At 39.1% G+C, this 72,089-nt stretch overlaps 5 protein-coding genes across 5 annotated transcripts; 2 read left to right on the plus strand and 3 right to left on the minus strand.

The window, feature by feature from the left end:
- Window positions 1-7,578: 7,578 nt before the first annotated feature.
- On the plus strand, window positions 7,579-11,863 carry LOC130737743 (delta(7)-sterol-C5(6)-desaturase-like). Its single transcript, XM_057589590.1, has 3 exons — window positions 7,579-7,912; window positions 9,212-9,517; window positions 11,265-11,863. Exons 1-3 carry the CDS (start codon window positions 7,684-7,686, stop codon window positions 11,555-11,557), a joined length of 828 nt encoding a protein of 275 aa, XP_057445573.1. The 5' UTR covers window positions 7,579-7,683; the 3' UTR covers window positions 11,558-11,863.
- A 1,256-nt stretch (window positions 11,864-13,119) lies between these two features.
- Window positions 13,120-14,271, minus strand: LOC130736190 (UV-B-induced protein At3g17800, chloroplastic-like). The gene is made up of 2 exons (XM_057588034.1): window positions 13,955-14,271; window positions 13,120-13,420 (listed from the first exon to the last, which is right to left on the minus strand). Exons 1-2 carry the CDS (start codon window positions 14,269-14,271, stop codon window positions 13,120-13,122), a joined length of 618 nt encoding a protein of 205 aa, XP_057444017.1.
- Window positions 14,272-14,627: 356 nt separating this feature from the next.
- Window positions 14,628-16,322, minus strand: LOC130737744 (uncharacterized). Its single transcript, XM_057589591.1, has one exon. The coding sequence runs from the start codon at window positions 16,102-16,104 to the stop codon at window positions 15,031-15,033; it is 1,074 nt and encodes a 357-aa protein (XP_057445574.1). The 5' UTR covers window positions 16,105-16,322; the 3' UTR covers window positions 14,628-15,030.
- Window positions 16,323-20,087: 3,765 nt separating this feature from the next.
- Window positions 20,088-25,538, plus strand: LOC130736191 (uncharacterized). The gene is made up of 2 exons (XM_057588035.1): window positions 20,088-22,441; window positions 25,412-25,538. The coding sequence occupies exons 1-2, from the start codon at window positions 20,088-20,090 to the stop codon at window positions 25,536-25,538; spliced, it is 2,481 nt and encodes an 826-aa protein (XP_057444018.1).
- An 11,268-nt stretch (window positions 25,539-36,806) lies between these two features.
- Window positions 36,807-51,191, minus strand: LOC130737745 (uncharacterized). The gene is made up of 5 exons (XM_057589592.1): window positions 50,571-51,191; window positions 47,891-47,927; window positions 46,558-46,794; window positions 46,427-46,474; window positions 36,807-37,622 (listed from the first exon to the last, which is right to left on the minus strand). The coding sequence occupies exons 1-5, from the start codon at window positions 50,903-50,905 to the stop codon at window positions 37,209-37,211; spliced, it is 1,071 nt and encodes a 356-aa protein (XP_057445575.1). The 5' UTR covers window positions 50,906-51,191; the 3' UTR covers window positions 36,807-37,208.
- Window positions 51,192-72,089: the final 20,898 nt, after the last annotated feature.

Raw genomic sequence — 72,089 nt, forward strand, 5'->3', positions numbered from 1 at the left:
CATGTCCATTGAAAAGGGTAGTTTTGAGCCATATAAGCTCGCACTTAGTCATAAACGATTAACTTTTGCAACAATTGTTCAGGTCTATTTGGAGGCATCGATTTTGGCAAGATCATCGATTCTTGAAGCCATCAGAAGAAAGGTTAATTTCAAATATATAAAGTGATGGAAAATGGTTGGAATGATGGAGAAGAAATGTAACATAAGGGGGTATTTATAGTTGGAATTAGGGTTAAGGATGTCTAAAGTTGTCAAGAATATTCCATCCCCAAGAATGGAATATGTAAATTATATATATTTATTTTGACTTTTTCGAAATCATATAATCAGCTTAATTAGACCGTATACAATTCCACAAATAGTGATAAATATATAAGGAAATTTTGGAAAGATTTCAATATATAAAATTATGAAATCATGCACGGCCCATTAATTGATTATATTTTTATTTGATCCATATTAAGGCCATCAATTCTTTCTATAAAACGTTGATTATAAATAAAAAAGTCAAATATAGTAAAGATATACAGTAGGCTAAAAAAGTGGAACCAATTGGAAAATTAATCGCCTAGCAAAATTAATCGCCGTGCACTATGGAAAATCACATAGTGCACTTATTGTATATCAACATGATATTGATTCTATTTGGTATAAAATATTGATTATAAATAAAAAAAAGTCAAACATAGTAAAGATATACATGATGTTTATGATTAACGTAAATTAATCCGTTATTTTCTCCACGAAATTATCACGCCTGGAATTATTGACTTCTTTTGTAAGCAAAATGAATACCATTTAAATGCTTGCAATAACACCATTCCAATTTAATTAACAATAAATACAAAATCACCATTCAAATGGTTTGAATGATGGGCCTCATAAAAAATCTGAAATCAAAATGGGCTTCCACTATTTTAGTCCAAAACAATAAGAAGAGGACACTTGTCATGCAAAGAGGGATTGAGGGAAAGTCATTATTGGATTGCCACATCATCTAAGTGGGTCTCATAGCCTTGCTCTTTTCTAAATATTATAGATAGGCAAAGAACATGAGATGTACCCATCTTGGTCAAGTTCAATAGTTATCCTTTTCTGTTTAGTACCATCTTTCTTGAACTCTTGTTCTCCTCTTGCTCCAGTGAGAATTCCAATTACATCTGGTGAAAAAAAAAAAAAAATGTTATGAAGATTAATAAATATTTTTAAAAAACTCGAAAGGCTAAAGAAGGATTAATACCTATAAGGAATGATGTATCAAGGTCCTTATACACTATGTCACCAAGTGGAACGAAAGAGTACGGGGTTAAGTTGATAGCCTTGTTAGGAAGCAATCGCGCAGAAGTCTGAATATCAAAGTTGATCTTGAACGGATGATTTGTTGGGCGAAAATCACGACCACTTTCACCAACACCAAAGAATGAAATCTTGTATACGCGTCCTTCAGTTAGCAAAGACTGAAATCGATAAATCAAAGTCTTCCTAACTGTAGACTGAATCTTACAGCCCTGAAATTTAAATAGAAAATAAACTTAGCGATTTATGAATGCATTCCAAAAATTACATGGAAACCGAGTGATTGAAAAAATAAAGTGTCATACCTTGTCATCCATAAGAATCATGTCCATTGAAAAGGGTAGTTTTGAGCCATATAAGCTCGCACTTAGTCATAAACGATTAACTTTTGCAACAATTGTTCAGGTCTATTTGGAGGCATCGATTTTGGCAAGATCATCGATTCTTGAAGCCATCAGAAGAAAGGTTAATTTCAAATATATAAAGTGCTGGAAAATGGTTGGAATGATGGAGAAGAAATGTAACATAAGGGGGTATTTATAGTTGGAATTAGGGTTAAGGATGTCTAAAGTTGTCAAGAATATTCCATCCCCAAGAATGGAATATGTAAATTATATATATTTATTTTGACTTTTTCGAAATCATATAATCAGCTTAATTAGACCGTATACAATTCCACAAATAGTGATAAATATATAAGGAAATTTTGGAAAGATTTCAATATATAAAATTATGAAATCATGCACGGCCCATTAATTGATTATATTTTTATTTGATCCATATTAAGGCCATCAATTCTTTCTATAAAACGTTGATTATAAATAAAAAAGTCAAATATAGTAAAGATATACAGTAGGCTAAAAAAGTGGAACCAATTGGAAAATTAATCGCCTAGCAAAATTAATCGCCGTGCACTGTGGAAAATCACATAGTGCACTTATTGTATATCAACATGATATTGATTCTATTTGGTATAAAATATTGATTATAAATAAAAAAAAGTCAAACATAGTAAAGATATACATGATGTTTATGATTAACGTAAATTAATCCGTTATTTTCTCCACGAAATTATCACGCCTGGAATTATTGACTTCTTTTGTAAGCAAAATGAATACCATTTAAATGCTTGCAATAACACCATTCCAATTTAATTAACAATAAATACAAAATCACCATTCAAATGGTTTGAATGATGGGCCTCATAAAAAATCTGAAATCAAAATGGGCTTCCACTATTTTAGTCCAAAACAATAAGAAGAGGACACTTGTCATGCAAAGAGGGATTGAGGGAAAGTCATTATTGGATTGCCACATCATCTAAGTGGGTCTCATAGCCTTGCTCTTTTCTAAATATTATAGATAGGCAAAGAACATGAGATGTACCCATCTTGGTCAAGTTCAATAGTTATCCTTTTCTGTTTAGTACCATCTTTCTTGAACTCTTGTTCTCCTCTTGCTCCAGTGAGAATTCCAATTACATCTGGTGAAAAAAAATAAAAAAAAAATGTTATGAAGATTAATAAATATTTTTAAAAAACTCGAAAGGCTAAAGAAGGATTAATACCTATAAGGAATGATGTATCAAGGTCCTTATACACTATGTCACCAAGTGGAACGAAAGAGTACGGGGTTAAGTTGATAGCCTTGTTAGGAAGCAATCGCGCAGAAGTCTGAATATCAAAGTTGATCTTGAACGGATGATTTGTTGGGCGAAAATCACGACCACTTTCACCAACACCAAAGAATGAAATCTTGTATACGCGTCCTTCAGTTAGCAAAGACTGAAATCGATAAATCAAAGTCTTCCTAACTGTAGACTGAATCTTACAGCCCTGAAATTTAAATAGAAAATAAACTTAGCGATTTATGAATGCATTCCAAAAATTACATGGAAACCGAGTGATTGAAAAAATAAAGTGTCATACCTTGTCATCCATAAGAATCATGTCCATTGAAAAGGGTAGTTTTGAGCCATATAAGCTCGCACTTAGTCATAAACGATTAACTTTTGCAACAATTGTTCAGGTCTATTTGGAGGCATCGATTTTGGCAAGATCATCGATTCTTGAAGCCATCAGAAGAAAGGTTAATTTCAAATATATAAAGTGCTGGAAAATGGTTGGAATGATGGAGAAGAAATGTAACATAAGGGGGTATTTATAGTTGGAATTAGGGTTAAGGATGTCTAAAGTTGTCAAGAATATTCCATCCCCAAGAATGGAATATGTAAATTATATATATTTATTTTGACTTTTTCGAAATCATATAATCAGCTTAATTAGACCGTATACAATTCCACAAATAGTGATAAATATATAAGGAAATTTTGGAAAGATTTCAATATATAAAATTATGAAATCATGCACGGCCCATTAATTGATTATATTTTTATTTGATCCATATTAAGGCCATCAATTCTTTCTATAAAACGTTGATTATAAATAAAAAAGTCAAATATAGTAAAGATATACAGTAGGCTAAAAAAGTGGAACCAATTGGAAAATTAATCGCCTAGCAAAATTAATCGCCGTGCACTGTGGAAAATCACATAGTGCACTTATTGTATATCAACATGATATTGATTCTATTTGGTATAAAATATTGATTATAAATAAAAAAAGTCAAACATAGTAAAGATATACATGATGTTTATGATTAACGTAAATTAATCCGTTATTTTCTCCACGAAATTATCACGCCTGGAATTATTGACTTCTTTTGTAAGCAAAATGAATACCATTTAAATGCTTGCAATAACACCATTCCAATTTAATTAACAATAAATACAAAATCACCATTCAAATGGTTTGAATGATGGGCCTCATAAAAAATCTGAAATCAAAATGGGCTTCCACTATTTTAGTCCAAAACAATAAGAAGAGGACACTTGTCATGCAAAGAGGGATTGAGGGAAAGTCATTATTGGATTGCCACATCATCTAAGTGGGTCTCATAGCCTTGCTCTTTTCTAAATATTATAGATAGGCAAAGAACATGAGATGTACCCATCTTGGTCAAGTTCAATAGTTATCCTTTTCTGTTTAGTACCATCTTTCTTGAACTCTTGTTCTCCTCTTGCTCCAGTGAGAATTCCAATTACATCTGGTGAAAAAAAATAAAAAAAAAATGTTATGAAGATTAATAAATATTTTTAAAAAACTCGAAAGGCTAAAGAAGGATTAATACCTATAAGGAATGATGTATCAAGGTCCTTATACACTATGTCACCAAGTGGAACGAAAGAGTACGGGGTTAAGTTGTTAGCCTTGTTAGGAAGCAATCGCGCAGAAGTCTGAATATCAAAGTTGATCTTGAACGGATGATTTGTTGGGCGAAAATCACGACCACTTTCACCAACACCAAAGAATGAAATCTTGTATACGCGTCCTTCAGTTAGCAAAGACTGAAATCGATAAATCAAAGTCTTCCTAACTGTAGACTGAATCTTACAGCCCTGAAATTTAAATAGAAAATAAACTTAGCGATTTATGAATGCATTCCAAAAATTACATGGAAACCGAGTGATTGAAAAAATAAAGTGTCATACCTTGTCATCCATAAGAATCATGTCCATTGAAAAGGGTAGTTTTGAGCCATATAAGCTCGCACTTAGTCATAAACGATTAACTTTTGCAACAATTGTTCAGGTCTATTTGGAGGCATCGATTTTGGCAAGATCATCGATTCTTGAAGCCATCAGAAGAAAGGTTAATTTCAAATATATAAAGTGCTGGAAAATGGTTGGAATGATGGAGAAGAAATGTAACATAAGGGGGTATTTATAGTTGGAATTAGGGTTAAGGATGTCTAAAGTTGTCAAGAATATTCCATCCCCAAGAATGGAATATGTAAATTATATATATTTATTTTGACTTTTTCGAAATCATATAATCAGCTTAATTAGACCGTATACAATTCCACAAATAGTGATAAATATATAAGGAAATTTTGGAAAGATTTCAATATATAAAATTATGAAATCATGCACGGCCCATTAATTGATTATATTTTTATTTGATCCATATTAAGGCCATCAATTCTTTCTATAAAACGTTGATTATAAATAAAAAAGTCAAATATAGTAAAGATATACAGTAGGCTAAAAAAGTGGAACCAATTGGAAAATTAATCGCCTAGCAAAATTAATCGCCGTGCACTGTGGAAAATCACATAGTGCACTTATTGTATATCAACATGATATTGATTCTATTTGGTATAAAATATTGATTATAAATAAAAAAAGTCAAACATAGTAAAGATATACATGATGTTTATGATTAACGTAAATTAATCCGTTATTTTCTCCACGAAATTATCACGCCTGGAATTATTGACTTCTTTTGTAAGCAAAATGAATACCATTTAAATGCTTGCAATAACACCATTCCAATTTAATTAACAATAAATACAAAATCACCATTCAAATGGTTTGAATGATGGGCCTCATAAAAAATCTGAAATCAAAATGGGCTTCCACTATTTTAATCCAAAACAATAAGAAGAGGACACTTGTCATGCAAAGAGGGATTGAGGGAAAGTCATTATTGGATTGCCACATCATCTAAGTGGGTCTCATAGCCTTGCTCTTTTCTAAATATTATAGATAGATTGGATGAAAAGATGATATGGAGACAAATTTGTTTGATTGAAAGTTAAGAGGATTAAATTAAGAAAAGGTTAAAAAGCATTTTTGGCCCCTGATGTTTCAAGTTTGTGCAAATTCTGCCCCTATCTATTTTTGTCGATGTTTCTACCCCTCATGTTTTCAAACAGTGCACCGTCTACCCCTGACGGAGGGGTAGACGGTGCACTGTTTGAAAACATGAGGGGTAGACGATACACTGTTTGAAAACATGAGGGGTAGAAACATCGACAAAAATATAATAGGGGCAGAATTTGCACAAACTTGAAACATCAGGGGCCAAAAGTGCTTTTTAGCCTTAAGAAAACAACTAAGGGACTGAAATCAACCCCACACATTTATTTATAAAATGTTTTAAATAGATTACAAGAGCATCCCACGGGTCACTATGCTAACTCACTCTCTTTCTCCCTAAAATAATAAGTGAATTAGAAGTTAAAATCTCTTGAATATGCAAAAATTATCAAATCAATGTGAGATGGCACTTTCTGTGTCTCAGCCCACAGAAACATCACGAGTTCACAGCCTGGTTGGTCTCTCGATTAGCTGTTTTTTTATTCCCTTTCTCCATAACAAGTATCTTCCCCATGATCTTACTTCAGTCAGCAACATTCATCACATAGCTGTTCAATTATAGTTTTTTCAAACATAAGATTCAAGTCAAAACCTTAGGAAAATTTAACTACATTACCCCTTGAACTAATTACTCGTCGGTGATGAACACCGGTAGACAAACTAAACCCTATAAAGAAAGATGAAAAAAATGAACCACATTATATAAAATCATATGTTAGTAGGAAGTAGGAACTCTTACATTCTCTCGAACGGTCAAAGTAACTTCTAATGGACCATGTACCCTGCTCCAACTGTTGGAGAATCTTTGTACCCTTTATCAGTTTATAGCCCGTGAGATAGCATTGTGGATCTCTATCATCTTAAACCTTGTTTTGAAACAAAAAGAAATGTCACTACTCACTACCTATACAAAGACAACACCTAATGAATTTGTTCCCTTTTAACGTGAAAAATTCGGTAAGTTGTGATTGAATGATGGTGTAAAACTTTTTACACCGTCGGTGCATAGAAATTAATCTCTTTAACTAAAGCATTTTTACTATGTCCGATCATGACTTAAATGAAACGATGTGCTGATTTTATATCAAGTTTAATAATAATTATCTAACTTTTTTTTTTATATTAACAAGGTATAACATAACTGGTAGATAGTTGAAGTCTGAAAATGATCTAGTTCAGAGTTTGATGTCTGTGCGGTATGTATGAAGAAAGATTTGTTGGGAAAGGTCTACCTACTCAATGTGATCTCCAAGTCTCAAGAAGATTAATCTCATGACTTTCAACTGTGGAGCTACATTGCGATTTGCGAAAACATAAAAACTTAAAAAAAATTAGATGGGCTTGATCTATAAATTGTTAGGTTTTCTATTTAACTAATTATTATAGTATTCTTCCATTATCTATAGAGATTAATTTCTATGCACTGACAGTGTAAAAAGTTTTACACCGTCATTCAATAACACCCTTCCATTTCTTATTTTAAATATTATTAAATTCAAAATTAATTATGAGCTAACCCTACTGTGTTTGTGTATGTGATACTAATTAATCACATTTATCTCAAAAGAAAAATACCAAAATTCTTCTCTCAATTGAATGTATCGACTCTACTCTCTCAATCTCTCTCTTTCGTGCTTATAACAATTCTCCTCTCAGTCACTGCTTCAATGGAGGACCCAACAAGCGACTATGGCAGGCTCTTCATGGACGACGCCGACCTCTACAACCGCATTGTTCTCGGCTCCCTCTTGCCGCACACCTTCTGGGTCTCACTCCCTCGCTTCCTCCAAACATGGCTCCGCAACTACATTGGTGGCGTCCTTCTCTACTTCATCTCCGGCTTCCTCTGGTGCTTCTACATTTACTTTTGGAAGCGCAACGTCTATCTCCCCAAAGGTGCTGATCATCTTTTTTCTGCTTTTATATCAAATGGGTTTTGCTCTGTTTGTTAATCTCATTCATTCTTGTTCACAAAATCGAATTTTGCTATTGTTCTTGCTTTACTGGGTTGATTAACTTTCTGGGTTCTTCTTGTTTTTGGGTTTTGGTCTTTCTGGAGTGACAGATTGAAGTTTGATTAGATTTCAGTCTTTTTAAAGTGTGATTTTCAGTGGTTGACTTTGTTTTTTAAGTGTTACTGGCTATGAAGATATTTATTTACCTTAGTGCATGATTGAATACGCGGTGAAAGCCAATATCAAAGTGGACAGAAGAAGCAATTTCTTTTAGCTTTTGGCGAATGGTTACTGCTGCACTTTCATTTTCACTTTCTGGTTTTGGATCTTTGTTCTGAGGTTTCTTTTGCTTTTATTTATTTATATGCTGTTTGGTAAATTGAGCTACTGCCTCTCATGTTAATGTAATGTGGCTTTAAAGAATTGCTTGGAGTTTTGATTTTTCTCCTTTTAAGATGAGTTAATTTAACTAGATTTTTCTCTTGTCAAAATAGTTTGCTGGGGAAAAAGATGTTTAGAACTTTTTGAACTTTCACTGAGCATAAGCAACTATTATTCACTTCCTTTTCTTGTTCAGCAAAAAATCACTGAACCAAACCTGATGCATGTTCTTGCAAATAAGATGTATGATACTGCTGACATTCTGTTTAGTAAAATTACTGTGTCAACTCTATTACGGTGGTAGAGATTTTAGAAAGTTTGGTATTATTTTTCATTTCAAATGACTACTTGTCTTTATGCATTATTGGGGTGCTTTCATGACACTTGGCAAGATCTCACATTTGAAGAATCATAACTGTGTTCCTTTTTTGCTGCTTACTTGGGCTACTTTCATCGTTACAGTTAAGGTCTCGCACATTGACTAGAGATATGACTAATGAAGTGGATAGGGCAATCCTCACCCCTATGTTAGATTTTGGGGTAGAGTTAAGCCTAATCTGAATTATAATCGGGTATCAGAGTCAGTCCTAGATTCATTATAACCCTATCAAAATATGACCCGACCTGTAGATATCCCATGATGGGGATAAGGACATTCCGATTAATATGAAGTGCAATTGTAAATTTTACAAGAGGGATCCTACTGCTAGTGCATTTTTAATAGTTTAATAAATCCCAAACTAATGACTTTTTTCTAGTATCATTGAGTGTGGTTTTTGAGTTTAGCTGTCTTTGTAGTTCTTCACATAGGACCTTTAGTTACATTGTTTTCTTGATATATTGAAATCTACTGTTGCAGATTCCATTCCGTCACGTAGAGCCATGCTCTTGCAAATATCTGTTGCTATGAAAGCGATGCCTTGGTACAGTTTGCTTCCAACTATTTCTGAGTACCTGACAGAAACTGGCTGGACTAAGTCCTTTCCCAGAATATATAATGTTGGTTGGGTTTCCTACATTGTGTGTTTAGCAATTTATATGACTATTGTAGAGTTTGGTATTTATTGGATGCACAGAGAACTGCATGACATAAAACCACTCTACAAATATCTTCATGCTACCCATCACATCTACAATAAACAGAACACTCTCTCCCCATTTGCTGGTGAGTACATTAAATATTCAACACTGCAATCATAGTTATGCCAATCTGAACTCTATTCGTATATTCAGATATTTCTTCATCTTTAACTATCCTTGCTATTTTCATGAGAAATGTTTTTGTCTATTGTTGGGTTATTCAATAATTTATGCATATGATGTGGTAGATGATACTTGTTAGATGATACCTGCTTATATGATAGAGCTTTTAGTCAAACTGGCTCAATATCTGATTTTGAGGCAGTGTTTTGCTAGTGAACCTTCAAGTTAATCACTCATACTATCACTCTATCATTAAGAGGTGTTGGAGTGTCGGATATTTTTCCAACACTGGTACCTGTGACACTGCTTATTAGTTGTCAAGTTAGAAAATGATTTTTAATCAGCTATGACATTTAGCTGACATGCCTTGGACACTTAGCCAACACTGGAATAAGGCTTGACATGAAGGACATTACTCTCGTAGAAAACTCTAATTTTGTTATTTAAAAATAAAAGGTAAAGCCTGAAAATTGTGAAGAAAGGTCTCAACACACTCAATTGAAATGCTACTCTTCCTCTATTCGTCCTCCCTGCACTTTTTAGGATAATATTCTTTTCAATTACATCAAAGTTCAGGGATTTGGACAGGCAATGATCTTAATTGAGAAATTTTGGGGGAAGGTTTTGGAAGCCCTTCCAAAATTGTCCTAGTTTTTATCTTTTGTTTTGCCTAATGACCTACTTAGCCAGAATATGCAGCAGTGAACTAATGACAAGGCACATCTGGAAATGGAATTGAAAATCTTCCACTTATATTTTTCTGATTTTTTTTTAATAGAGTATCTTCTCCCCTGTCTTTCACAAAGAAGCTAGACAATTTTTTTCCTTTTTTGGTTTATTATGCCAAATAGTTAGAAAAAAGGTGGTATGTCAGACCAGACCACTACACCACCCAAAACAGTTGTAAGATCCATTAATGCAAAGATACAAATGGAGCAATTAAAATCACAGATACTTATTATGGTGAATAGTTGTAGGTGAGTACTATATCTTATGTGAAAATACATGGCATGTACAAATCACCAATTTGGAATCTCTTGTGCATGTCATCCGTCGCGATGATGCTATTTTACTTTCATTTTAGTGGCTGATAAGTAGCTGTGTTCATAAACCATAAAGTACTAATACTAAAACACTTGGTACAATATACAAACAAAACCTTTGTTAAGTAAAATTTATGTGAGTTTATTTTTTTCCATAGAAATGAATGCCTCTCATTTTGCTTGCTTGAAGAAACCTTTCTCTATTTTGGTGACAGGAGATTGTTCTTTTAATATATGTTAATATGTTTCATTTGTATGTTATGTCATATGCACTTAGGTTTTGAGAGCTACAATAAATTTGATTTACTCTTCCATGGTTTCCTTATTAATATCACTTTGATATTAGATGTCACTTGTTTTGTCCTGTTATGAACCTTCACATAGGAATAGGATCTAGTCATAGGTCTGGACACAGGAATTCTTCTTGCAACCTATATTACGAAAGAAGCATACCGTCTTTGATCGAGCCCCTTCTAATTGTATGGTAATTTAGAGAATATTTGATTGTTCTGTCAAGTTCAAGTCTGCTTCTCTTGTTCAATATAGGTCACAAGAAGAATTTATATGTACAGATGCGTGACTAGATCCTACGTCAAGGTTCTTAACAGGTCCAGAGTGCCATTCCCATCAGATGAAGGGTATACTAACTTTTCCAACGAATCTCAGGTTTGGCGTTTCACCCTCTTGATGGGATCCTTCAGGCACTACCGCATAGCCTTGCTCTGTTTGTTGTCCCAATCCATTTTACTGCACATTTAGCCCTCATATTCATTGAGGGTATTTGGACTGCAAACATTCATGATTGCATTCATGGAAAAGTGTGGCCTGTTATGGGTGCTGGTTACCACACCATTCATCATACCACTTATCGGCATAACTATGGCCATTACACCATATGGATGGATTGGATGTTTGGGACACTTCGCGACCCCGAGGAGGATGAAGACAAGGCGATGTGATGTGTTAAATTGCAGACTTGCATTGACATTGATGCTCTTCATTGGTTATCTTGTCAAAATGTGGTTCTTGGCCATGTAAAGCATAAAGGTTGTGTTCACTGTATTTTTTTCTTGTGCCCATCACAAGGTGATGTTAGAAATTAGAGAGACAGGGTTAAAGGGGGGAGGGGGTTCCCTGTATCTGATTCAATGTTTACTGTGTATACCACAGCTTGTGTGGTTGAGATTAATTTCTTTCTCAAATTGTGTGGTAGAGTTTGAGATGATAATGCAGTTTTCTCCATGATGCCAGGTTTCAAGGTCTCATACTAGTTCTGTCAGTTTTACCTTGTTTGTTATGTCAATCCTTAATCTCATATCAAACAGGATTTAGCTCCTTAAAGTGAGAAACTCATTTTAGAAGGTGAAGTAATCTTAATAACACTTGATTGAGAAATCAATTATTGAGATTTCAGGAACACTAATGTGCTATGAGCAATGCTATTTTGCACGATAACTTTCAACACTACACACCGCACCACCCCTTCAATAGCCAATAAAAAATGTGATCTAGAATATAAGATAATAATTTGTGAAATAAAAGGTAATTTAGAAGAATAAACAACACTAGTAGTGCATTTCGTGGGCTATTGGGTCGTGCAATCAAGCTTTACTGATGTGCTATACATGTTTCAGTATGTGAAAATGAGACGTAAGATAAATTGTAAAAATGAGATGTAAGTAATAGTCACTAGCGTGGACAGCTATGAACTTCGGTGGCTAGTCATGTTTAGTATGGTGACAAGTGACAACTGGACCAGGGGTTTCTGAATCCCAAATATGAATTTGGTTTCATGACTTTCATCGTTGGATTAGAATCAAGTTTTGGTAAGGTGGGTGGGTCTCTGAAAAAGGATAATCCAAGACTTCAATCATAACCAAGCTGGAACACAGTCACATGCATGTGTGGCATAAGCATCAAAGTTCTACCCCGGAAAGGAAAATAGCACCACTTTCCAGCTCCTTTGTTGGAACTTTGTCATTTACCTTTCTTGTCCTTGTTGAGAATATTCTGAGGGATTTTGGAAAACCTAACTTTTAAGAGACTACGGTGAAAAGGTTTGGAATAATTTGCAAAACCATATAATCATTAAAATAAAATAACAAAAGTGGTCCAAATTTTCTTTAGGGCTACTAGGATACTAACCGGACAAGTACTGTACAACAGTACAAGTGCACAGGAACAAGAAGAAGGAATGGGTGAATAGTCACTTTGGTCCCTAAAGTTACACCAGTCGGGTAAATTCGTCCCTATTCTTCCAAAATGGCTCCCGTCGTCCCTGAAGTTTGAAAACGTCGGTCACGTTGGTCCCTACCTCAGCTACCGTTAATAAACGTTAACAGAGATGATGAGTTGGCACGTTAAGTGCTCTGATGGCCAAGTCAGTCCTCAATGTTTCTTACAACAGGCAATTCAGTCCATCAAATCTAAACAATGAATTGCATTATCAAATACCATTATACAACTAAATAAAACTAAACAATGCAAACAATGCAAACAATTGCACTTAATTGATTCAAGATTAAGATTGTTTGTGTATGTTGCAAATGGTGACATTGTAATCGCTGATGAGGGTTTCTATTTTTGTGACACTGTCATTGATTGAACCTCTTTGTTTGTGTTGCATCTCATATGCTTCGTATGAGTGAAGCTGCTTAAGCTTCTCATCATCATTTGGCCATGAATCAACTCTACCGGTTGGGTCTGGGGTTATGGAGGGTATGAGGGAAATGTTAGCAGCCATGAACTTTTGCACCACCAGTGCATACAAAATCTCTTCCAGTGCTTTCCTCCTTTCATTAGCCTTCACCTCAGCAATCCTCCTAAAAAAGTTTGCAATCCAGCACAATGGTCAACAACTGACTTGCTTGACAATAAAACTATCAGATTTAGAAAAAAGCAGAAAGAGAAAGAAGATTAAGAAGTCAGCGTTACAAACCATCTCCCTAGCACATTAAGCTATTCATGCATACTGAGTTTGTATTTTAAGCAGGATTGAAATTGAGCACAGTCAAATCCACATCATGAAATGGCACACAGCTAATATCCTTGAAGCAAACAGATTTGATTGCTGAGAATTGAAGTCATATTCATTGATTTAATCAGTTTTTCACATGAGAAGAGACAGCAATCAGCAATGGCATATCACCTCGGGTTAAACCATAAAAAGTGAAATTCTCATATACCGTGAAAGCACTACACTAGACATATCCAGTTCAAACATAAAAAATACTTGACATGAATCAAACAAATTCTATTATACTTGATAATAAAATCAAAATTGCATTTGCAGGGCAGGGCAGGGCGCATAAGATTTAGAAATTAGAGAGAAATGAGAAAAGATGCAACAAACCTACCTGTACAAAACTAAATCAGTGGAGGAAGAAGAAGGATCTTGATTTTGTTTATTGGGATCAGATTCAGAATCACGGTCAGTTTGGAGCTGTTGAAGCTGTTGGTCAACCGCAGCAGGCACGAGATGCGGGTGATTGATCAAAATTTGAGAAAGGAACTGTCCAATCGGGGACTCGAGCTGAAGAGGAGCAATCTTGTTAGCGGATTCATCCGAGTCCGACGCTGCTGCTCTAACAACTAAGGACTTGGGAGACCACAATGAGCATAACTGGACTTTCATATCAGACATGCAGAAGGTAATGTGTTTACTTGTTTGCATTGTTTAGTTTTATTTAGTTGTGTAATGGTATTTGATAATGCAATTCATTGTTTAGATTTGATGGACTGAATTGCCTGTTGTAAGAAACATTGAGGACTGACTTGGCCATCAGAGCACTTAACGTGCCAACTCATCATCTCTGTTAACGTTCATTAACGGTAGCTGAGGTAGGGACCAACGTGACCGACGTTTTCAAACTTCAGGGACGATGTGAGCCATTTTGGAAGAATAGGGACGAATTTGCCCGACTGGTGTAACTTTAGGGACCAAAGTGACTATTCACCCAAGAAGGAATCCTCAAAAGCTTGGTTGTGTCATTTGGGATACTACCCTCCAATTAGACTGTTGATACAGCGGAAGTCGTACTAGGATTGCAAGCGCAAATCCTAAGGAAAAGGTTTCTGGAATCCACCAGAAAGGAAATTAGCAAGCGCTAAAACCCTAGAAAATACACTGGAATCCACCAGAGAAGAAGAGAAAACTCTTAAATTTTATTATCAATCAAAACTGAAATAGGCTATGTCTTACAAGTGCTTAAATAAGAAAAGAAAATATCCTAATAGTAAAATAAATAATATCCTAAAAGATCCTAATTGAAAATAAAAGATCCTAATTGAAAATAAATAAGTTCCTAACAAAAAAATAATTAAGATCCTAAAAGATCTTAATTACAAATAAGTAAAATTACTAAAATACTAAAATTATCTTAAAAAGCTCCTACATCAGTCTCCTCTTCTTGTAAAGAACTCGACCTCGAGTTCACATCACGATAAAGGACTTCAGTTGCCTCAAAATACCAGGATCAAAAGGCTTCCAAATTAAACCAAGGAGAGTGAGTGTTGAATATCTAATAAAAGCACATGGAAAAGAGTGTGGAGACTCCTGTTTTGAAACACTAGCATCCATCTTGTTGATGCCAGGATCAAATTGTTTTCGCCAAACACCATGAAATTGATGGAGTGTGATTTCTGGATGAACTAGCCGTGATTGAAACAACTTCCAGTGGCATGGAATAAATTGTCTGAATTGCGAGTTAGACAAGTTGGATTGCAGTTCCTTTTTCTCAGGCATATTACCAAACAAATGGGGTGCAAACTTGGGAACAAGGACATATCGAACCTGAGGCACAACCATAAGTGTTAGATTGTAAGGTGTGAACACTGCTTCGATGCCCAAATTGACAGAGGTGTCTGGCTCAGATATAACATGGGGTACAACCTCTAAGATGTCATCAGATCTAGATAAAAGAGAACAGTGTGTTGGTGTTGGTGCGCTCTCGCTGCACAAATCATCCATCAACGTTTTTGCCTCATCTTCCAGGCCAACAACAGAGGATGGCGCAAATGAAATTTGAGAATCAGATTCCGAAGAAGTTGCGTACATAGGTCTTGTAGAGGGACATGAATTTGAAGTAGGTTTTGGTAGGGGTTGTGGTAAGGAAATTGGATCTGCAGTCGGTGATATGTTGGGGTAAGGATTGATAAGGTTTGGAGTAGCAGGTTGGGGGTGTGGAGTTTCGGTGGTTTTAGAGGTTGAGTACTGAACTTCGTAATAAGGATGAGATACGGATGGTGAATGCAAAGATTGGGAAGGTAAAGATATAGCGGAACGATTGTTGTTGTTGTCGCGCGGAAACCTATGTGGTTTCCCTCTCCTGTCTCGTCCCCGGTTACCGTTGTTGGTATTGTTGATCTGCGCCGTTAAAGCCGCCGTGAACGTCGCCATATGTTGTATCATCTGTTGTGTCATATGTTGCGTAATAGCAGTTAGGGCCGCGGTAAGAGCCACGGTAACATCCTTCAGGTCTGCTTTGGTCATTGGTTGATCTTCCATGGTTGATCAAGCAAAGAAAAGAGACAGGAGAAAGCCTGCTCTGATGCCACTTGATACAGCGGAAGTCGTACTAGGATTGCAAGCGCAAATCCTAAGGAAAAGGTTTCTGGAATCCACCAGAAAGGAAATTAGCAAGCGCTAAAACCCTAGAAAATACACTGGAATCCACCAGAGAAGAAGAGAAAACTCTTAAATTTTATTATCAATCAAAACTGAAATAGGCTATTTCTTACAAGTGCTTAAATAAGAAAAGAAAATATCCTAATAGTAAAATAAATAATATCCTAAAAGATCCTAATTGAAAATAAATAAGTTCCTAACAAAAAAATAATTAAGATCCTAAAAGATCTTAATTACAAATAAGTAAAATTACTAAAATACTAAAATTATCTTAAAAAGCTCCTACATCAACTGTTGACGGTTAATCAATAGGAAGTGGGAGGGAGCCAGGCCATGTTAGGAAAATAAAGGGTCAATTTCCTCTTGGCCCAAACGGGCATAGTGTCCAATAATATTTTAGTGGGCTCAATCATCTTGCAATCAATCAAACACCATAAAGACATATGTGATGACTCAGATAAAGAACATCTCGTCTCAACTTAGGTCAAACGGTAAGACTCTTACTTATTTACTAACATCTATGTATGACTATCCAGGATTAGCTAAGATCTTAGAAGACCTTCTAAAGGGCCTCATAAGATTTCGAGAGACAAACGTGATGGACGCCAAGTCTATAAATGTAGATGCACTTGTTCATTTATGTACCGCTACTCATTATGCAAACTTAATGCTCTTTTTAGTCTATGAGTTCTCTCTTTGCTCTCTCACTGACTTAAACGTTGAAGTGTCTTCTGCACGTACAACTTCCCGTCATGTCAATGCAGCTTTGCAGTGCCATAAGAGCCATTCTAGGTCGTGCACCCCCAACCGAGGCTTCCTTCTGCTTGAGCCACCAATATTGAGGTAAAAGGTAAGGGGGCCAGTGATAGCTCATACGCTTTGGTAAGGCTCTTCACGGTCTGTGATAGGAACTGAGGACCACCCAACTGCTTGACAAGCTCCATACAGATCGCACCTACATAAAAATAATATGATCATATGGATAATAATCTATGAATTCTTGTTCCTTTAACCCTCTCCTCCAGGTTCCTCTTCTTCTCCTCATTTCCTCTTTTTTCCCATTTTTTCAATAGTGTCATTGGTTTGAATTTTTTAGGTAGCCAGCCAAATGGGTTAATCATATTTTTTGTTTCTCTAACATTATTGTTTGCATTGATATGTGAAGATGAAGGGGAGCAGATTGTGGATAATATCTTTGGTGCACCTAAAATGAAAATGTTGAAGAGAAAAAGGATCTTACAGGCATCAAATTGGACAATACTTGTTTGCATCCGCTCTGTCATAACCAGCATTGTCCAAAGGTTTCATTTTTTTCTCTTCCTTTCTGAAACTGTATTCCAATTTCTGCACCAATGTATTTGGCTTTCAAGTGGGATTCTCAATGTTGTTCGTTTTATACTTCCTAGTGCAAAGGTGGGCGTTCAAAGGAGAGAAGTTTGTCTTTTCACATTATCTCTGATGGGTAAGATTCTTCTATTTGGTTTTAGGGTGTTGGGGAAATATGACAAATAATATAAACCGACAACAATTAGCGGAAGCAACTGGATCGACTTTTCCCCTGCGTGCAATTAAAATAGGCTACAGACAAACAACTCAGGCAACAATTAGTAAACACAGAACATAACAGATAAAATGCAAGAGACACCAGAATTATTTTAACGTGGGGAAAACCCTTAAAGAGGTAGAAACCCCACGGGACCAAGCCAGTAAAATTCTCCACTAATAAATTAATGGGATACACCACAAGTCTTCCTGGAGCCACCAGGGATCAACAGAACAATTACAATCTTCACCAATAAGGTGGATAACAACAGAGTAAATCTTACCTCAAGGGCACACTGAAACAGTACAAAGAGAAGGCAAAACACCAGAAGAAAAATACTAATATTACTAGCACATTGACAGGATTCACACACTTTAATTTCACTCTAATCAAAGCACCTTTGATCACTCTTCTGCCAATGAACCAGTCTTCTTCTCTTCTCCTCTCTGTCACTCACTGTTTCGTTCCTTTTTTTCTTTTCCTGCGAGGCTTCTTTTTCTCTCTCGCTTACTGTGTCTCTATCTCTTATGTATGATGTGCTTCACCAATTCTCTATTTATAGAGAATTCTAGTCTTCTCCAACGGTACCATTCTAACTAGGGGTGGCAAAATGGGCTTGGCCCGCTGGGCCAGCCCGTTTGGCCCACCTTTTTTGACGGGTTGGGATTTTGAACCAAAATTTAAAAGTGGGTCAACCCAACCCAACCCGTATTTTGGCGGGTTAATGACGGGTTGGGTTGGGTTAACCCGCCAACCCATTTTTCACTTTTTTTTTGAATTTTTTTAAAATTTCTTTCTATTTTTATTCTTTCAGTAGATTATTTTAAGGTGCACATATAATACGACATACCTAAACTAAAAAAAAAATTATTTTGAAAACTCCCTTCAATGGATTCACCTATATAAGTTGCTGCTCTTATTCGTAGGTTATGTTTTGTCTAAAACTTTCATGACTACTCGATATTATATTTTATAATTGTTGATTGACTTTCATCTTTTCTTCAAGCCTAAGGACAAAGGTAAGAGCTGGTCCTAGGAGGGGTAGATTATAGGGATCCTTGCCATGCTTTACCATGAATCATATTGAGTTATAGATGTTTTTCTTATGAGGTTTGGGTGATGTGCTTGCTGGAAATTTATCATGATGCTATGTATGGCTATGTTGTAAAGTGGTTCGGCCGAACCCTATTTCAAGGGGTTCGGAGTGTTTCTTTCTTTGATTCCATGCTCAAGTCGTTGAGTCTTGCTTGAATAATTTGGCATGAGTTATGTGTATGAGAAGCATGAGAATATGATTATGAATACCTATGCTATATGAATATTGCCTGACTGAGGAACCATGGGTCGCTCACCTAGCTGTAATTCCCATTGGTGTTGTGGATATCTTTTGTCGTCATGTTTAATATTGTTATTAAAGTTGGGAAGACTCTAGGACTGACTTTAGAGCCCTAAATACAAAGTGAATGTGATTATAACTCGTTTGCAAGCGAATTAATTAGCGGACATAGGTCAGGTAGACTATGGTCCATGAGAACGATGGGCTTGCACGCGAGGGAGTTATTTGGGTTGACTGCGGTCTCCCGTGAACCTTGTGGGCCGGTGTGGCTTCACGTGATTTGGTTGACTGCGGTCACCGTGAACTTTTGTGGATCATTGCAGCTCCACGTGATTTGGTTGACTGCGGTCACCGTGATAACCGTGCCTCTGCGAAAGCACGAAGATGGCCATGGAAGATTTGGTGGGTTGTGTGAAGTGAGGAACCGATAGATGACTAACTAACATCTTAAGCCCTAATGTAAAAGAGATAGTTACTTTTTTTAAAATTGTGGAAGTTGTCTCATTATATCTATTGTATTACGTGTTTTCTTTTAGACCTGACCCTTTCTTGTTTGCTATGTGTTTATTTGGGGGGGGGGGGGGTAGATGGCGTCGACGACAACGACGTTCGTGCCTCGCTGGAGGCTGAGACTTGATGGGGAGCTAGACGATCGGGCCTGGAGAGCCGACTCCTCCGGGATCCGAAGAGTTTATGTCGGGGCGTTACATTGTGGTATCAGAGCTCCGGTTGGGAAACCAGAGCACTAAGGGTTTTGGGATTACGAGTTTCCGAACTCGTTGATGTTTTTGTTTTGATAAAGATGCTTTCAAAGTTCCGCGGTGAGGTTGGGTAGACTTGTGTGCTAAGATGGTTGTTTGATTGAGATTGTCTGAAGTTAGTACCATTGCCGTGGTACTTGGGGTAAGGTAGCTTAATTTTACTGTTGAAAGTTAATTGATATTGTGGGCACTGACGTTAGCTTGTGGTTCTATTTCAAGCAGGATGCCTCCAAGACAGGACCCCACTAACGCTCAGTTGGCCCAGGCTATGGCCCAGCTGGCGCAGGTCGTCGCCCAGCAAGTCGCCGTTACTACTGCCCAGACTGCAGCCCAGGCTCAGCGAGAGGCAGAAGAGAATAATAGGAGAGCAGAGGAGGAAGCTCGAAGAGCTCAGCGAGCCGAGAGGGAATTGGCTCAAGATCAGATTCGCATGAGAACAGACTTCAACCGGCACGCACCGCCCAAGTTCCAAGGAGAAGCTGAACCCGAAAAGGCTGATCTATGGGTTCAGGAGATGGAGAAGATCTTTGAGGCACTCCATACCCCGGATGCCGAGAAGGTCAACTTGGCCACTTTTATGCTGAAGGGTGATGCTGAGTATTGGTGGCGTAGTGCCAGACAGCTGATGATGGCCAACCATGAGGTCATCACTTGGGAGTCTTTCAGAAAGGCGTTCATGGATAAGTACTTCCCGGAAACAGCAAGGGAAGAAATGGAGAACAGGTTCCTCAGCTTGAGGCAAGGACCTACCTCTGTGGGAGAGTATGCTGCACGTTTGGAAGCCCTATCCAAACACTTTCGATTCTTCCAGAACCAGGTGGATGAGGCTTACCTATGCAACAGGTTCATGCGAGGGTTGAGGAATGAGATTGAGAAGACTGTGAGGCCTTTGGGAATCAGGGTCTACCAACAGCTAGTGGAGAAGGCCCGTGAAGTCGAGGCTATGGAAAACAGGCAGAGGGGCCGCCCAGAGAACGGAGGGTCAGTACGCCCGGGACAGAATCAACCGGGAAGATTCAATGGACAGAGACCAGTGGGGAAGTTCGATAAGGGCAAGGCGCCAATGAGAAAGCCTTACCAGCGCCCAGCTGCCCAAGTGCCAAATGCTGTGAGGGGAGCAGCCCCTGTTTCAAAGGAAGATGTGACCTGCTACAAGTGCAATGAGAAAGGACACTATGCTAATGAATGTGGCAAGGAGATTGTATGCTGGAGATGCCGAAAACCAGGACATGTGGAGAGAAATTGCCCGAGTGCTGCTAAAGCTGAGCCAGTGCTGAATACCGCCAGAGGGAGACGACCATCTGCTCCAGGTCGTGTCTTTGCTATTTCTGGCGAACAGGCCGCTGTTACTGATGACCTTATCCAGGGTACGTGTCTTATTGCTGGGACATCACTAATGGTTTTATTTGATTCGGGTGCCACGCACTCATTCATTGCTGAGGACTGTGTGGAGAGGTTAGGGTTACTGACTGCTGACCTACCCTTCGATCTGGTGGTGACAACCCCTGCCGCTGATCGACTAGTTACACGCACGGCATGCTTGCAATGTCCGTTGGTTTACGAGGATCGGAAGTTCTTTGCGAACCTCGTCTGTTTAGGACTCAAAGAACTGGATGTGATCTTGGGAATGGATTGGTTAGCGCAATATCACGTGCTCTTAGATTGTGCTAACAAGGCGGTAGTATTCCCAGATCCCGGTGTTACGGATTACTTAAACTCGTACAACTTGGGGAAGGGTTCACCGGCGTATGTGAACTCTATCGTTGCCGAAGCGAAACATGATGGTGATGTGCGCAATATCTTGGTGGTACAGGAGTATGTCGACGTGTTTCCCGAAGATGTACCCGGTTTGCCACCAGTCAGAGAGACGGAGTTCTCTATTGACATTGTGCCCGGTACTGGACCAATATCGATGGCACCTTATCGTATGGCCCCAGCGGAGTTGGTAGAGTTGGCAAAGCAGTTGGATGATCTCTCCTCAAAGGGATTCATTCGACCTAGCGTATCGCCATGGGGTGCACCTGTGCTATTGGTAAAGAAGAAGGATGGGAAGTCCAGATTGTGTGTGGATTACCGGCAGCTGAATAAGGTGACAGTGAAGAACCGTTATCCGATGCCTCGGATAGACGACTTGATGGATCAACTTAGAGGAGCGGTGATCTTCTCGAAGGTAGACCTTAAGTTAGGATACCATCAGATCCGAGTCAAGGAATCGGACATCCAGAAGACCGCATTCAGGACCCGATACGGGCATTATGAATATCTTGTGATGCCGTTTGGGGTTACTAATGCACCCGCAGTGTTTATGGACTACATGAACAGAGTGTTCAGGCCATTCCTGGACAAGTTCGTGGTCGTGTTCATTGATGATATTTTGATTTACTCGAAGAGTAAGGAAGAACACGAAGAGCATTTGCGTCAAGTGCTAGGAGTATTGCGGGAGAAGGAGCTATATGCTAACGGCTCGAAGTGTGAATTCTGGATGGAAGAGGTGAAGTTCCTAGGTCATGTCATATCAAGTCAGGGTGTGGCTGTTGACCCTAGCAAGATCGAGACGATTCTGTCATGGGAGCAACCAAAGACAGCAAGCGACATCAGAAGCTTTGTTGGGCTTGCTGGCTACTATAGGCGATTCGTCAAAGATTACGCAAAGTTGACTTTGCCGTTGACCCAGTTGACAAAGAAGAATCAACCGTTTGCGTGGACGGAGAAGTGTGAGGCTAGTTTCCAGGAGTTGAAGAAACGGCTGACCACCGCACCCATACTAGCTTTACCTAAGGAAGGAGAACCTTATGACGTGTACTGTGATGCGTCACACAATGGGTTGGGTTGTGTAATGATGCAAGATAAGAAAGCAATTGCCTATGCTTCAAGGCAGTTGAAGACTCATGAGAAGAACTACCCCACACATGACTTGGAGTTGGCTGCCATAGTTTATGCTCTCAAGATTTGGAGACACTATCTCTATGGCAGTACGTTCACGATCTATAGCGATCATAAGAGTTTAAAGTACTTATTTGATCAGAAGGATCTAAACATGAGGCAGCGGAGGTGGATGGAATTCCTTCAGGACTATGAGTTCACTCTACAGTACCATCCGGGGAAAAGCAATGTCGTAGCCGACGCTCTCAGCCGGAAGGCTATACATGTGTCCTCAATGATGGTCAAGGAGTTAGAACTGTTGGAGGCTTTCCGAGATCTGAGCTTGGACATTAAGCTCGCACCAGGAAGACTGAGTTTCGGAATGGTGACGGTGTCAAGTGGACTTTTGGAAGAGATCAAGTCTAGACAAGAGACTGATGAAGGGATAGCTGAGTGGCGAGACCGTGTGACTCAGGGAAAGGTACCAGAGTTCTCTATTGGGAATGACAATATTCTGCGATGCAAGGGACGAATATGTGTGCCTAACGATGCAGAGGTGAGAAGATTGATCCTGGATGAAGGACACAAGAGTAGACTGAGTATCCATCCCGGAATGAACAAGATGTATCAGGACTTGAAACTTCACTTCTGGTGGCTTGGGATGAAGAAGCAGGTTGCTGAGTATGTTTCTACTTGCCTGACATGTCAGAAGGCGAAGGTAGAGCATCAGAAGCCCGCAGGGAAGCTGCAACCACTAGATGTCCCAGAGTGGAAGTGGGACAGTATTTCTATGGACTTCGTGACGACTTTACCTTTAACTCGGAGGAAGTTCGATGCAATTTGGGTTGTTGTTGATCGTTTGACAAAGACCGCTCATTTTATCCCGATCAACCTGAAGTACAAGGTGGAGAAATTGGCGGAGATTTATGTGGCTAAGGTTGTGCGTCTACATGGTGTACCGACCAGCATCGTGTCAGACAGAGATCCGAGGTTTACCTCTCACTTTTGGGGAGCCTTGCAGCAGGCCCTCGGAACTAAGTTGAGGTTGAGCTCTGCCTATCATCCCCAAACCGATGGGCAGACAGAGAGGACAATCCAGTCGCTGGAAGATTTGCTACGGGCCTGTGTGTTGGGTCACAAGGGCAGTTGGGATGAGATGCTGCCATTGATCGAATTCACTTACAACAATAGTTTCCATGCGAGCATCGGCATGGCACCTTACGAAGCTTTGTACGGTCGGAGGTGTCGTACGCCCTTATGCTGGCATCAAGATGGAGAAAATTTGGTGATTGGCCCGGATTTGGTGCAACAGACCACCGAGGAAGTCAGGAGAATTCAGGAAAAGATGAGAACCGCGCAGAGTCGCCAAAAGAGTTACGCCGACAACCGACGAAAGGAGTTGGAATTTCAGGCCGGAGACCATGTCTTCTTGCGGGTTACCCCGATGACAGGTGTCGGAAGGGCAATCAAGTCCAAGAAGCTTACTCCGAAGTTTATTGGGCCGTACCAGATCACGGAGCGAGTTGGACCGGTGGCGTACAGGATCGCCCTACCACCGTTTCTATCCAACATCCATGACGTTCTTCATGTGTCGCAGTTGCGAAAGTACATGGCAGATGATTCGCATGTGATTACGCCAGACGACATACAGCTGAGAGATGATCTGACAATGGAGGTGCCGCCCATCAAGATCGTCGACCGAAGTGTAAGGCGCTTAAGAAACAAGGAGGTGCCTTTAGTGAAGGTCGTGTGGAACCAAGAGACTGGTGACGCGACCTGGGAGTTAGAGGATAAGATGCGGGAATCACACACCGATTTATTTGTAAACCCTTAAGTTTCGAGGGCGAAACTATTTTAAGGGGGGTGGTATTGTAAGGCCCTAAGTTCAATTTGGAACAATTTTATGGAAGTTCGAATAAAATTGAAGTTTTAGTTAATGTTTGATAGCTGGCAGATTAGAACTGTCAACTTGGGTGAATTTTTAGAGGGTCTTAACGACTTCATTTGGGAAAACTTCCTTCATTAGAGTTGTAGCCCTTTAAGTTTAGAAAATTCTCGAAGTGGAATCGGGTCATTCCGACCTCTGTAGCTCGAGATATCATCGGTTTAGTGACGATGGTCCTGGCTGTACAGTACCAGCGAATTTAATTGATTTGTTTCCTTTCAATTCCGAGTGTGATCGTGATATTACTAAAAAGGGCTGAGGTTTTTGATTAGTTTCAGGCCTGAGTAAGTACTTAAGTGATGGGGTCAAGGGTTTTGACTTGGGTTGGGCTTGAAAGAAAACAAACCCTAGCCCAAGAGAGGGAGAGAGGGGACGCGGGCTATGTAGGGTCTTGGGAGGGAAAGGGTTTCTTTTCACACTATTCTGAAGAAAGAAACCTTGAGCACTTCTGAAACACGTAAAACAGAGGAGAAAGAGTGAGAGAAACTTTCCCCTTGCACCCTAGCCGTCACCGTCCCAAGCCCCACCACCGTCGACGTGTTCGCGCAAGAGAGAGAAGGAGTTTGCGAGCGAGAGGGAGAGAGGAAGGTCACGTGTGGGAGAAGAGGAGAGAAACCAGAACCTTGTTCTTCACTTTCATCTTTTCTTCAAGCCTAAGGACAAAGGTAAGGGCTGGTCCTAGGAGGGGTAGATTATAGGGATCCTTGCCATGCTTTACCATGAATCATATTGAGTTATAGATGTTTTTCTTATGAGGTTTGGGTGATGTGCTTGCTGGAAATTTATCATGATGCTATGTATGGCTATGCTGTAAAGTGGGTTCGGCCGAACCCTATTTCAAGGGGTTCGGAGTGTTTCTTTCTTTGATTCCATGCTCAAGTCGTTGAGTCTTGCTTGAATAATTTGGCATGAGTTATGTGTATGAGAAGCATGAGAATATGATTATGAATACCTATGCTATATGAATATTGCCTGACTGAGGAACCATGGGTCGCTCACCTAGCTGTAATTCCCATTGGTGTTGTGGATATCTTTTGTCGTCATGTTTAATATTGTTATTAAAGTTGGGAAGACTCTAGGACTGACTTTAGAGCCCTAAATACAAAGTGAATGTGATTATAACTCGTTTGCAAGCGAATTAATTAGCGGACATAGGTCAGGTAGACTATGGTCCATGAGAACGATGGGCTTGCACGCGAGGGAGTTATTTGGGTTGACTGCGGTCTCCCGTGAACCTTGTGGGCCGGTGTGGCTTCACGTGATTTGGTTGACTGCGGTCACCGTGAACTTTTGTGGATCATTGCGGCTCCACGTGATTTGGTTGACTGCGGTCACCGTGATAACCGTGCCTCTGCGGAAGCACGAAGATGGCCATGGAAGATTTGGTGGGTTGTGTGAAGTGAGGAACCGATAGATGACTAACTAACATCTTAAGCCCTAATGTAAAAGAGATAGTTACTTTTTTTAAAATTGTGGAAGTTGTCTCATTATATCTATTGTATTACGTGTTTTCTTTTAGACCTGACCCTTTCTTGTTTGCTATGTGTTTATTTGGGGGGGGTAGATGGCGTCGACGACAACGACGTTCGTGCCTCGCTGGAGGCTGAGACTTGATGGGGAGCTAGACGATCGGGCCTGGAGAGCCGACTCCTCCGGGATCCGAAGAGTTTATGTCGGGGCGTTACATCACCCCAGAAGGATTTAGACAACTTTGCATGAGAGAGCATGCACCTGATTCTGTCATTGATAGTGCGATTCATTCTCTCTGCAACTCCATTATGCTGTGGAGTCTTCGGAACTGTCTTCTCAAGCTTGATTCCATGTTCCCTGCAATAATTCTCAAATGGCCCCCTGTACTCACCACCATTATCTGCTCTGACACATTTCAACAATTTACCTGTTTCTCTTTCCACACTTGCATGGAAGTGTTTGAACACATCAAGTACATGGTCTTTTGATTTCAAAACAAAAGCCCACACTTTTCTAGAGTGATCATCAATAAATGTAACTGTTGAATATTATTATTAAGATTTAGTTTAAAAATAGAGATATGGTTCAGATATAGGTTTCTATTATAGATTAGTATCTTAGGTTTCTATTATAGATTAGTATCTTCAAGATTTAGGAAGATATAGTATAGATATCTCTTTTACATCTATATATATTGTACAAGTTCATCAATATATGATATATCAGAAATTATCCTATTCAAGTTGGTATCCAGAGCTAGGTTTTTAGGTTTCTTTCTCTCTTTACTGGTTTGTTGTTCCAGCAGCCACTGTGCTGCTGCCGCTCGTTTTTCCGGTGGTTAAGTGACTTCACGACCACCGCCATCAGAACCAGAGGCCGCCGATCTGCTCTCCGACGAAATTTCAACTTCGTCCGACCACCCACGCGCCACCACGCGCCGCCACAGCACCACAGCTTCGCAGGCGCGTGAGTTCCACGCGCCGCCTTCCAGGCCGCCACGCGCCGTTTTTCCGCCACCAGAGTGATCGCCCGGCCTTCCTTTTTCCCTTTTGGCCACGTTTAGTTTGTGGGTCTTCTGTTTTGACCCTGTTTCGTGCCACCTCTCATTGTTGGCAAAGTTTGGTTTGGTTTGGTTTGTTTTTAGGTGCTGTTTTGCATCAGTTTGGACGTCCTCCTTGACGGCTCCCATCGTTTGCCCAATTTTGTTTAGTTGTGCTTTGTCTCTTTGGTATTTTTCCTCTTTTCTTCATGGCTGAAGAGAAGAAGAGTTTGGTGTCTTATGCTTTTTCCGGATCTCCTAAAATTACCTCAGAAAAGCTTAATGGAAAGAACTATTTGAGTTGGCGTGATGCTGTTGACATTTGGTTTGTTGGTCAGGGATTATCTGACCATCTTTCTTTCAAGGTTTCTGACATTGATGCCTCTAAAAAAGACGATTGGAAGAAAGTTGATGCTCAGCTTGTATCCTTGTTATGGCAGTCGATTGAACCGAGTTTGATGCTTCACTTTCGCACTTACAAAACTTGTTATGATATTTGGAAGACAGCTGAAACCTTTTATGCGAATGATGTTCAAAGGCTCTATGAGACAGCTCGAGGTATATCGTCTCTTCATATGACAGATTCTGACCTGCCCTCCTATCTGAAGAAGGCTCAGTCTCTTTGTGATGAAGTCAAACTGATGTTGGAAAATGATGATGTAAAGGAGATGAAAAAGAAGATTGATAATATGCTCATGGTACTTGTTCTCCATGGCCTCCATAAAGACTATGAATCTATTCGAAATCAAACTCTGACAAATTCTGCTATCCCTACAGTTGCAGAGCTTATTGGTCGTTTAATCAGGGTTCCGCCACCAGAGATGGATTCTCACACCGCTTCCGAGTCATCTGTTTTGGCCTCTAACTCCTCTGGTCGAGGTCGAGGTCGAGGTCGTGGAGGTAGATATGGAGGTAGAGATGGAGGTCGTGGTAGAGGAAGAAGCACTCTTCATTGTTCCTATTGCGATATGGACGGCCACACTCAGGATCGTTGCTACCACTTAGTTGGGTTTCCTAGCAAAATTGCCACTGTTGCTCAATCTCCGGTACATGCTACTGAACAAAAGCTCGAATCTGAGGAACATCGTCTTTCTGCTAAAGAATATAGAGATTTCTTCAACCGGCAAACCTTACCTAATTTAGGTAAGGTTTGCCGGTTGAAGAAATCTCTATATTGGTTTAAAGCAGTCACCTCGAGCTTGGTTTGGGAAGTTTAGCAAAGTCATTCAAGAGTTTGGCATGATTCGTTGTGAAGCCGATCATTCTGTGTTTCTTAAACGCTCATCATCCAGTCAATCCATTTATCTTGTCGTGTATGTGGATGATATTGTCATTACAGGTGATGATCAAAAGGGTATTGAGGAGTTGAAACAACACTTGTTCAAGAACTTTCAAACTAAAGATCTTGGTCAGTTACGATTCATTCTTGGCATCTCATGGCATCATTCATCAATCCAGTTACCCTCATACACCACAACAAAATGGTGTGGCTGAACGTAAGCATCGTCATTTGGTAGACACAACCCGAACTTTATTAATCACTGCTAACGCACCATTGAAGTTTTGGAGTGTTGCCATTCTTACTGCATGTTATTTAATCAATCGCATGCCATCTGCTGTTCTTGGTAATAAGGTTCCTCACAGTATTTTGCACCCTCAAGACACTCTTTATGTTGTTCCTCTCCGGGTGTTTGGCTCTACCTGCTTTGTTCATCATCTTTCCCCTGGATGTGACAAGTTGGCTGCACGAGCTATTAAATGTATATTTCTTGGATACTCTCGCTGTCAGAAGGGATACCGGTGTTACTCACCAACTACACAACGGTTTTATGTGAGTGCGATGTTACTTTCTTTGAGGATAAACCATTCTTTGACTCAGCATCCGACGTGGCTTCGCAAGATTTTATTGACCCTGGTATTACATCTCCAGTATTACCTGTGCCACTCGTTGACTCTCGTCGATTTGGTATTACTTATGAGCGACGACGATCAGACATATCAGGACCTTCTCCTACAGTTGAGACTCGTGATTCAGATCCAGCTCCAACATCTCCTCCTGCTGCGGTCCTCCCTGATCCTCTTGATGACCAGCCTATTGCTCTTCGTAAAGGTAATCGTTCCACAGTTAATTCTCATCCCATTTATAACTTCCTAAGTTATCATCGCATATCACCTTCCTATTGTTCCTTTGTGTCTACCTTGTCTTCTGTTACTATTCCTAAAACAGTTCAAGAAGCACTTTCACATCCTGGATGGAGACAAGCTATGATTGACGAGATGACTGCCTTGGAAGCCAATCATACGTGGACACTTCTTCCACTTCCTCATGGTAAATCTACAGTTGGATGTCGATGGGTCTTTACCATTAAGGTTGGCCCTGATGGACAGGTGGATCGCTTAAAGGCCCGACTTGTTGCCAAAGGGTACACTCAGATATATGGTTTGGATTATGGTGATACTTTCTCTCCCGTTGCTAAGATGGCATCTGTTCGTTTGTTTTTAGCTATTGCTGCCATTCGCCATTGGCCGTTGTATCAACTTGATATTAAGAACGCTTTCTTACATGGTGATTTAGAGGAGGAGATTTATATGGAGCAACCACCTGGGTTTGTTGCTCAGGGGGAGTTAGGTAAGGTTTGCCGGTTGAAGAAATCTCTATATGGTTTAAAGCAGTCACCTCGAGCTTGGTTTGGGAAGTTTAGCAAAGTCATTCAAGAGTTTGGCATGATTCGTTGTGAAGCCGATCATTCTGTGTTTCTTAAACGCTCATCATCCAGTCAATCCATTTATCTTGTCGTGTATGTGGATGATATTGTCATTACAGGTGATGATCAAAAGGGTATTGAGGAGTTGAAACAACACTTGTTCAAGAACTTTCAAACTAAAGATCTTGGTCAGTTACGATACTTTCTTGGGATTGAGGTGGCACAATCAAAGGCAGGTATTGCTATTTCTCAAAGGAAATATGTTCTTGATATTCTAGAGGAAACTGGAATGCTTGATTGTAAACCTGTTGACACACCTATGGACCCCAATGTGAAGCTTCTTCCTAATCAGGGGGAGCCATATCCTGATCCAGGGAGATATAGAAGATTAGTTGGGAAATTGAATTATCTTACAATGACTAGACCTGACATTGCCTTCTCAGTTAGCGTTGTGAGTCAGTTTCTTAATTCACCATGTGACTGTCATTGGAATGCAGTCATCCAGATCCTAAAATACATTAAAGGATCACCTGGAAAGGGGCTTGTCTATACAGACAAGGGTCATACTGATGTCATTGCATATGCTGATGCAGACTGGGCAGGTGATGTTAGTGATAGAAGATCCACTACAGGTTATTGTGTTCTTATTGGAGGAAATCTAATTTCCTAGAAAAGTAAGAAACAAACTGTTGTTGCAAGGTCTAGTACAGAAGCAGAGTATCGTGCTATGGCAAATACTACGTGCGAATTGCTCTGGTTAAAGCACTTGCTTCAGGAGTTGAAGTTTTGTGAGTTAGGACCTATGGAGCTTGCTTGTGATAACCAATCAGCTTTGTATCTTTCCTCAAATCCAATTTTTCATGAGAGGACCAAACATATAGAGGTCGACTGTCATTTTATCAGAGAGAAGATACTCTCAGGCGTAATCAAGACTTCCTATGTTCAATCTAGGGATCAACTTGCAGATATGTTAACCAAGTCTTTACGAGGGCCTAGGATACAATATATATGTAACAAGCTGGATGCATTAGATATATATGCTCCAGCTTGAGGGGGAGTGTTGAATATTATTATTAAGATTTAGTTTAAAAATAGAGATATGGTTCAGATATAGGTTTCTATTATAGATTAGTATCTTAGGTTTCTATTATAGATTAGTATCTTCAAGATTTAGGAAGATATAGTTTAGATATCTCTTTTACATCTATATATATTGTACAAGTTCATCAATATATGATATATCAGAAATTATCATATTCAAGTGTAACATAATATGAATAACCACTAAGGGATTCAACACCCATAGAGCAAACATCAGTGTGAACTAAATCCAAGATATGTGACCTCCTATGAGGAGGGTGAGTGTGGAAAGAAACTCTATGTTGTTTACCAACAATACAATCAGAGCAAGTTTTAAGAGATGTACCTTTCACTGGAAGCAGATTTTTCCTTGCAAGAGTAGCAAGTCCCTTCTCACTCAAGTGACCGAGCCGCTTATGCCATAGCTTTGTAGAGCAATCCTCAATTGCATTCACCTGAGGAGTTGTCATCTTTGTGGAAGTCCAATAAAGAGTATTTCTCTTCACTCCTTTTGCTACCACCAAAACCCCCTTGGTGCACTTCCATTTTCCATCACCAAAGAAATTATGGTAACCTTCTTCATCAAGTACCTGTACAGAAATCAAACTGAGGCGCATGTCAGGAATATGCCTGACATTCTTCAAGTGCAGCTTGCATCCAATATTAGTTTCTACCCATATATCTCCAATGCCAGCAATCTTGCTTACCCCCTGATTACCCATCTTCACCTGCCCAAAGTCTCCAGCAGTGTAGGATGTAAAATACTCACGATGAGGAGTAACATGAAATGAGGCAGCAGAATCAACAACCCATTCATTATCTTGGCATGTGAGATTAACATAATCATCTTGAAAAACAGCAACAACTTCACCATCAGATACAACTGCAGCAGTCTCTTTATCTTCTTTCTTATCATCGCCTCTTTCCCATGATTTACCTCTTTTCTGAAATCTGCATTCTCTTTGCATGTGTCCCATTCTGTTACAATTGAAGCACTTGATATCTTTTCTTGTCCTTGAACTTCCTCTTGACTTGCTCCGGTCATATGATTTATGAAAATTTCTATGTTGGCTTCTCCCCCGTGACTCAACAACTAAAGCTTCTGTATGAGCCGATGAACTAGACATCTCATGTCCCTTTCTCCTGATTTCTTCATTCAGAAGAGCTTCTTTAACAGTGCTAAGACTCATCTTCCCATTATTGGAGTTACTCAGAGATACCACCAATGTCTCCCAACTGTCTGGCAACGAACTAAGCAACAACAGTGCAAGTAGCTCATCAGATAAGTCAATCTCTATAGTAGTCAACTGATTCACAATATTCTGGAAACTGCTCATATGCTCAGCAACTGAAGAACCATCCTTGTACTTCAGATTAACCAGTCTCCGAAATAAAAATACCTTGTTCTGTGCATTTTTGGACTCAAACATGTCCTTCAATTTCTTCCATAAACTGTGAGCATTAGTCTCACTAGCCACATGATGATAGATACTCTGATCTATCCACTGCCTGATCATACCAATAGTTTTCCTGTTTGTCTTTGTCCATTCGGCATCAGATTTATCTGCTGGTTTAGTACCATCTCCGTCAGTGGGAGCATACAAGTCTTTACAGAACAACAAGTCTTCCATTCGGGATTTCCAGATAGAATAATTGGAAGAATCCAATTTCAGCATAGTACCAGCAACATCACCTTCACCCATTTTAAAAGCACCAAACAGAGCTCCGATCTCCAATCGGAGCTCTGATACCAGTTGTTGGGGAAATATGACAAATAATATAAACTGACAACAATTAGCGGAAGCAACTGGATCGACTTTTCCCCTGCGTGCAATTAAAATAGGCTACAGACAAACAACTCAAGCAACAATTAGTAAACACATAACAGAACATATAAAATGCAAGAGACACCAGAAATTTTAACGTGGGGAAAACCCTCAAAGAGGTAAAAACCCCACGGGACCAAGCCAGTAAAATTCTCCACTAATAAATTAATGGGATACATCACAAGTCTTCCTGGAGCCACCAGGGATCAACAGAACAATTACAATCTTCACCAATAAGGTGGATAACAACAGAGTAAATCTTACCTCAAGGACACACTGAAACAGTACAAAGAGAAGGCAAAACACCAGAAGAAAAATACTAATATTACCAGCACACATTGACAGGATTCACACACTTTAATTTCACTCTAATCAAAGCACCTTTGTTGTATCACTCTTCTGCCAATGAACCAGTCTTCTTCTCTTCTCCTCTCTGTCACTCACTGTTTCGTTCCTTTTTTTTCTTTTCCTGCGAGGCTTCTTTTTATCTCTCGCTTACTGTGTCTCTATCTCTTATGTATGATGTGCTTCACCAATTCTCTATTTATAGAGAATTCTAGTCTTCTCTAACGGTACCATTCTAACGGTACATTCAGAGGTTAATCAATTCCTTGCTTTTCCGAGGATTCTTTTCTTCCCACATGAACGTTACGTTACACCTTGGTGGCAGTTCAATTCTCAATACAGAGAATTCTGATTTCTCTTCTAATTCACCACGTGAATGTAGCAGCCAAGGAAATAAGGGTAAATCCTTTTTAGTACATGACATGGGCCACCGCCCACACAATCTTCCATACCTTTTTTTTTCCTTTTAATAATAAGTTGTAGTGGGCTCACTTGTTTGGTGACCCATACAACATAGGGTGTGGTGATAATTGTATGCAACTGGATTGGAGTTATGTGTTATGGTAAATTATTTTTGTAGTGAGAAGAGGTACCTGGAGGGTAAGCTTAAAGGAAAAAGAATTTCATCATGAAAGAGAAAGAATATGCAAGTGGAAGAGGAAGAAGATGGTGGGGGAAGAAAATGGACTGAAATCTAATTTTAATATTTTTTTAAGGATTAAAAATGATGTGCAAAAGTTCACCTAGCCATCCTCAGCTGACAAGGCTTGCCACTAGACCGTTGACTGCTCAAAATTGAGTCAAATGACTTAATTTGACTAAAAAATATATTTCAGGAATTACATTTCAAAGAAAATTCCATATATATATGGTTCAATTATCTTCTACATCACAACTTCGAGAGAGGATGTTTGGCCAAGAATCATATACATCAAGCACAAAGGAAGCCTAAGCAAGCTACAAAATAGGAAAAGATAAATCAATAAATAGAAAAGAGTGAAGGGGAGTAACTTGTTTGGTGGGGGGTGGGAGGTTGATAGATGGGCTCCAACTCATAGGGAGGTTGAGAAGGAGATTAATCTTGATAGGTTGATAGACATCATCAACTCATATTCTCTCTTTATCTTCCCAACAAAACAAAGTGCAAAGGCTCGTATTATCTCTTTTTTCCATCTTTTATTCCTTTTCCACTTTTGACCTTCTTATTACGCATTTGGCTTAAAACATGTCAGTTATGTAAAGACAATGCAATATTTAAGCATAAAACAATGTGAAAATGTCATGTATATAAAACATACACGAGTGCGGTACACCCCAAACACCTTCTTTTGCAAGTGTACAATCAAAATTTTCTTGAGGATTTCCCTACAAAAGATATTTGCGGGTTTGTTCGCAGGAGAATTGGCAAGATCGTTTAGAAAATCATTTTCTCACAGGAAAGCATTGAAAATGTTTGGGAAAAAAAAAATCAGAAAAAAGCTTGCGAAAAAAATCGTATAAAACCAACTATGTAATTGTTTTTAACTGTGGCATATTAACCGCATAAAATTATTTGAACCACGGTGTCGCCATTATACGTAGTCTACAAAAAAATTGTTTTTTTTAAACGGCTTAGAAAACACTAGAAGGTTACAATGACAATATTTTTGGTCCTTATAATAAATCCTCTTTCCGTTTTTAGTCATTTAAAAATATTTTCTTGGTTTTTCATCCTCAACATATTAAACGTATAATTTTAAGTCCTTGATGCAAGTTTTTCATTCAAAGAGAAGGTTACAATGACAATAACACCAACAAATTGAACCTATAAGGTAAAAAAAGTGTAAGTCAACAACCAAGAATAGTAAGGTACCTGTTGATGATGGTGATGAAGCATTGTCTATAGTGCATGAGATTGATGATGGCTATCAAACTACAGAACTTCTTAGTGATGTATGTAACGATTCTACTACACCAAGGTATGAGAGGTGTAAGAAGGAAGATATGGCACAAAATCTCTTAGATGGAAGGGGTTCTTGGAACCGCTACTATTAGTATTGGATGAAAAACATAACGTCAAGGACTAAAAACATAACATTTGATATGTTAAGAATGAAAAATGGGAAAAAAATAATTAAAAAGACTAGAAACGAAAACAGGGTACATTATTTGGATCAAAAACATATTTAAGCCAAATAGTTTTTACCAAGAAAAGCATATCTGACCAACCCAACCGCATACTCCCAACCCATTCTTGAGAAGCCAAAACTCAATCAAAAGAAAATACAAAACATAACAACTCATCTTGCACATGATACAGAGATTATTATCTGAACTTGTTCATCTGTTAAGAAAGATATATATTGGCAATATGATATCAAACTCAACGTTTTCATTTTACCAGTTTTATATGTTGGGCAAACAATGACAGGTTGGCTATTATGGAAATGTTTGGTCTCGCACATACAAGAAATATATGACTAACATGGCTTTCAAGCGACTTCCAGATTTTTGTCCCCATGCACAGTAAGCATGAAGATCTTATATATGTCAATCTCACCAGTAAAATTGTGTTTTTTTTACCTACAAAAACAGAGACATATACATTTAATGACATAACACAATTTTATTACTTTCTCCGTTCCTATATACACCCTCGGGTCACTATTATAAGCAAAAGTTAATATTTTAGATTCATTCAATAAATGATGTATGTGGTCATTAAAATGGTCACATACATCATTTATTGAATGAACCTACAAAGCTAACTTTTGCTTATAATAGTGACCGGAGGGTGTATAAGTCATTTTTAACTAATTATCTTAGATTAAGAAATGTACCAACAAACAATAAATTTGTAAAAGGATTTATTAGTTTTTCGAGATTACCCTTGTTTAATTTTCTATGAATTTCTCTTTCCAAGTTAATATTTCAAAATCTCAACATCTCTTTCATATTAAATATGAGAGTAAATTTAGAAATTTAATGCTTCATTGATTTTAAAAATGGACTTATATTAAGAAATAAATTTTTTCACTATGTCCAAAAAAAAAATTCACAAAATTTGACCTAAAATAAGGAACGGAGGAAGTATTAAACAGGACGTGGACGCAAAATGAGAAATAGGAGATTTCAACGCAGAAAATTCTAACTGTGGTCAATGAACTTGCCCATTTGATCCAAAGCTAAGCAATTCATAAGGATAAGGATAAATGCTAACTGTGGTCAATTGCCCTTTTGATCCAAAGCTAAACAATTCATAAGGATACGGATAAATGCTAACTGGTCAATGAACTTGCCCTTTTGATCCAAAGCTAAACAATTCATAAAGATAAGGATAATTTATAAGAGTTTTGATTCATTAACTGATTAAAGCTTAAATTTCTCCCCCAATCCATTTTTATCCCTTTTTTACTTTCTTTACCCTTGTTTTCCTGTCAAACTACTGTTCATATCTCTAATTATTTCCTCTTTATGTTTATCTTTCTAGTGACGGTGAGGGTATTTGGAGTGTCAACCAAACTTTTTCAAACTAAGTAATTGTGAACATTAATGCAAACCCTCCTTGTTGGTAAAATATAACCTTGCATTTTATTTTATTCTGTTTCATTTTGGTTAATGAAGATTGGTTCATACTTCATAAAGATCAGGATAAAACAGAAAATCAAAGCAAAACAAGAGAAACTTGAAATTTACTAAAACAAATTATCTTCATGATTGCATATAGATCAAGATGTTGATTTTACAGGCCATACAAATACAAATTACTTTCAACCATTTAACATACAGCTGACTTGTGGATATGAAGGAGGAAATAAAGCAGAATAAAAGCGGAACATGAAAGCTCCCGCTATGCTATGCTCACGGTCCGACCACTCAGTCTATTGTACATCTTTACATGAGGCTGTTTCCAAAACTTGAACTAGTGATCACAAACACATGGCTTCGACATTTTTACCGAAGTGTCAAGGTAATAAAACAGAATAACTCGATATATTCATTTTAGAACTGGCATCGTTATCTGAGTGGATTAAATTAACAGCCAAGTGGACACTACCAGATGCATTATTCTGGATACAATTCCTGTTAGAGACTACCAAACTAATCTCTTTCTTCTCCTAAACCTATCAACGTGGTCTGTGCTCATTCGAGATTTTTCTGGTTTGTCTGATTTTTTAGACTTTTCAAGACGGCTATCTAAACTGTTTCTAGAAACTTCAGGATGTTCTGTACTCAATTCTGTTGTACATGAAGTTCCACTTTCTGATTCTTTGCTATCTTTACCTTGATTCTCAGATTCTTTTCTATCCTTTTCAGAGGAACCATTTGCAGTTGCTTTAGATTTTCCAATTGATAGTACAAATTTCTTTAGATGTTTAATGAATTCTGGGTAAAGCTCAAGGTTACAATGTCCACCACCACTTACCCATAAGGGTTCATACTTTACCTTGGAAAGCTCCGAGAGTTGCTTGCCATGGGACACATCTACAACTTCATCTGATGTCCCCTGACCATGGCAAAAAACGATTGTCATCACTAATATCTAGAATTTCCTGAAGGAGACAGTAAATAATAACAACAACAACAACAACAAGAATAATAATAATAATAATAATAATAATAATAATAATAATAATAATAATAATAATAATAATAAATAGTAGTTAATAATAATGAACAAATAATTGGAAGAAAGCATTGCAAATTGCAATGGTCTTAATGATAGAAGAACTGCAGGAGAATTTTACTGGATCCCTTATTAGCATAAAGCTTTAGGTTCCCACTAGGGTGGGCTACTTATATTTTGGCCCACCGGTGGACCAGTCCTAAAATACCGTTGGATTTAAGAATCTTAGAATATTCCTTATTTGAATGGTTAGGATTTGATGAATGATAAAAGGGTAATAGTGTAAATAGACCACTCCTTCTCCCTCACATTTCTGATGCAGATCTATTCCTGAATTTTGCCCATGATGCCAGAATCAGATCAGTGTTTCTAATGTTATAGATACGGTGAAAATTAAATAGGGTTTTGATTTGATTGAAGTAAAAAATGTCCATGTTCATGTTCAGATTTAACAATTGGTCTTAATTTAACAAAGGTGAAGAACAGGATCTGAAGCTAGAAGAATGGCTGGGAAGAAGATCGAAGAAGAAGAAAGGGGGGAAACAGAGCGATAGAGATGAAAAAGACGACATTTTCTACCACCGCTACTCTTCATCATCATCCACCACCTCAAACCCTAACCCTAATCCAACCCAAACCCAATCCTAATCCAAATCGAAAACAGGATCAGGGTCCTCACTAACACCATCGACTTCTCCCTCACAAACTCCGACCTCCACACCCTCTTCTCCACCTTCGGCAATATCGTCCGCGTCACCGTCCTCAAGGACCGCGTCACGCGTCTCAGCCGGGGTGCCGCCTTCATCCAGTTTGTCTCCGTCGCCGACGCCACGCCGCCAATCAGATGCACCGGAAGGTAGACACAGAAGCCACAAAACACCCAAAAGCCAAAAAGTGAAAAAATAATGGTAGAATTTGACTGCTTGCTTAAAAGAAAAATTGACAAGCTATGATCACTGGTAGAAGAAAAAAAATTCAAATTTGTTAGAAAAGGTAGAAACTTTCGAAAGCAGAATAAAAAGGGGTAGTGCAAATTTTTTTCCTAAAATCAAAATTGAAATTGAAGGAGTGAAATGAAAGAGGTGTCAAATATGAAACAATTAACTGCAGAAGCCAGAATGAAAAAGAAGAAGATGATGGTGAATTGGTGATGAAAAAGTGTGAACGGGTTCGATGCACAAACCAGATTGAATGAAGAAGGAGAGAGAGAGAGGCACAGTACAGTGAAGGAGAAAGGGGAGAAGGGAAAGGGAAGGGGAATAGTCAGAATTACCCTTTGGTCCACCGGTGGACCAAAATATAAATAGCCCACCCTAGTGGGAACCAAAGCTTTATACTGATAGTAACAACAAAAGTAACTAATTGCAATAATCGAGGTTTTCCGTTTGCAGTTTTTTTACTTTTTATTTTGTGGTTTCTAACACTACAGCATAATGAGATACATGAACCACATGAGATGCGCTTAGGATGATGAGAGAAAAGATGGAAGAGTTGTTTAGACAAAATAATGTTATTTTCAAGACTTTTCATTCAATTGAGATCAACTCGACACTAGAGGGGTATCAAAATCAAAATCATCCTTCCATTGAAGAACAGGATAATTTGAGGTTAATGAAAACAAAAAATTAAGAGTATAGCAAATGTAAAGCAATAAACCAGATAATATATATATATATATATATATATATATATATATATATTCAGGTCAGTGTTGTTTATGGTAGATGGCGGTGGATTATGACAGACAGCCAAAAACAGACCATATTTGACAAACACTGATGCCATATGGTGGAATATCAGCCATCACAGCTTACTAGAAGTCCACATGATCTTCAGTCATGGCCGATATTTGAATACACAGATTATAGTACAAATGAGACTAGGAAAGAAAGGTTGTTCAACAAGATTAGGTGATCTAAGATCATGCCAAACGAGTGGAGAGTAACCCATATCTTCAAGAAAAAATGTGATATACAAAATTGCGCAAATTATTAGGGAATATCAATAAATAATGCCATAAAGCTTCAGAAAATTAACTGACAAATGAGCAAAAATTAAGAGAATCGCATAACAAAATCAACTTGATTTATGTTGGGAAGGTTGAACATGGAAGGTATGTACTTGCCACGAAGACTGGAGAGATATTGATGGAATCAAGAAAATCTAGAAATGGTTTTTATTGATCTGGAAAAATCATTTGATAATGTTCCTAAAGAGGTTTTCTTGAATGCCCCAGAAAAAGGAGTTTAGATTGCTTACATTTGAGTAATCAAAGATATATCACAATTACTGTGGGAACACAAGGTTGGAGGATATAAAAGATTTCCTTGTAACTATAGCTTTGCATTAAGGGTCAACTTGGAGCCATTGTCCTCTTAAAGTGGTTCTAGATACGCTTACTGCACATATCTAGGAAATGATGTCACAATGCATGTGTTAGGTACCAGAAAAATGTAATAGGAAAGAAGAAGATTGAATGCTATTAAGGCACTGAATCCTCTGGTATGAACCCAGAAGCAGTGTTTAGGGAAATACAAGGAAGAAAATAACAAGATAAACTTGAGCAATTCGAGAGTGCTCAATCTCTCCCAGTCCAGACTAATTTCTGCCTACCTCACTCTCTCTCCAAACCAACATATATTCCCTAGGTTGATACCCTATGGTCCCCCCCTCACCCATGTGTGTGTTGCCACCTCATTAGTCGGTTATCTTGGGATCCAAGCTTCTAGAAGGTGGATCTTCAGGTACAGCTGTCCCTTGCTTGGGCCTCCTCTCATAGACTTTGCCAAATCTGGGCCTAGAGTGTGGGTTTGCAACATCTCTCCCCCCTTGAAGAATCACCTTGTCCTCAAGGTGATGATTAGGGAATTGTTCCAGCAGAGCAGTGTAGTCTTCCCAGGAATCTTCAAAAGTTGGAAGATCTTTCCATCTAACCAAAACTTCAATGCTCCCATTCTCCTTCTGTCTTGTTCCTAGAATAGTTTCTGGTTCTACTAAGAGCTCCCAATCTTCTGTTAATGAGCTGGGTAATGGTTGGCAAGGAGTTCCCTCATTAATTGCCTTCTTGAGCAAGGAAATGTGAAATACTGGATGGATTAGACTGCCCTCTGGTAATTGCAACTTGTAAGCAACAGGATTGATCTTGTCTATCACTAAAAAGGGTCCATAGTACCTTGGACTAAGCTTCTGATTTTTCCTTTTAGCCAGGCTTTTGAGCTTATAAGGCTGTATCTTGAGATATACCATGTCCCCAATCTCAAACTGCACATCTCTCCTGTGTCTATTGGCCTGCTGTTTCATTCTGTTCTGGGCCTTTTCCAGATTTTCTTTGAGCTCTCTCAGAAGTAAGTTCCTCTCAGCAGTCATCCTTTCAACTTCCTCTACTGAAGTTAAAGAATCAGTCCCCTTGATGATCACAGGTGCTTCCCTCCCATATAATGCTTTGAAGGGTGTGGTTTTGATGGCAGAGTGGTAGTTGGTGTTGTACCAAAATTCTGCCCAACACAACCACTTAGGCCACTGTTTGGGTTTGGTCCCAGTCACACACCTAAGATAGGTCTCCACACATTTGTTTACAATCTCAGTCTGTCCATCTGTTTGTGGGTGGTATGCAGAACTAAATTTCAATTTGGTTCCTGCTAATTTGAATAGTTCTGTCCAGAAGGTGCTTAGGAAAACTCTGTCTCTATCAGAGACTATGGATGTAGGAAATCCATGTAGTTTGACTACCTCCTTGATAAAGAGTTCTGCAACTTCTTTTGCATTATAAGGGTGTGAGAGTGCAAAGAAGTGAGCATACTTGGTGAATCTGTCCACTACTACCAGTATTGTGTCTTTCCCCATGGTTTTAGGTAGCCCCCCAATGAAATCCATGGAAATGTCAGTCCATACCTGAGTAGGGATGGGTAGTGGCTGTAGGAAGCCAGCTGGGCTGAGGGCTTCATATTTGTTCCTTTGACATACTTCACATTTCTGTACATAACTCTGAATATCCAGCTTCATCCCTTCCCAGAAAAAGAGAGCAGAAATCCTCTTATAGGTTCTGAAAATGCCTGCATGTCCCCCTTGTTTAGAATCATGGAACTCTTGTAATATGGTGAGAATTTTCCCAGACCCTTTGGGAATGACAATCCTCCCTTTATAGAGTAATCTCCCTCTCCTCAATTGGTACCCTGCCACAGAAGTGCCTTGAGTGATCAGCTCTTGCATGATTTTCCTATATTTTTCCTCTGCCATAATCTCAGTTTCTAAATCCTCCCAATCTGCACAATGAACTGAAGATATAGCTGAGAATTGCATTTTTCTGGATAATGCATCTGCTGCCTTATTCTCAATTCCTGGCTTGTATTTGATTTCAAAATCAAATCCCATTAATTTGGATACCCATTTCTGCTGTTCCTCTCCCATCAATCTCTGTTCAGCTAAGAATCTTAGGCTCTTCTGATCTGTATGTATGATGAATTTCTGCCCTAGGAGATAGTGTCTCCATTTCTGAACTGCAATCACGACTGCCATTAATTCTCTCTCATATACAGACTTGGCCTGTGCTCTTTCTGAAAGTGTCTTACTCATATAAGCCACTGGTTTCCCATCTTGCATTAGTACAGCCCCTAACCCTTTTCCTGATGCATCAGTCTCTAGAACAAAGGTTTTTGCAAAATTTGGCACTGCCAAAACTGGCACAGTTGTCATGATCACCTTCAGATTCTCAAAAGCCTGAGCTGCCTCTTCACTCCAATTGAAGTTGTTCTTTTTGAGTAAATGGTTGAGAGGTTGGGCCAGTTTACTATAATTCTTCACAAATTTCCTATAATACCCTGTTAACCCAAGGAAACCTCTTAATCCTTTCACATCTTTTGGAGTGGGCCAGTTCAACATATCTTTGATTTTGTTAGGATCAGCAGCTACCCCTTGTCCTGATATCACATGCCCCAAATACACCAATTCCAGTTGACCAAAAGAACATTTCTTTTGGTTTGCCACCAGGTGGTTATCCTCTAAAGCTTGCAAAACTTTCCTCAAGTGTTCCCTATGCTTTTCCTCACTCTCACTGTATATCAAGATATCATCAAAAAATACAAGTGCAAATTTTCTAAGATAGGGCTTCAAGACTTGGTTCATGAGTGCTTGAAAGGTTGAGGGTGCATTGGATAGGCCAAATGGTAGGACTAGGTATTCATAGTGGCCCTCATGGGTTCTGAAAGCAGTCTTAGGAATGTCTTCCTCTCTCATTCTAATCTGGTGATAACCAGATTTCAAATCAAGTTTTGAAAAAACCACAGCTGCTCCTATTTCATCTAACAGTTCATCAATAATTGGTATAGGGAATTTGTCAGGGATTGTAAGCTTGTTGAGGGCTCTATAATCCACACAAAATTGCCACCCTCCATCTTTCTTTCTCACCAATATAGCAGGACTGCTAAAAGGGCTTGTACTGGGTCTAATGATCCCTGCCTTGAGCATGTCTTTTACTAATTTTTCAATCTCATTTTTCTGATAGAATGGATACCTGTAGGGCCTACTGTTGGGTATGGAAGCTCCTTCTTGAAGCATAATGGCATGATCTGTTGCTCTCTTGGGAGGTAGCCCCTTTGGTTCTTGAAAAACTTCAGGAAATTCTGCTAGGATTCCCTCTATCTCTTCTGAAATCTCAGTTGCAATCCTTGTATCCTCAGTCAACCCCTCATAAGAGAGGTAATATGCTTCACCCTCCTTCTCCATAGTCTTTTTAATAGATTTCCATCCTGCAGCAATCTTACACCAGGATGGTTCCCCTTGTAAGAACATTTTCTGTCCTTGAACCTCCCATTGAATGGTCAGCTTTTGGAAATTTGCTCTAATGTTGCCAAGACTAGCAAGCCAATCCATTCCCAGCACCACTTCTGTTCCCCCTAGGCCTAGGATGAAAAAATGTTGAGTAATGGGAATCCCCTGAACCTCTAGCTTCAGGTTCTTACATACTCCGGAATTTCTCTCCCTAGCCCCATTTCCCACCTCCACTATATACTCTGAAGTGGCAATCACAGGTATGTCTAGTTCCACCACCAGCTCTTGAGAAATGAAGTTGCTGGTTGCCCCACAATCCACCAATATCAGAACTTCTCTGCTCCCAATCTTTCCTTTGACCTTGAAAGATCTATTAGAGGTTAACCCTTCCTTGCTATTCATGGATAATTGCAGCACCTTTCCTTCCAAAATGAATTCCCCATCCTCAGCCTCTTCGAAAACCTCATCTACCTCTTCTTCCTCTTCCCCCTCTACCAGAATCAATTGATAATTCCTCATGGCACATATGTGCTCCCTTCCCCACTTCTCCCCACACTTAAAGCATAACCCCTTTCTACTTCTTTCCTGTAGCTCGGTTTGAGAGAGCCTTTGCCCTCCATTCCACTTCTTCTCAGGAATTTTTCCTTCATTGCTTCCTGTTCCCCCTTTGTTCACAAGATTTTTCCCATCATTTTCAGCAGTTCCAGTTCCCCCTCTGTTTTGGTGATTCGCAGCAGAGTTAGCAAACCTCCCCTTGTTGTCTCCAGTACTGGGAAAATACCTTCCCCCAGTTCCTCCTTTCTCCTTCCACCCACGTTTGTCATCATCTCTCAGTTTCCCTCCTCTCATAGCGGAGTTTTTCTCCTCGAGCAGCAGTGCTCTGTCCATCAGCTCAGCGAGGTCATCAGCTGGGTACAATTTCATTTCAGCCTTGATGTCTTCCTGCAAACCGTTCAGGAATACCCCTTTTAACACCTCCCTGTCAGCGTTTCTCATGGGTGCAGCTAAGAGCTCGAAGGCTTCTCGATATTCCATGACGCTACCCTTCTGTTTGGCACTGAGTAGAGGTCCAAACGGGTTCTGGACAAGATCCGGTTGGAAACGGCGGATCAGAGCTTGTTTGAACGGTTCCCAAGCTCGCTCCTGAGCTTGCTCTTCCCACCACTGAAACCAGCTGAGGGCACGATCTTCCATGGCGATCATCACCATCTCGATCTTCTCCCTTTCTTCGACCCGACTGAGCCTGAAAAAACGCTCGACCTTCGTTATCCAGCCATACGCGTCGCTTCCGTTGAACATCGGAATGTCGACTCGCCTTCCCGTGACTGCTCGCAGATGGTGACGGTGATGATAGGGTTCGTGCTGCTCACGATCGTGCGTCGCAGCTCGAGACCAAGAGCGCGACCCGGGTTGTGACCCGAAATCGCTTCTCCTTGCGGTGACTGAGCTCGCATCGCGTGAGGTTCTTCGATGGCGTGGGGTGTTGGAACGACCCCTTCGCCGGTTGTCGCGACTCAGGAAGAGTCGTCGGAGCTCCTCAAACTGTTCGTGAGCCACTTCCTTCATCTCGGTGAGGGAACGCTCCAAGTTGTCAACCCGATTCTCCATAGCGCTGCGGGTGAGTACCATACAAAGCTCCCTTTGGATCGGGAGCTCTGATACCAATGTTAGGTACCAGAAAAATGTAATAGGAAAGAAGATTGAATGCTATTAAGGCACTGAATCCTCTGGTATGAACCCAGAAGCAGTGTTTAGGGAAATACAAGGAAGAAAATAACAAGATAAACTTGAGCAATTCGAGAGTGCTCAATCTCTCCCAGTCCAGACTAATTTCTGCCTACCTCACTCTCTCTCCAAACCAACATATATTCCCTAGGTTGATACCCTATGGTCCCCCCCTCACCCATGTGTGTGTTGCCACCTCATTAGTCGGTTATCTTGGGATCCAAGCTTCTAGAAGGTGGATCTTCAGGTACAGCTGTCCCTTGCTTGGGCCTCCTCTCATAGACTTTGCCAAATCTGGGCCTAGAGTGTGGGTTTGCAACATCATGCTTTTAGCAAATGATAGTCTACGTTGAAAAGTGAAGGAAAAATATGGAGACTTAGAGACACTGAGCCAACCATTGGAAGCATATGGTGTTATTTAAGTAAAGGCATAATAGAGTACATAGAATTGAAGTTTAGTAGGAGACACAAATCCTAGCTTAGAGATGAGAGTTGGAGAATATACCATACCCCAAGTCTCATGTTTAAAACACCCATTTAGTCTTACATGCAAAATGACAAAGGGTGAGGGAAATGTCAACAACAGAATATAAAATGAAGGAATGCTTCACACATGATTTGTTATAGGAAACTACAACTCATGTTTAAAGGAAAATTTTATTGCACAGCTATAAGACCTATGATGTTATGAGATTGAAAGTTAGGAAGACAAAGTCAACAAGAAAGTAATCTTAGTGTTCCAGAGATGAAAAAGTTACAATGGACAGTCTGATAATTAGTCGTAGAGGAAAACCAACGAAAACTATACATCAAACCATTACAAGATTTTATAGTAAATAAATTATTTGTCATGGTCTCAATTCATGAGAAGACATCATGGCATTATTTGATCCTGTAGTTGACACCACCTAGAGGGGAAAAGCTGTTGCTATTATTAATATTATTGTTCAAACATTACAGCATAAGGTTACTCGTAATGCAAAACGCTTAACACTATCCATGGATTAGATCCATCACCAGCTACTTAACTAAATTAAGCATGATTTTCATGCAATAAGAATTCCTATAGACATAGAAGCATGGATTTGGTTAAAAGAAAATTAAATGCATTAATAACAAATGCAAGGAAGATGTGTACGTAGCCCTAAAAGAACATGTTACATTTGGGGGCAGAGAGAGAGAGAGTCACTTACATGTATAACCAATACAGGACATTTGACCATACCAATTTTATCAATATTCTGGAAAGAAGAATAATAAACCAGTTAAGTACCCCAAGTATTGAATGAAACAGATTGAAATACATTATGTAGGAAAACTCTACCTTGAAAATATCAAACCAATATGTCCGTTTTACAGGGTATAGTACTCTGAGCCCAGACAAAATTGGACTATGCAACACAACACCTCTCAATTCCGGTACCCGTGAGGCAAGATCAAGCGTGGGACCACTACCAACAGATTGACCATACAATATCAATTTTTCATCTTTCACCCCATATTGCTCTTTTAGGCATTTATAAGCAGCATCAATATCTGCGTATGTATTACATTCAGTAGGCTGTTCCAACAGAAACAAAAAGATGACAACTGTTAACTTACAAGCAATAATGTCACTCTGAAAGAACTATCATCAACAACAATTTAGCAAAAAGGAAACGAGTTTCCGCAGAAAGTCAAGCAAAATAATGCAAAAATATATAAATCGCACGTTCACATATAAAACTAAAAGAGAAATTGATTCCTATCACTAGCAAAATAAGTATTGGTAAATATAAGGGAAAAGCAACCAAAGCCTATATGTCACTGGTTCTTCTCTTCTGTTCTCATCTCAACAGAGTTTGTATGACCCTGGTTCTTGGTCTCCAATGCTTCATCTCTGCTTCTGATTTATTATTCCTCTTTCCATTCAAAGATTTCAAGTTCTCCCAGTTCTTTTTCCCTTTATTTACTTGTTCATAGCCTCGAAATTACAAAATGCAGATCGAATTCTGGATGAAACTTCCTAAGGAAAGCCTTAACGAACTCCCACCATATTGCATTTAGATGGTGACATTTATACCCATGTAAGCATTTCCTCCTAGATCTTTCTCTGCATCTCATCCATTAATTACATAAACAAATGTAAGCATTTCCTCCTTCAAATGTGGGAGTCTATTTTGCATGCCTCCTAGCCCTTCCTCTGCATCTCATCCATTATTGTCATCAACTATCTGTTTGAGACCATTTTCGGCTTCACAATCCGAGTTCCAATGGGTCCATAGCTCCAAGATCAGAGCTCTGGTACAATTTGATTATGGAGAGAACGTAGCAAAACTTTGAGGGAATGCAATTCACCTAAATCCAGAAGGCCACAATATACTCAAAATGACTAGACTCCTCACCCTCTCAACCCCTATTCCTATTTAAAGGTATATGCCTTATTTGCTTATTAATTAAATCCAACTAACTACTATTCTTTTAACAAATTCAATTAACAAACTCCTACTTTCTAATTCTATTACCTAACTAAGTAACTATACCTATCAAATATATTCTATTCTATTAACTATACCCTATACAAATATATTCAAGAAATAATAATCAATCCATATATTAACTATACCCTATACAAATATATTCAATATATATAGAGATTGAAAGATTAGGCACCTAACCTTTCCTGTGGACTGCCCATAACCAGAGTAATCATAACTGCAAAAACAAAGTCGTGAGAACAATTCAACTAAAAGATATAACGTACTATCATTAAAGAAGATTTTTAGAGAGAACATGGGAATATTTCATATATGACAATTGAGAATAAAAAAGCATTTCCATATGTATTATTAAATTCATATAACTACAGGCAGCCAAGGGAGATATTTTTCTTATATTATATTTAATGAAATTTGACACAAAATATATACAAAAGAATCTAAAAGAAATGCATTATGGAATAGAAAACCGATGAAGAACTAAACTACATTGAAGAACATTACAAGCTACATATGCTTAATAGACAGTATAGAGCCATAGATAAATCCACACAAAACAAGAAAGTTCCAAGAAACAGTGTTAATTAAAAAGCATGCATATAATTTTCATGCTTCTGTAAATTTTATTTTAAATCATCCTACTCATCCTTTATATGTTTTGGGTCTATCTAGGAGAAGGAAAGAGGGAAAAGATAGGGGAATGTAAAGTAAGACTACTAAAATTAATGAATACAAAACTAATAAAGGATGATGATATACTGCTAATAACAAAAACCATGAACACTGGAAGTATAATTTGTTTACAGTCAATGTAATCTTAGCAGAGAAGAAAATTTGGAAGGCTACTGCTATCAACTTACAAAATAATTTGTTTACAAACTCCGGATTGAGTTGATTACGGTTCTGTTCATATTGTTGATTTCAAACAGAACCAACCAAATTTTGATATGAGGCACAGGGAAAAGCTTGTTAGTCATTAGAATATAAGTTTGCACCAAGAAAGATGAATAATTGATTAACATGTGAAGATTGCACCAGAGGAACAGTTATTCATACATGACTTGAGTGAGCAAGAGTAATCTATAGTTCTATACAAGAGTAACTTATTAGTTTATTATTAACAATAACAATTTTAGGCCAGTAAACGTATCTTATTAAGGCAGACACGGCGAGGGAAAGTGTGTGTTGATCTCCTCACATTATAACTTGTATCTAAAAGAGTCTCGTGATTTAACAATAAGAAACAAATGAAAATGGTTGGTTAATCTTCATTACCTTAATCAGGATAGATAGATTATTTCCTTCTTTCCTTATTTTAGGTGATTGCTATCCCTAAACTTATGGGACCATTCTTGTGTATGTACTGTGCATTGTACTGTTTACTCTATTTATGATGAAATATCTCAACAATATAGATAGCAATAAAACATCATGTGACATGTCCCATTATAATGCAAAACATCTTAACCTTTGCAGCAAAAACAGAGACATCCAGATAGATGCTGCTCTTCCGAATAGCGGGGATAAGAAATATAAGACTAGACAACAAAACTTTCAACATAAGGCATTGATTCGCTCATTTTTTTATAATTTTTTTTTATTTAACGACGTAATTCATCTAAACAGAAAAAAAAAGTATCTTGAGTAATCAAATTTGATATTGCAGTAGCTGACTTATCTGAGAAAAGTTAAATTATTTCCTCTTAAACAGCGATGATGTCTCAAGTAAACTTTTTTTTGCAGATCGAGGTAAGAAATTAGAATATTTTTTCTATTCTGTTTTATTATCCATCTGTTAGATATTTTAATATTATATGGAATTTTATTTTTATAGACTGTAAGGCAAGTGACAACTATGTGAGTAGCCTGCTGAGGAAAGAGAATTTGACCCAAACATGCTAGAAAACTTCCTTAAAAGCAGTATTCAAACATTATCACAAAAGGGATTATTACTTTCATCTTTAACACATAAATTAAGAAGAAAAAGTCAATCAATGAACAAAAACAGCTTACTTTCATTCCATGACCAAAATAGAAAACCAATCAATGAAAACACCATCAACATCTATATCAATCTAACTGTATTACATTAAATACTAGTAAACTATTCTGTCAATATCAAGCTTAGAAAAGAAAATCTTCAATGATTTTGGCCAACAAAAATATGATTTTTCAAACTCAATTCATTAATGTTTTCCATTTTTAGTCATACATTTAAACAGGAACATATGAACTACTTAAACAGCGATGATTTCTCAAATAAACTTTTTTCTTTGCAGATCGAGGTAAGAAATTAGAATATTTTTTCTATTTTGTTTTATTATCCATCTGTTAGATTTTTTTAATATTATATGGAATTTTATTTCAATAGACTGTAAGGCAAGTGACAACTATGATTTACCAAAATCAATTATGAGAACAAGCTTATGTTTCTGGAAAGAGAATTTGACCCAAACATGCTAGAAACCTTCCTTAAAGCAGTATTCCCATTATCAGAAGAACAATCACAAAAGGAATTATTACTTTCATCTTTAACACATAAATTAAGAACAAAAAATTAATCAATGAACAAACACAGCTTACTTTCATTCCATGACAATAATAGATAACCAATCAATGCAAACACCATCAAACTATATTCAAGCTAACATTAAATACAAGTGAAGTGTCAACATCAAGCTTAGAAAAGAAACACTGGAATGATTTTGGCCACTAAAAATATGATTTTTTAAACTCAATTCTTTAATTTTATCCATTTTTAGTCATACATTTAAACAGGAACATATTATGAACTACTTTTAACAAATCATATTAATATTTTCTACAAAAAAATCAAATACAGGATCATAAGAATTTTTACCCCATAACATTGAGTCGAAGCCTGTTGCTCAATTCAACGAAGAGCTCAAACATCTGACCCAAATCAGCGGCATTTCCATGAGAGTAGAGCAAGGTGCAGGTGGGTTTATGGTACTTCACATACATCGCCACGATTTCGTTACCACGGCGAGTCCGAAGCTTCAGCACATCCACGTTATCCTTCCTCGGAACCTCGGGAATGGAAAACCTCGTCGGCGGAGGAGAAGAACTTTCTGAGGCGGCGGTGGTTTCAGAAACAGCCACCACCGTGTACGACGGCGGTTGCGGCGGGAAGAAGGCGAACTTGGCGGCGATCGATGATGTGACTCCGCCCATAGCTGCTCCGATTCATAAAGGCGGCGACAGCCCCGAGGCGCGGTGGTGCGTGGCGGCGGCGAGAGTGAGTTGAGATATAGAGAGAGAGAGAGAGAGAGGGTGGTGGCGACTATGGTATTATTATTATATCATGACTCATCACCTCACTTTTTTGAATTTCAATTTCAAGAGAAAGAGAAAGTAGAAGAAGAAAGAGACTGTTCAGGTTTGTTGTATTTGACTATATTTGCCGACTAAGTTAGTGCTTTTTATTTATGCTTGTTTTTTTGCTATTGTGGTAATGTATATATGGTAAAAGCAAGAGACCAATCTCGAGGTACTAAAGATAAACTTTTACTTCATTCATTCATAGATCAAATCAAATACCAAATCATGGATATTCTATCTAATTCAACAGAAAACATCACAAACCAAGTTAGGTTCAGAAAGAAGTATCAAGAATTATTTTCTCAGAATTCCTTATAAAATTAAAGTGAGAAAATGTTGGGTAGAAAATTATAGACACGTGAATGTGACAAAGAGAGATAGGTGAGAATCTCGTTGAAAGAGTTTATTTGAATTTGTCTTATAAAATAAATAAACGTTTAGACAAGTGTAAGTGTTTGAAGAGATTATGTAAATAGTTTTATGACCTACTTATAAACTGTTTTGAGCTTATTTTCATGAGCTATTTAGATTTAGTTTGTTGAAAATAGCTTATGCTGACCTATAACCTATTACCAACTTATTTGAATAGGTTTCTCAACTCAACTTATGAATAAGTATAGGCTTATTAGCACTTTTGATCCCCAGATTTCAAAAATGTGCAAACGGAGTCCCTAAAGTTTAAAAATAGCATTCTGGTACCCGACGTTAGTCTTCGTTAACAGTTTTGGTCCCTCAGCTGAATTCCATTCAAAAGTTAACGTTTTTTTGCTGATGTGGATTTTTTTTAGGGTTAATGGTCATATTAGTCCCTGTGTTTGTAAAAGTGTTTGATTTTGGTCCCTTAGCTAAAAAATAATGATTAGTGGCGTTTTTTTTTTACAATTACTGGCGGTTTATAATGCAGTTACTGTCGGTTTTTTGACTGAGGGACCAAAATCAAACGTTTTTACAAACACAGGGACTAATATGACCCTTAACCCTTTTTTGTAAGTGAGATGGCATGACATTAGGATAGAGAGGACTTCATTAGACTCACCCATGTGAGCTGCACATGCTTCCTTCTTTTCACCACTACCCACTACCCAGAAACATTATGATCTTCATCTTCTTCCTCTACATCTTCACCATCTTAGCCCAGAAAACAAAACTCATTTAACATGAATTTTTTTTTTCAGATTGTGGAAACAAAGCACAAATTCTAATAGACATACATATCAGAATCTTGTCCAAATCTCAAATTGATTCCCCTCTCATTTTGTATCTTCCCACATTGTACACAAAGTGATTAATTAAGGATTGAGCACACAGAACACAAGAAACATTGAATTAAAAGTAGGAGAAGAAGAACGCATCTGTTAGAAAATAAAATAGAGAGAAAATATAATTCTGTTATTTGTCACACCTAATACAGAGGTTATTTGTCACACTTAATACAGAAAAAATAATAATTCAGAAGGTCTGTACAGAGAAGCTTGATTCCATGGAACAAATTCTATATTGTATTGTCACTAATTCAGAAGCTTGATTCCATGAAAATCATTAACAGAAAAAAAATATCAAAAGACATTACAAAGTAGCGATTCGAAAAATCGCGAGAGAGAGAGTAGCGATTTCAGATCTCCATCTCAACAACGACCAAACCCTCCCGTTTTCCCCTCGATCTCGTCCCTCAGATCACAATCCCAACCAAGATCTGACCATTTTCATCCCTCACGGTCTCAATCTGTTTTCCCCTTTCATCCCTCACTTGAGCTCTTTCTCTTGTTGGGAGACTGGGAGGTTGGGGTTAGGGTTTTGATGGGGTTGGGGCTGAAGAAGAAATGGAGAAGATGATCCAGAAAGAGGGAGAACAATGAAGATAAGAAGATAAGATGAAGATATTTTTGTTTTTTTAATTAATTTTAACAATTCAATTTTATTTACTTTAAAAAAATAATTAAATTTAATTAAATATTCCACGTCAGCAAAAAAAGTTAACTTTTGGACGGAAATCAGGGACCAAAACTGTTAACGGAGACTAACGTCGGAGTACCAAAATGCTATTTTTAAACTTTAGGGACTCCATTTGCACATTTTCAAAACCCGGGAGACCAAAAGTGCTAATAAGCCATAAGTATAATGTGATATATAACGCCCTGACTTTCGGGGTCACAATAGCAAGTCTTCTCGAAATAAATATACAACAGTGTTTCTAAGGCTGCGGATAATTTTATTTCTTTTTCAAATGAAAAGGTTTTCTCAACATGCATTGTGTAAGACTTTACATAAATATCAACCCATCATCATAAGCCCGAAGGCCAAAGTGATAAAGTCGTCAGAATCATCAGCAAGTACATATATTACAATGCTAAAACATGAATAGTCAGCCCAAACTGGTATAGAGGAGACCCCTTTGTCCGACTACTCCTTGTGATTCCAAGCCAGAAGAACCACACAAAAACTAATGTGTCGGGGTCCTACCCTGCACTAAATGTACAGACACCAACTGGTCAAACTATCGCCTTACAACATCCAGGCACTACCCTCCTATATGCATCTACCCCAGTCTTTGCTACACCAACAACTCTCCATCGCTCCGGAAAGCAGAATCATCATCAGAATCCTCGATCACAATCATCTCAGCATCCACATCGATAACCTCTCGCTGGTCGATCCGCTCCTCCATCCTAACATCGTCGGTCTCCATGTCCACAACCCTGTCCTACACACGTACCAAGGGGTCAACGCGGTAGCAACGAAGGAAAGTAGGAGTGTAGTAGGCTGAAGGGGGTGGGGACAAAGGTTCCCTCTTGGGAACAAGGCACCTACATGAGGATGGGATGGATGTGGGTTCGACTCCTGGTACTGCTACTACCATATGAGGTGCCATCAGAACAATGGAGGCCTCATTAGAAGGATTCTCTTGGGAGGTGGTAGACTGTGCGGGAGGAGGTACTCCTCTCTTGGGACCCATCTTGAATGTTGGAAGGTTAACACTCACCGTCATCCGACGAAGTCGTCCCTCAACCTATCCTCGACCACTATGCTTGTGTAGGCTGCCTTCCTGGTGGTGTGGTCTACCACCCAGGACTTAAGCTCATCACGATGGATAAACTCATAGCGGACCCACCCCGAGTGGCGAATCACTGACAACCAGTCCTCCATAATCTAGCAATTTTCCGACCGCCCAAACACAAACATACAAACAAGACATGCAAGGGTCAACTTCCCATCATAATGTATAATACACAATATCATGTCATATAATAACAATAAATAACATTACTAAACATAATCAACATCATATATTATAGCATGTTATTCATACAAGTCATGTTATCACACCACAAGCCACAATCAGCACAACAATGCATTAAGTTGATTGCATGGTACGCTAGTGCAATGAATGCGCAAAAGATAATTCGAGTTAAACGTCTCATCTTCGGTAGTCAGAACTAGACAGTGGAATTGCCACTTAATAGGTTGGGCATCTCAAAGTCAGTCCTAACACTGGCCTAGTGTTTAACCATTTTCGCTCGGGTGTCGCTTACCACCTAGACATAGTCAAGTCGGTCCTAACCCACTTGGTTTAACCATTTCTACTTGCTATGCTGGAATATAGTATTCTCGTTAATCTTCCATGAAGGCATGATCTGATATTGTCCCAACCATCGTGAAGCCCGATCTTTCAATCATCCTAACCTCAAAATATGTATGCATAAGTGCAACATGATTAGCCAAACAACAAAACGTCCTCACAAGGATACGTGCCTTCAACTAACAATCATTGTCTCTACAGTACCCGAAGGTAAATGTTGGTTCTCTGAAAAATTGCTTCAACGAGCAAGGAGTGCCTTCTGCACCCTAGTAACTTCTCTCGTCACAACGGTTCATGCCCTTGATAATCGAACAAATTTTTTAAGAAGCAAGGAGTGCCCCTACACCCTAGTGGCTTTTCACACCACAACGGCTCATCTTCTTGATGCCCATAACTCAGGTTCTCTTACTCTTCTCTATTCTTGGATAGTCGATCTTTCCCATTTTCAAAACTCAATTTCAATATTCTAAGTCTTCTTCTAAAAAGATTATCTTTGTATTATAAAAGTGTTATTACTTGGATTAGTTTCAGTATGTAGTTTTATTCTTAAAACTTTGAAGTCTTTTCTTCTTTTTCCAAAATCTTTCATTTTCAAAAGACCCCATTCCCTCTAAGGTAATCTTTCCAAGAAAGTCTCAATCCACAACAACAGTAGTAGTTTAGACCTTCTGTCAGATCCTACTTGCTAACACTCACAAGCACTCTATGTTTGCAGTCGCTCGAATAATCAATTATCAGCATAATTAAAAAATTAGGCTTAAATGCACTTTTGGACCCCCAAGTTTACATTTTTTGCGAATGCTAACCCTAATCTTATTTTTCTACGAAACGAGACCCTCTCCAGGCAATTTGCATGCAGAAGATGGCTGGTCTTTTTGCTTGGAGAGGGTCTCGGTTCGTAGAAAAATAAGATCAAGGTCAACAATCACAAAAAATGTAAACTTGAGGGTCCAAAAGTGCATTTAAGCCAAAAAATTATGACAACCAATATACATGCATACTGTCAATCAGTCATGCATCAATATCAATCAACATCTCAATAACATGCTTTAACATTAACAACAATCCAATAAAAAATGCTTCATCATCATTTCATATCATTGTAAGCAATTATCAACAAGTCGATGTTTAGCATATATCTAGTAGTGGTAAAGTTTCTCTGACCTCGATCATATTCTTGTTTCTCTTTCCTTTTGTATGCTTGTTCCAAACTCGAACATTCCAACTCCGATTGCTCCAACCCTTAAGCAAAACACACTCAACTAGTCACTATGCGACTCTTCAACTCAAAGCGACTCACGCGACACAAGGAAGTTCCCTAGACTCCATGAATCCATCACTTAACCAACACCTATAAAACATACCCTCAAATGCAACTTGTCTCAACACTCATGTCCTGAAACAAGCATTTAGCAAGTAAATTTCTTAAGGTTCTAATGTCACATACATCATGTAATTTCTCAAAATTAAATCCTAGACATGTTTCTATGTTCCTAGGGATTTTCAAAACTTTTCTCCTTCCTTTCTCATATATAGGCCCACGGCCTCATTCCTCAAAACATGCACAATTTTTCCCTTTAATTCTCTTCCAAAATACCACACAAAAATAGGTTCATATAGAGCTTTTCATGCAATTAGACTTAGTATTTTCTTCACTTAATTACTTAAAAAGCAAAAGCAACATATAACATATTTCAACTTTTCTATACAAGTATAAACCCAAATCTTCCCCAAAAATAACCTATGTATCATGCATCTATTCTAATTCTAAGCTAGAGACCTGTAGTTGCTTTTGTTTTTATTCCCTGGCACTTCTACCCCATATATATGAACGAAAAAAGTATTATTTATTTTTTTTTTTGAAAATTGACAGTAATGTTTTTATAAATTGAATAATTTGAATGATGAATGCATATTGTTCAATTTAAGATATGGTTTCAAAACAAAAATTTAATATACATATATAGATAGAGAGAGATAAACGTATGACAGTCCCAAAACATATAAATGTTCTAATAATTGGGAAGTGGGACTCACAGAACTTCATGATTATTGTGAAGTCCAATAGGATAATCCGATCATGAATTAGTGATGGGGAAGCAAGAGAAAGACATATACACAAGCATGTGAAATGTCTTGAGTTAGGTCAAGAAAATATAAAACTTTAGTATGGTCTCATGTGTGGATTTTTTATTTATTTTTTCTTCATCCGAAATCTACATGTGCAGTTTTTATTATTGTCAAATAAGAATAAAACACGCAGACGGAAAATTAGCAAGCACCCAAGTGATACATTCATAACGTGTACCAAGTAGACTTTCTCTCTAACTTCTCTTCCTAACCTTTTCTCTCTGGAATATCTCTCGGGGTTTGGTTTAGAGTTTTGGTCAGGGTGGTTGCCACGTTGCCTCTGCTCTCTACTTGATGCTTTCCTCCTTTCCTCTTTTGCTTCCTTCCATCTCACCCCTAATGAAGTGTCTCGTGTATCCCAACGACAATAAATCTTTGCCTTTTTTCCTTGAGCATCAGGGTTGGGAGTTCAGTGAGTTTCTCTTAAGATCAGCAATGATTGGTGGGGTTCGTTTTGGTGGGTTGGTTTGGTCCTTCCTGTTGATGGTCACGGTCGTGTGGTGGTCCAGCTTCCTTCATCGCTGCGCAAATCTTGGTCGGGTGCAACGTCTTTGGGAGGGGCTTCGTCTCCCCCCAACACAGGGTTTGGCCAGATCGAGCTTCGATTTGGCAAGGATCGTGGGTTTTGGGCCAGATCAGGTGGTTTTCGTTGTGGTTTGGCCTCTGGTTCGGCGGATCTACGTGCTCTTTGATCTTTGGTCTTGGATTTTTGTTGCCCTATGCTTCATGGTTCATGCTTTGACATTGGGTGCTTGATCCTGCTTTGGTCATTCGTGTCACCGCCTCTTCTCAAGCCTCGGTTTGGGATGATTCACTTCGGTTTTCTTATTTTTATTTATATGCTTTTGTTGTTTTTGTTTATGTTTTCTTTTCAAGGTTTTTTATTGTAATTCAGGTTCCCTGTAGTACGAATGTCCTGCACGATGCTAGGACAATAGGTTCGACAATCGCTTAACAGTAAAAAAATAACTTAAAACAGAAATAACAAAACACTGGAATTGTTAACCCAGTTCAGTGAAAACTTTCACCTACGTCTGGAGGGTTTGCACCTAAAGAAAGGAAATTCACTATCTCAAGATTCAGGAATTACAGACACTCATGAACACAACAGTTCATAGTTCACTTCCTAATCTACCCATTGTATTTCTACTTAGAATCTCAACCTAAGTATGAGAGCCCCTCTCACTTTCTCTCAATCACTGCCACAATGATTGGTAAAACACAATGAACAATCAGAGTTTGAACGCAATCAAACACATAACCCTTCTTTGCTTTATAGAATCAGTGAGCAAAGAGGATTCACAACTGACAAAGGACAAAGCACAATGAACAATCATAAAACACTTGATCTCTCTCTCTCTATATCTTCGATGGTCTTCACGTTTTAGGTCTTCATCCTTTTATAGACTTCAGCAGCGGTAGCATGGGCTCTAGGGTTAGCATGAGCTGAAGTAACAGATTGCAGCAACAACAATTCAAAACGCAATCTTGATAGATTTTGTTTACTTATTGTACAAGTAAAGATAGAAATCAATCTTTTAACAAAGATTGTTTCAACAAATAACAACCCATATGTAAAACCCTTATGGAATAGCTACTTGTTCCTTAAGTAACACGAAAACATATCTTTAGTTAATCTTTAGAGGGCCCACAACAGAAATTCAAGCTGAGGACTGATGCCCTAGCTTCACAGAATCAGATGCTACGGCATCTGCTTCGACAATCGGTTGTTTTAACAAAATGCAAGACTACCAACATTTATCTCAGCCTTTGGCGGCAGATGGTTTGATATTGGACTTTTGGTTTGCACGACTGAGTTAAATATCGTTTGGGACGTCTCTGAGTGGTGTATGCGTAGGGGTCTTTGGGTGGGTGTTAGTTCAGTGTTTTTGGGGTTTCTTAGAGGTTTTTGCGAGTGTATTTGTTGCGTTGGCTGAGGTTTTTGTTAGCATTTTTGTAAGGCCCTCCATTTTTAATATTTAATTATTATTTATTAATATTTAATATTATTATTTCCCTCCTTTTTCACTAGAGAATCCTTCAATTTTTCTTCCTTGTTTAACAACATAAATGGTAGGACGTTGTTGCGTATTGTGTGAGCTATTTCTCTTAGCACATACATCTGATTGACGACCCGTCCAGTCAAATTGATGATCAATTAGTTTTGAACAACATATCAAAATTTCAGTTGGATCCGACAGTTAACAAGTTCGTACCAGTTATTTTACAAAATTAGATCAGAGTTATAACACCCCGATTTTGGAGGGTCACTTTAGTAACTCAAAAACAAAATAAGCGGAAAAGCAGGTATTTTTTTCTTCGTTTTGTTTTAAAATAAAAGACTTGTCGAAATAAAGACTCAACCCAAAAGCGATGAACATAACTAATGTACACTATATATACAGCCTCCACTATAAGTAAAAGATCAACGTCAAGAGTAAACTCTAGTAACGGAAAGTACGGAAAGTAAACTGAAAGTGATGCCCGCAGGCTAATAGGTGCAAACCATAATCAAAGTCATAAGTATGAAAGTACAGTCGTCCAAAAGAGTAAGTCAGCCCAAAACGGTCTCTACAAGACCTCCTAAGTCCGACCAACTCCATATGATCCTCACGAAAGAGAATCACACAAAAAGTTATAAGTCGGGGACCTACCCTGCTCTAAAATGAGAAATGACCATCAGAGCTATGACACATACTCCTACTCTAACCTCCCGAGAGAGCGTGTCTCAGAGTCAGAGTCCAGAATGATCAACTCGCTATCCACATCAATGATCTCTCTCCTCTCAAACCGAGACACCGACGTAGACAACCCTGTCACTGCATCCACCACTCTGACGATCACATCTCCCTCCATCACGCGGACCAAGGGTACCACGCGAAAACCACGAGAGGAAGCAGATGACTTGAAGTGAATGGCAGTAGCAGTGTAAGGCTCATCCTCAGGCTCGACAGGCCTAGAAGAAGAAGCGGCGTCGGAACGGTCAGTAGCGTTGGGAGAGCTCGATCCAGACGATGCTCCATTGGCAGGCTCATCCTCAGAGGGATCCTTGTCGTCAGATGACGGTGGTGGTGACGAAACTCCAGTACCGGGTCCACAGTGCACATTGGGTGGCAGGTTTAAGCTCACCGAGTAACGTCGTAACAGTCCTTTGGTAAGATGCCCAAACTCGTTGATCCAATCCTCCATGATCCTCCCCATGTAAGTAGCCCGGTGACTGGCGGGGTCAGTCACCCACGCGACGGGGGTATCCTGGTCTAGCATCTCATATCGGATCCCCCCTGAAGGGTGAACCAGCGCGAACCAATCTGCCATCGACATTTGGAAGCAGGTGTACGATCGCCCAAACACAGGCATACAAACAAAGCAAGCGCGAGGGTCAACTCACAGAAGTAGACATATAAATATAGTACATGCAACAAGTAAAGTGTACGAGGATAGACGAAATAATGACAACTCAACCAGTTATCAAGAAACATAAAGATATTCAACAATATCAAATCAACAAGTCAGAATGCATGATGAGATGTATGTCATGCTGCAAGAAATGCTCCGGAATAGATGGGCACCAACGAGTCAGTCCTAACACCGGCCTAGTGTTTAACCATTTCCGCTCGGGCGTCTCTTACACCAAACAAATGTAGTCAGAACAGTCGTAACCCGCAGGTCTGCAATTTCCGTTTGCTACTAAGAACCACACGCAGTGTTCTTATGTGAAAACCCGAGTCTTATGACCATTTTAGGATCCACCGAAGTCCGACATCCCATCGTGTATTAACCTCAATATGTATGAATGATGCAATATGATTAGCCAATCAACGTACGACCTCACCTGTCACGTCGTCACGTGCTCTAGCTAACATATTGTCTATAAAAATACCCTTAGGTAAATGTCGATTCTGTGACAAAAGACAAATAATTATAAAAAGAGTGCAATCACACGTGATGACTTCTCGAGTCATCTAACTCATCCAATTCCGATGGTCAAAACTGCTCAGCGAGCGAAAGAGTACCAATGTACTTGGAAACTTATAGTTTCCCGACTTATCCTTTAGATAGCCAAACAACAAACTGCTCATCGAGCAAAGGGCCAAAGCACACATGATTTTCCCCTAAACTTAGATTCGACGACACTTCTCATTTTCCAAAAAATAAGTCTAAGCCCTAAGCTTTCATCCGAGATTGTTATCAATATTTAAAGTGTTTTGATGTTGTTTAATGTATTATGAATTTTTTTTGTAAAATAGTTTCCATTTAGTTTTGTCTCAACCTCTATAAGTTTAAAAGATCTCGTCAATCCAAATGATTCCTTGAGAAGGTCTCGATCCACTAAAAACAATAACGGCACGAACCTCGGTTCGTCCCATCAAACATTCTCCCAAAATCTCGTCACTAGTATGGCATAACTATCTTGTTTCCCCGCACTCTGACGTATAACAGATATATGTATAGTTGCACAATAAAGTTAGTACAATCCAGCAAAACATGGCACATATATACACACATCCTATGATTAACCACTTAGCACGTAGCATGTGAATCAATCAATAGCAATAACCAAACAATAACACATATGTCGACCGAAGCCCCAGAAATCGGAGACACATGTCTCTATTGATTAACAACGGCCTAAGCCTCAGAAAACATTTTCCATATCATATAATCAAACATAAGCATAAACAATAAACAAGTCGAATTTATCGACGCCTAAGTCATTAACTAGCAAGGTAAGTTGCCATCACTTCTAGGTCTTCCAGCTTCACACAAGAGGGTTTGACCACTTACTTCTCCTAATGCTCCAAAGATTTCCTCCGTCTAAATTATCGGGTCGAAAACTAAAATAGGGACAATTTGGTCAAGGTTTTTAGCTCAGAATTTCAAAGTTGTAATTTTGAAAAATAAATTTGATGAGGTTGTTACCAACGCCGTTTATCACGACTAATCCTACTGACGCTAAGCTCAGTCAAGAAATTTTGATCCAAAAAGCGTAACCTCAGCATAAAAATGGGTATTTCTATAGTTTTGAATACCTACGACGATCCGGTGAGAATCGGCGGACATCAACGGAGTATTTGTGACATTTAAATGGTAGGGATGAAGTTTAGAAAGAAGAATCGAGTTATTTGGACAGTTTTGCAAAAAGCTCAAAACTTTGAGCACAGAAAGCCATGTCAAAAAGCGACAGAATTGACGATCAGAGGTTAGAAGTAGTATCCATACCTCGATGCCTACGTATAGCAACTGACAGTGCGACGATCGGGCAAGAAACGAAAAAATTCTTCTTCTCCCTCTCCTCCTTGGTGCTCGCGGGTTTGATTATGGAATTGGTGAAGAATTTTGAGTTTTTCACCTATTTATAGGAAATGGAAAACGCGGGAAAATGAAAATATTGCGATTCCTCATACGGAAAATGAAAATAAGTGAGAATCTGGTGACAAAAATCCAGAACTCGAAACAGGTTTCTTGGAATTAAAGAAAAAGATCCATTAACGATATTAATCGATTTAACCCGAAAAACTACTTTTTGTAGTTGATGTCGGACGATAAAACTTCCTTCTGAAGAAAGGTTGGAAACGTTGAAGTAAATAAGTCAACACGTGTGGAATCTCCTTTAGAAGCTCTGAATAGAAAAAGTCTTCATCTAAGGTTAATTTTAAGGTTCTGGAGTCGTCAGAATCTTAGTTTCGGCAAACTTCCGAGAATTGAAATTGATCGTGCGTACAGTCTAGGGTTTCGTGTCGAAACACTTGTCATGAAAATGAATAAGAGAAATTCTTATATTCCTCTGAAGGTTTTTGAATTTCTCTTCTACAGTGCTTTAAGAGCATATTAGCCCTTTATTAACGCTTTTGCCCTAAGGCGGAAGTGAATAAGGCTCGTGCTATAACCTATAATGACTATAGTACTATTCTTAGTCATTTCCTGAACTTTCTCCTTCATTGAGTCATTGAAATCAGTGAACATTCGTTCAGGTTTCCTTCACGATACATAGAAACCTAATCGTGAATACAAATTTATTTATTTAATTATATAACTGAAATTTAGGGTCTCACAATACTACCCCCCAAAAAGAAAGTTCTGCCCTCAAAACTTAGGGCTCAGTAAAAAGCTTCGGATATTGTTCCTAGATCTTTTCCTCTAGCTCCTACGTAGCGTCGCCCGTGTCTTTGTTCTAAATGACTTTCACCAACACAATCCATTTTCCTCTATATTATTTCACCCTTGTGTCACCAATGCTAATGGGCGGCGTCTCGAAAGACAGATCATCCTTCAGCTCTATGTCATCTAGCTCGATAACTGGCGTCGGGTCCGCAATATACTTCCTTAGTTGCGACACATGGAATACATCGTGAATGTTGGATAGAAATGGTGGTAGTTCAATCTGATAGGCAACTGGTCCTACACGACGAGTAATCTGATAAGGTCCAATAAACTTTGGCGTAAGCTTCCTACACTTAATCGCTCGACCAACTCCTGTAGTCTGTGCAACTCTCAGGAATACGTGGTCTCCCTCTTCAAACTCTAGTGTTCTACGCCGTTGATCGGCGTAGCTCTTCTGTCTACTCTGAGAAGTCTTTATCTTCTCTCTGATCTATTTGATCTTCTATGTTGTTTGTTGGAGAAGTTCTGGTCCAACTAACAAGTTCTCCCCATCTTGATACCAACACAAAGGGGTTCTACACTTGCGACCATACAAAGCCTCATACGGAGCCATTCCAATGCTCGTATGAAAACTATTGTTGTAAGTGAACTCAATCAACGGTTGTAGATCATCCCAACTTCCTTTGTTGTCAAATACACAAGCTCGCAGTAAGTCTTCCAATAATTGAATAGTCCTCTCTGTCTGTCCATTAGTTTGTGGATGATACGCAGAACTTAATCTCATCTTAGTTCCCAATGCTCCCTAAAGAACTCCCCAAAAATGTGAAGTAAACTTCGGATCTCGGTCAGAAAAAATACTAGTCGGTACTCCATGCAGGCGTACAATCTATGCTATATAGATCTCTGACAACTTCTCCACATTGTAGGTAGTCCTCACAGGTACAAAGTGTGTCGATTTAGTCAATCGGTCTACAATTACCCAAATCGAATCATATCCCTTCTGGGTTCTTGAAAAAGCCACCACAAAGTCCATGGATATGTCATCCCACTTCCATTCTGGCACATCCAAACTCTGTAGCATGCCTGAAAACTTCTGATGTTCAACTTTAGCTTTCTGACATGTCAAACACGCAGCTACATACTCAACCACTTGTTTCTTCATTCTTGGCCACCAAAGATTTATCTTCAAGTCTTGGTACATCTTTTTCATTCCAGGATGAATACTCAGCTTGCTCTTGTGTCCTTCATCCATAATAAATCTCCTCAATTAAGGGTTGTTAGGTACACAAACTCTATCTTTACATCGCAGGATGTTGTCATTTCCTACCTTAAATTCTGGGTCCTTGCCATGAGTCACTAAATTTCTTTTCTCAAGCAAAAACTCATCTTGCAATTATTGATCTCTGATCTCTTCCATCAATCCATTGGCGATCCTAATCATGCCGAACTTCAGCTTTCCTTCGGACGATATCACGCCCAAACTCAAATCCTGAAATTGCTCCAGCAACTCCAGCTCTTTAATCATCATTGACGAGACATGCATCTTCTTGCTCAATGCATCATCAACTACATTCGCTTTTCCAGGATGATATTGCAGTGTAAACTTGTAGTCCTTGATGAATTCCATCCATCGTCGTTGTCTCCTGCTCAACTCATTTTGATCAAATAAGTACTTCAAACTCTTCTGATCACTAAATATGGTGAATGTGCATCCATATAAGTAACGTCTCCAGATTTGCAGCGAAAACACAATGGCAGCTAACTCCAAGTCATGAGTTGGATAGTTCTTCTCATGAATCTTCAGCTGTCTTGAAGCATAAGCCACTACTTTTCGAAGTTGCATCAGCACACATCCCAAACCTTGATGTGAAGCATCACAATAAACCTCATACGGTTCCTCTGGTTGTGGCAGAACGAGTACAGGTGACGTTGTCAAATGTTCCTTCGTCGTCTGAAAACTTGTTTCACACGCTTCTGTCCATGCAAAAGGTTGATCTTTCCTCGTAAGTTGAGTCAAAGGTCCAACAATCTTGGTGAAGTTCTCGATGAAACGACGGTAATATCTAGCTAAACCAACAAAACTTCTGATCTCAGTCACTGTCCTTGGCTGTTCCCAAGCTAACACGGTCTCTACCTTCACTAGGTCCACAAATATACCTTCTTTAGAGATCAAATGGCCTAAGAATTTGACTTCTTCAAACCAAAATTCACACTTGGAAGGGTTGGCATACAACTCTTTCTCTCTCTCTCTCTCTCAGTACTTGTAAAACTTGGCGCAGATGCTCCTCATGTTCCTTATCATCCTTTGAGTAAATAAATATGTTGATAATGAAAACCACGAAAAACCGATCTAAGAATGTATGGAAGGTTCTGTTCATATAATCCATGAAGCTAGCAGGTGCATTTGCCACCCCAAATGGCATCACTAGATACTCATAGAGTCCATAGCGAGTTCTGAACGCAGTCTTCTGGATGTCCTCAGTCTTCACTCTAATATGATGATAGCCCGACTTCAAGTCTATCTTTGAGAACACAACAACTCCTCGAAGTTGATCCATCAAATCGTCAATTCTAGGTAACAGATACCTATTCTTAACGGTTGCTTTGTTGAGCTGTCAATAATCAACGCACAATCTAGATCTCCCATCCTTCTTATTTACCAACAATACTGGCGCTTCCCCAGGCGAAACACTTGGTCGATTGAATCCCTTTGACAAGAGATCCTCTATCTGTGACTTTAATTCCACCAACTCTGCAGGTGCCATTCGATAAGGTGCAATCGAAACTGGTCCTTTTCCCGGTAGGATGTCAATAGCAAACTCTATGTCGCGTACAGGTGGCAATCCAGGTACATTTCCAGGAAACACATCAGTGAAATCTCGCACAACCGAAAGTCTACAAACATCCGAGTCCCCTCTACACTCTAGGTTTAGTAGTAAGGAATACTCTTGAGATCCCTCGTTCAAGGATACACTAATATAGTTAGCAGACAAGTACTCAAAAAGATCCGAGTCAGGAAACACCACTTTCTTTCGGCTACAATCCAAAAGACAATCGTAATGGGACAACCAATCCATTCCTAGGATAACATCTAAGTTCTTAAGGGTTAGACATACTAGGTTAGCATGAAAGGTCCTTCCTCTATATACCACAGCACATTGCATGCAAGCGACATTAGCAAGTAGGATTTTAGCAGGTATAGTCACCATAAGATAAAAACCCAAAGCAGTAACAGGAGATAAACGAATGTGTTGCACCGGAATCGAAAAGTACAGTTAGGAGGTTACCGTCAATCTCGCAATCTCCTTTGATGAGTCCACCAACTCCTTCAGCCTCCTCACCATCCATGATGTAAACTCTTGCTTTAGCGGCAGAGCGCTTTCCTCTAGCAGTGTTAACAAACGGCTCAGTCTTGGGTGTCCTACACTAGCTAGTAGTGTGTCCCAATCTGTTGCAGTTGAAGCACTTTGGCCTCGTGTCTGTGCAAACATTAGCATAATGCCCCAACTTTCTACACTTGAAGCAAGTAACATCCTGGGGTGTGGTATGAATTCCCGAACCTCCATCAGTAATAGTGTTCAAAGGCTTGTGAAATCCTGGGGTAAACCCTCTCCCCATAGGATGCTGATAAGGCTTCTTGCCCTGAAATTTACCACTTCCTTGAAAATTTTGAGAACCCGACCTCATCAGTACTCCAGTTCCAGCACGGTTCAACCTCTTGTTCTTCATCAGCTCCACCTCTGTGGCCTTCTTTACCAAAGACTGAAAACACATAATTCTCAATGGCCTCACATAATCCTCAATATCAGGTCTCAGTCCCTTAACAAAACGCTTACACATGTAGCGCTCATCAACATGGTCGTTGAAGAATCGGAAATGCTTGGCCAGAGTTTCCAGCTTAGAAGCATATTCCGGTATGGACGTGCTCCCTTGACGGAGAGTCAGAAACTGTGCCTCCCGTTCATCACGAGCGCTGGTTGGGAAGTACTTCTCCAGAAATGCAGTTCGAAAGGCGTTCCAGTTAACTTCTTCATTATTGGTTTCCATGATTCCTCTGGAGCCTCTCCACCAATACTCAGCATCATCAAGGAGCAGATAAGTAGCCATGCCTACCTTGGCTCCCTCAGCAGTCTGCAGCACACCAAAGATCTTCTCAATCTCTTGGATCCAAAGATCCGCTTTGTCAGGGTCAGTCCCACGAGTGAACTTAGGTGGATCCTGTTTTCTGAAGTCATTAAGTCCCTTGTTTTGGTTCAGAGTCACTCTCTCTGTAAGATCAAGTTTTGATCTAGTAGTACAACTCTATGTTTTGATGATTACAAGTTAACTATTAAGTATGAACAATTATGGTACTCTAACGTTGTTTTCTGAGTGTTCAAATGATAAGCCAAAACTCTGGACCTATCTCACAAAAATCAGAAGCACAATGCTCAAAAAGTAACCTCTGCAACGCTTTCGCACGTACTATGTTCAATCTGAACAATAAATCAAGCTTCAGAAGATCTGAAGTTTACAAAGCTCTGATATGGATTCAGCTCACTAGAAGCTCTGAAGGATCAGACGTTCTGAAGAATCAGATGCTCTGAAGGATCAGAAGCTCTGAAGCATCAGAAGCTGAGTAGTGAAGACTCTGAAGTCCAAGAGTAAGCTGGCTCTGAAGACCAAGTACTTCTCCTCTAAGTCCAGAAGTATAAGGTACAAAGGTCAGAGGATCCAAGTTTCCCTCTGACTCTGATCATCAAGCTTCACAAGTTCCAAGATGAAGCATCCTCTGATCAGAAGTCAACAAGGTTGAAGGTCATGTCGCTATCCAAAGTACAAAAGCAATTGTACCATTCCTGACGACCTTATCTAACTGATTCAGCCATAGTATAACTTGGAAATTCCAGATCTGCCCTCCAACGGTAGCATCTCCATGCAACGTTCAGACCCTAATCCTTGGAGTATATAAAGAGGTTGAAGATTGAAAGATGCCGCCTAAGAAACTTACTCACGCGCAAGAAAATATTTAAAAATCTTCTTAGCAATCTTTCTTCAAATAGAACTAAGTGTGTTTACTATCAGCTTTTGTAGAAGCACTTATTTGTAAACCCAATACTTTCAAACAGTTGTTTGTTTTACCTTTAGGAGATCAAGGTTGATCGGATCCTAGAGAAGACTAAGAGAGTGAATCTTAGTGTTAGCTAAGTCAGTGTATTGTTAGTCACTTTGCAGGTAGCAAGTGCAGTTGTAACAAAACTCTGATTAGTGGATTGCCTTCATTCTAAGAAGGAAGAAATCACCTTAGCGGGTGGACTGGATTAGCTTGAGGGATTTATCAAGTGAACCAGGATAAAATCATTTGTGTGCTTTCCTTATCTCTTATCTCTGCACTCTTATCTTTGGTGTTCGAAGAGATTTATTTAAATCTTAAGTGGGTTGAGTTTAGTTGTAAAACGCTTTTCAAACCCCCCTTTCTATCGTTTTTCATACCTTCACTCTCGACGCTGGTGTTGATCACGTGCCTCCTCAGTAGCACGCCTCATAGCATTATCATTAGCCTGTGAAGTCACAGCTTAGGCCATAGTGGCCATCATCTCAGCCAGTTAGTTAGAGCTCACCATATTTTGTTTAGTTAAACAAACAGTTAGTACTAATCATAAGATAGCATTTAATATAACTATACAATATGATTAAGCAATAACTTCAATCAATTCTAAGCCAAAAATCGCTTGGCAGACATTCAATTTTTACTCTTTGCAGAGTAACACAACCTAGCGCAAAATACCTATTTCCCAAAGACTCCCAAAAGACTCGACAAGCTCTTATACCACAGTGTAACACCCTGATTTTGGGGGGGTCACTTTAGTAACTCAAAAATAAAATAAAGCAGAAAAGCATGTATTTTTTTTCGTTTTGTTTTAAAATAAAAGACTTGTTGAAATAAAGACTCAACCCAAAAGTGATGAACATAACTAATGTACACTATATATACAACCCCCGCTGTAAGTAAAAGATCAACGTCACGAGTAACCTCCAGTGACGGAAAGTAAACTGAAAGTGATGCCCGCAGGCTAGTAGGTACAAACCATAATCAAAGTCATAAGTATGAAAGTATAGTCCTCCAAAAGAGCAAGTCGGCCCAAAACGACATATGCAAGACCTCCTAAGTTCGACCAACTCCATATGATCCTCACGAAAGAGAATCACACAAAAAGCTATAAGTCGGGAACCTATCCTGCCCCAAAATGAGAAATGACCATCAGTGCTACGACACATACTCCTACTCTAACCTCCTGAGAGAGCGTGTCTCAACACTCCTCCTCCTCCTCCTCGTTGGCATATTCATCGTCAGAGTCAGAGTCCATAATGATCAACTCGCTATCCACATCAATGAGCTCTCTCCTCTCAAACCGAGACACCGACCTAGACACCCCTGTCTCTCCATCCACCACTCTGGCGATCACATCTCGCTCCATCACGCGGACCAAGGGTACCACGCGATAACCACGAGAGGAAGCAGATGACCTAAAGCGAATGACAGTAGCAGTGTCAGGCTCATCCTCAGGCTTAGCAGGCTTAGAAGAAGAAGCGACATCAGAACGATCAGCAGTGGTGGGAGAGCTCGATCCAGACGATGCTCCCCCGACAGGCTCATCCTCAGAGGGATCCTCGTCGTCAGACGATGGTGGTGGTGGAGGCACTCCAGTACCGGGTCCACAGTGCACATTGGGTCGCAAGTTGAAGCTCACCGAGTAATGTCGTAACAATCCTTTGGTTAGATGCCCAAACTCGTCGATCCGATCCTCCATGATCCTCCCCATGTAAATAGCCCGGTGTCTTGCGAGGTCAGTCACCCACGCGGCGGGGGTATCCTGGTCTAGCATCTCATATCAGCCACCCCCCCCGAAGGGTGAACCAGCGCGAACCAATCCGCCATCGACATCTGGCAGCTGGCGTACGATTGCCCAAACACAAGCATACAGACAAAGCAAGCGCGAGGGTCAACGCACAGAAGTAGACATATAAATATAGTACACGCAACGAGTAAAATGTACGGGGATAGATACTTAGGTTCAATAGGCTTATAAAGAATGTAAGTATCATAACCTCAAGATAAATAACAATAGACGAATAATGACAACTCAACCAGTTATCAAGAAACATAAAGATATTCAACAATATCAAATCAACAAGTCAGAATGCATGATGAGATGTATGTCATGATGCAAGAAATGCTCCGGAATAGATGGACACTAACGAGTCAGCCCTAACACCGGCCTAGTGTTTAACTATTTCCGCTCGGGCGTCTCTTACACCAAAAAAATGTAGTCATATCAGCCGTACCCCGCAAGTTTGCCATTTCCGTCTGCTACTAAGAACCACACGCAGTGTTCTTATGTGAAAACCGGGTCTTATGACCATTTTAGGATTCACCGAGGTCCGACATCCCATCTTGTATTAACCTCAATATGTATGAATGATGCAATATGATTAGCCAATCAACGTACGACCTCACCTGTAACGCCCTGATTTCTCGAGTGTCACACAGTAACCAAGAATCACAATTTCCGCAAAGAATTTTCGTCGGTTTAATTCTTAGTCTTGAATTAGTGACAAACCATTCGTTTTACAAAAATTCTTTAATCTTGCTTCCACAAAACCACGCGGGAATAACAAAATCGCAATTCCTTGAAATTAAACATTCGAAATATAATGTGAAACCATAATTCTTAACCATTGTAAAGGTACATCAAAATTCTTCACTTATTCAAAACTAAAAGAAATAAAAGTAAGTTTAGCACCCCCTAAGTGGAACTCTCCCCAACACATACAGAGTCACTCAACCCCAAATCCTAACTAAGGTACTTGTCGCCTAAGCAGTTCTCCCACGCGTACTTTGAGCAGAAGATCCCTCGCGTACATACGTAACTCTGCCTTCATTCACTCGTCATCCCGAACCATGGGTCGTATCTCCTTCTCCGCTACCTCAGTCTCGCGTCGTGGAAAGTTCGAAGTCATCTCCGGGTTATCCTTCCAATGGTGCTAACAAACTGACAACAAATAACACACGGAGAGGGTCACTTCTGACTCTCACACAATTTCACACAAGAACGCATAGAAGCATAAAGCATATTCATCACATCACAAGTCCTCAGTTTAAGTTAGTCATTTAACCTAAAGGCTCAGTTAGTCTAAACGTGTCTCACATCACACAACCACCTTTCCATCTTGGATCCAGTCTCGAACATCCGCAGATGAACAGTCACATGGGAACACACAGTTGACCCACAATCCATATTCTCCAAAATTGTTTCCCCCATCACAGCGCAGAACAGTCTTTCCCCCATCGCGGGCAGAAACATCATGTTGCAGGACTCTCCAACATTGTTTCCCCCATCGCGGCCCATGTCGAGCGAAAATACCATGATGCAGAATCATCCAAGATTAGAATAACTCCCTCGCGTGCAAGTATACCGTTTGTCTCTAACGGCACCATCGTTCTCATGGTCCATAGCCTTCTCTTAGAACTATTTCCCATAAATCACATCACACTACTTGCAAGCGATTAATCACATCCTAATCTCATGTCACTAAGTTAAGCAACAATAATCACGATCTCATAAGCATCATGCAAGAATCATATCATACAAGTCTCATAGAGAATAGGATTTCACTTTTCACATGTCATCATGCTAATCAACAATCACTTAAGCATATATTACTTAAGAAAGTAGGGTTTCGTGAGCCTAGCAACATGATGATCACCAAACCATTGAGCATTCAAAGACTTAGAAGGTTTCCAGAAATTTGGGTTTGGGTGTCACCATCATGCTTTTCTTCACAAAACTCCCACATCATGCAGAGATTAAGTCATACATACACCACACATCATAGCATCATGTCACATTATTCACACACATCATGTTCTTAATGAAAGAAATCATAAAACATGGCAACACACACCTCACTTCATAAAACATGCTTCATAGAAGAAATCGTAAAACATGGTAACACTCATATCACTTTATCAATATATTTCGTAGAAGAAATCAGTAAACAAGGTAACCCTCATATGACTTTATTCAATCAACAAGAAAGCATATTATCACACATAGTCACATATTCTCATGCATAGGAAGGAAATAAGAACCTATTCCTAAGAAGTGTTGCCCTCACCTTAGCCTTATTCGAAAGATGAAAGAAAATAGTTGATGGTTCTGGTCTCTTAGTGTCATGAATCCTTCT

Source organism: Lotus japonicus, chromosome 2 (genome assembly GCF_012489685.1).
Source record: "Lotus japonicus ecotype B-129 chromosome 2, LjGifu_v1.2".
NCBI lineage: Eukaryota > Viridiplantae > Streptophyta > Magnoliopsida > Fabales > Fabaceae > Lotus > Lotus japonicus.

Coding starts and splice junctions, on each gene's coding strand:
- LOC130737743 (XM_057589590.1), top strand. CDS start 7,684: ATGGAGGACCCAACAAGCGACTATGGCAGGCTCTTCATGGACGACGCC. Junction 7,913..9,211: donor CAACGTCTATCTCCCCAAAG/GTGCTGATCATC, acceptor CTACTGTTGCAG/ATTCCATTCCGTCACGTAGA. Junction 9,518..11,264: donor CACTCTCTCCCCATTTGCTG/GTGAGTACATTA, acceptor AACGAATCTCAG/GTTTGGCGTTTCACCCTCTT.
- LOC130736190 (XM_057588034.1), bottom strand. CDS start 14,271: ATGCAAACAAGTAAACACATTACCTTCTGCATGTCTGATATGAAAGTC. Junction 13,421..13,954: donor ACTGATTTAGTTTTGTACAG/GTAGGTTTGTTG, acceptor AAACTTTTTTAG/GAGGATTGCTGAGGTGAAGG.
- LOC130737744 (XM_057589591.1), bottom strand. CDS start 16,104: ATGGAAGATCAACCAATGACCAAAGCAGACCTGAAGGATGTTACCGTG.
- LOC130736191 (XM_057588035.1), top strand. CDS start 20,088: ATGCCTCCAAGACAGGACCCCACTAACGCTCAGTTGGCCCAGGCTATG. Junction 22,442..25,411: donor ATTCTGTCATGGGAGCAACC/AAAGACAGCAAG, acceptor ATTGAGTTATAG/ATGTTTTTCTTATGAGGTTT.
- LOC130737745 (XM_057589592.1), bottom strand. CDS start 50,905: ATGGGCGGAGTCACATCATCGATCGCCGCCAAGTTCGCCTTCTTCCCG. Junction 47,928..50,570: donor CTTCGACTCAATGTTATGGG/GTAAAAATTCTT, acceptor TTGTTTTTGCAG/TTATGATTACTCTGGTTATG. Junction 46,475..46,557: donor ATTGGTTTGATATTTTCAAG/GTAGAGTTTTCC, acceptor TCTTCTTTCCAG/AATATTGATAAAATTGGTAT.